General features: G+C 52.3%; 1 protein-coding gene across 1 annotated transcript; it reads left to right on the top strand.

The window, feature by feature from the left end:
- Positions 1-14,354: 14,354 nt before the first annotated feature.
- On the top strand, positions 14,355-68,717 carry ZNF185 (zinc finger protein 185 with LIM domain). The gene is made up of 24 exons (XM_033117521.1): positions 14,355-14,445; positions 28,898-28,976; positions 29,144-29,267; positions 29,684-29,749; positions 31,794-31,832; positions 31,937-32,014; positions 32,663-32,752; positions 33,545-33,631; positions 34,996-35,079; positions 35,385-35,426; positions 36,946-37,029; positions 37,455-37,544; positions 42,781-42,867; positions 46,078-46,182; positions 47,027-47,125; positions 49,101-49,196; positions 50,066-50,155; positions 56,134-56,331; positions 59,040-59,150; positions 60,232-60,312; positions 62,405-62,476; positions 63,584-63,686; positions 66,429-66,527; positions 67,488-68,717. The coding sequence occupies exons 2-23, from the start codon at positions 28,943-28,945 to the stop codon at positions 66,525-66,527; spliced, it is 1,959 nt and encodes a 652-aa protein (XP_032973412.1). The 5' UTR covers positions 14,355-14,445; positions 28,898-28,942; the 3' UTR covers positions 67,488-68,717.
- The last annotated feature ends 1,324 nt before the right edge of the window (positions 68,718-70,041 follow it).

Genomic DNA, 70,041 nt, shown 5'->3' with positions numbered 1-70,041 from the left:
TAGTTTTCCATTCTTTGTGCCCAGATGAGTCTTGACAAATGTGACTGCACACACCGGATCTCTGACCCCTTCTTCGCAGGCTCCTTCCTCGTGGAGCTGGGCAGAGCTCCTACCTGACCTTATCATTCTACACACACACAACCCTTCCCATAAGGCCTAGGTGAGGGCATGCCCTCTGTGACCTCCGGGGGCCATCGAAAGCTGCTTCTGCCCTGACATAATTGACCTCCACCCTAGACAGTTCCTCTGAGTCCCCACTCCAAAATATCCTGGTACCAGCTCATCTTTTCCACGTGGTTGTCAAGCAGGCACCTCAGTCTCCCCATCTCCCAAACCAATTTCATTACTTGCCCTTCAGACTGGATTTCTACCTTATTCCCTTCCCCCGTTATTTCCCGTGGCTTCTCTAATTCCTGAACAAAACATTTGTGCAAGTAACTGAAGCAAGCAGGAGCCCTCTCTCGCGTTCCCATTTCTTGTTGTAACCCACACCTGTTCTTTGCTCTGTGGAAGGGCCAAAAAATTTAGCCCCTCCAAACAGAGGGAGGAGACGGCTGGTGGGGGCCTCCCTTGTTGAAGCTGGGAGTGGGGACCAGGGAAAAGGAGATGAAAGGATATCCCAGCCACATAGGAACATTTCTGCTGGTGCAAGAAACCTACATCAAAGTGGCCACAAGATGAGCTAATAGAAGACGGGCGAATGTGACTCCACATTTACTTAGCTTGATGTGGAGTCTTGACTTCATAGGGAGGGGGCCCCGCCCATACCGTTCTCCTGACCCCTTCCCCTCCTTTCCAAGCCCACGGAGCAGAAGCCCCACCCACCACCCATGAAGGGTTGGTTTATGGCATTGGAGATTCTTATCTCTTCCTTCTATTATTTTAAAACACATGCTGACCCTCTCTTCCTCCCCTGCCTTTTTCCCTGTGGAAATATAATAAAGAATAAAGACTTATTCGTCTTGAAAAAACTGCTGTGAGTCCAACTTTTACATGTAGGAATAAACTACAAAGAGCCCTGATCTGATGATGGCGGTTCACTGACAGCAGACTTCCTCCTTCCTTCCCTCTCTCCCTCTTTCCTTCCTTTTTGCAATCACTGACAGAGGAGACCATGTCCCTTGTGGCCTGAAGGAGCTCTCAGCCATCCCAGGACAGTATGATTTCACCTTCCACCTCTGTCTCCTTCTTCCTTGAGACCTGAGGCTCAAGGGAACGTGGAAATCCCCTGTAAATGGGTATCATCTCTGCCATATCGGACTCCCCTCCAGTCTACTCTTCCCAGGACTCTCAGTTTCCCCCCAACGTCGCTCTGCCCTCTCCCCACTGGCTCTCACTCCATCCCAGTGGCTCCTCTTCTCTCTGACACTAGTTCTTGCTTCAGGACTCAGTGACTTGTTAAGCCTCTGGGCCATTTTTGTCTCCCTACAAGACAGAGACACCTGGGACCTAGGCCTGGCTCAAGGTGAGGACTTAGGACATACTTGTGTACATGGGCCACCTGCCTCCAGGTGTCATTTTTCTCAGTCCTGTATCACAGGGAGAGGGGCAGGGGCTAGGGCTCAGACAATAACTTCTGAGGTGACTTCATACAATCTTACACAATTTTCATTCTTTTAGAACAAGGATGTATGACTTCTAAAATGTAACTTAAGAAAGCACAATTTAACCTGTGTTTAAAACACACCAAGTACTGGGCTCCTACTTGTGAACCAATATTATTGTCACACCAACATTAAGAATGGGCAAATGCAGTAATCATGCAAGAACAGGCTGGCTGCCCTGCTGTCCACAGTGGGAGGGGGCGTGGGGCACTGGGTTTCCGTTTTGGTTTTGTGCGGCTGTTTTGTTAAGCAGAAAGTATATATTCCAGAGATTGTCCCCTCCTCCAAGCCACTCTTTGGGGAGGAACCCACTTTCCCAAGGAGAGTGCTTCGGCCTAGAACCCAGCCATGTGAGCCACCAGCTTGACATGCAAGCTGAGCCACTGCAGATTAGACGGTGATCCTGGGGGACACCCGCTATCACTCTCTAGCTTGAGTTTTGAAACCTGGGAATTTGCGAAATGTGATCTCCTTTTTCTTTCTACACTGGATATGATCCCATTCCATTGCCCCAGCCTTTACTGAGCCCTCAGTGTGTGCCAGCCCCCATGCCTGTCACAAAGAGGCAGGGGAGCAATGGCAGCCAGTTTCTGCCTTCTAGAGCTCATGGGCTGTGGGAGAGACCAAGAAAAACCACATGACACGTTCTGTGAAGGGAGCACGTGTATTGAGGGGGCAGTCGCCAATAATGCAGAGGGCCTACGGTAAGGAGAAAGTTCACCTTCGAGAAAGGTGGCCCTCGAGAGAAGTCCAACCGTGGACGGTCCCATTGTGCATCCCATCCCTGCTGTGTCAAGTCTCTGTTTGTTTTAGACCAGATTAATTCTCTGTCAATTCGGGGCGATCCCTGATTCTGCCATACGAGTGTGTTGTAGATGAGTTCACGGTCACCATTACTACGTGGTCTGATTTTGCAGACGTACTTCTTCCTAGCTCTGACCTTTACAGATTTAAAAGTGCTTTGTGAGAGACACAGGTTCATTATTGGCATTTGCCTGCCTCTCACAGTCAGTCAGCTACTTGGTTGTGTTAATGGTTTCCTTCTGGGTCCTCTAAGGGGCTGGCCTCTCCTTCCAGCACAGAGGGTGGGGGAACCCACAGCCACAAGCTTTATGGGGGTGACACATTGCTCTTGGCTCAAGGCAGCACCCAGAAGCAGGAGCTGCTCTCTGCTGGGCAGCCCAACGACTGGCCCTGGCTCCACATCTCCAGAGCTCCCCAGCCAGAGGCAGCCTGGCACAACTTGAGTGGGCTCCTTGTGAAGTCAGCAGGGGCCTCCACACAGCTTGGTGGGCTGGGCTGGGCTGGGCTGGGCCGGCAGTGGCAGGGGCTGGCAGGGGCTGACAGAGCTGGCTTGGGTGTTAAGAATAGCTCTCTTTTCTTTTCTGTTTTCATTAGTGTGTGTTTTTTTTATTACGAAAGTAATACTGTCATAAAAATTCAAAGAGTACAGAATGGAAAAAAAAACTCAAAGTACCTTCCCACTCAGCCCACACAAACCCACTGAGTAGAGGCAGCTGCTCAGATCAGTGTCATGTGAAACCTTCCAGATACTTTCTAGCATATACAAACAGAAATAGAAAAATGTATTTTTTTGAAAATCATTTTTTAATTAAAAAAAGAGATATGCACATTTTTTAAAAAATCAAACATTACAGAAAATATTTTAAAAAAAGAAAATAAAGGTAACTCAAAATCCATCTCCTAGAAATAACAAGTGTCAGCATTCTTGGAGGTGTTTCTCAATGTGTTCGGACAATTTTACAGAAATGAAATCACGCTATACATGCTGTCATGCATCTTCTGTAAACTGCTTTCCCCCTCTTGTTCAACAATATATTATAGACATTTTCTATGTCCATAACTAGAGACCTATAATCAACATCTTGATCAGCTGCATATTATCCGGTTGTAATTTTGAATGTACCTATTGATGGAAACCTAGACTTCTTTTAAAATCATAAACAATGTCGCAATGAGCATACTAGTGCTTATGTTTCTCACCCACCCCATGCAGTTGCCAGCTGAGCATAAACGCCAGTAATACAACTCAAAATAACAATGAGCTACCATTTTATACCCTCTACATTGGCAACAGTAGCACATCTGACAGTATCAAGTGTTGGCAAGGATGTGCAGCTCTGGGCATTCTCACACACTGCTGATAGGAAGGAAAATCCATGTTCTGTTATCAGGTTGAACATGTGTGTATCCTATGACCCCACCTTTCCACTCCTGGGTATAATACACCCCAGAGCTATGGATCTCCGAGTGTAATTTCTCAAACAGTAGCTATGGATCTCCAAGGGTGATTTCTCAACGAGTAGCTATGAATTCCTAACAAAATTGGAACTCTGGGGATGAGGTCCAGTACTCTGGGTTTCAACAGGCCCACCAAAGTTTAAGAACCATTCGTCTAGAGAATTCCTTGGTTGTGTGGTCAGGAGATGTGTACAAGAACGTTCAGAGCAGTGTTGTTAACAGCAAAACAACTAGAATTCACCAAATAGTGGAGTTGGAAAGAAGTGGGGAGATTTCTGGATCTATTGGAAAGTGGAGCTGAAGGACTTTCTGATAGATTGTATGTGAGGTGTGAGAGAAAGTGAAGAGTCAAGGGTCAATGACACCAAGGTTTTTGGCCCAAGCCACTTAGAAGGATCTATGGCCATCAACTTTGGTGAGGATAGCTATAGATGGAACAAGTTTGGAAGGGCTGATAAGGAGTTTGGTTTGGGACACCAAGTACAATGCCTGATATATATGCACGGGAAGATATTGAATAGGCCTTGGGATATAAGAATCTGGAATTCAGGGGAAAGGCCTGAGTTGGAGATGTAAATTTGGGAGTCACCGGCCTTCACATGGTATTTAAAGACAGCAGGTGGATAGAAATCGCCATGGAAACGAGTATCATACAGAAGAGTTCCAAGGACTGAGTCCTGGGTCCCTCCAAAGTTAGGAGGTTGCATGAGGTAGGGACGATGAGAAGGGGCCAAAGGAGACCTAAAAGGAGCCAGTGAGGTAGGAGGGAAAGCAGAAGAGGGAGGTCTTGGAAGCCAAGGGAAAAGTGTTTCCAGAAGGAGTATTCCTTGTGTCCAGTGAAATGAGAACTGAGAAATAACCATTGGATTTAACAACATGAAGGACACCAGTGGCCTTGACAAGAGCCATTTCTGTAGAATGGGAGAGATAGAAAAACAAAAAACAGAACAGGAATCAAGGACAGGGAGTATAGATAATTCTCTCCAGGATTGTTACTGAGAAGGGGAAAAAGGAAATAAATGGAGAGTAGCTGGAAGGGAAGATGGGATCAAGAAAAAGTTTTATTTACCGTTGCAGGAATTACAGCATGTTTGCATGCTGATCAGAATGATCCAGCCAAAAGGAAATAATTGATAACCCCGGAGAAAAGGAGAAATGTAAGCGGGATGTCCCTGAGTAGGTGGCGGGAGATGAGATTAAGGGCACAAGCAGAGAAGTTGGCCTTTCAAGCCATGCCAGGACAGGTCGTCCCAAGAATCAGGACTCAGGGTGGAAGGTGTACATTGATGCTGACTGGGGTACATGTTTATATGCATCCCATTTTATATACTATACATATGTGCCATTTATCTATCAGATAATAAAATATCAGACAATAAAAATATTTTTCAATGTCAGTATTGCTGGATCAAAGAGAGTCCTCATCACTAGTTTTGTTACATATTTCTAGATCACCATCCCAGAAAGGTCACAACAATGAATACTTCCACCCGTAAGGCCTCTGGGGCATGGGTGTGACCATTTTCCCACATCTCAGGTAACCCAGGTTTTGCAGATCCATTTTACCTTCTACATAGCTGATGGAGGGGTGGAAATAGCTGCATTTCCTTCATGTGGTAATGGACTCTGGTTAGTCTTCTTTTGTGAATTGTCTGTTCCCTTCTTTGCTGGCCCATTTTCCTATTGCCTGCTTTGAAAGGAGCCCTTTTTTATTTTAGGAAGATTAAGCCTTTTGCTGTCATACTGTCATATGTGGTCCAAATAACTCTTTCTCATTTGTCATTTGTCTAATGACAGTTATGGTGGGTTTTGCCATACAGAAGTTTTTAATTTCTCCGTCTTTTCTTTTATGGTTTCTGGTTTTCATGACATACTTAGAAAGACTGTCCCCACCCCAGGATTCCTTCTAGTACTTTTATGGTTGTTTTTTTTTTTTACATTAAATTTCTGAGCCATCTGGAGTTTATTTCTGTGTGGAGTGTGAGGTAGGAAATCCAGCTTTTTTTCCCCCACATGGCCAGTCATTCCAACATCATCTATTGAATGACACACTTTTAATCCACTGATTTGAAATACTACCTTGATCATACACTGCACTTGAAATTAACATTTATTCCTTCTTTCATTCATTTGGCAAAGATTCCTAGTGTGTCCACTCAGACACCATACCAGGTACTTGGGGGAGTGAGTGAGCCGGAGATGTTTTTCCTACATGCGGAAGGAGGGGAGGAGAAACAGGAGACAGTGACTCTGCAGGGTAATGAGGGCTGGGGCAGAAGTGCAGCCCAGGAAGAGACACTTAGCTGGGCCTTGGTGGTTAGAGATGACTTCCTGCTAGAGGCGTAAGCATAGTAAGCGTTAACCAGGGCAGGGGGACCTCTGTCAACAGTAAGGTTTGGAGACAGAGAGCAAGGCTTACGTGGGGATCAGCAAGAAGTCCAGTATGGCTTCCATGTGCTGGGAGCTGGGTGCGTGAGAATTGGGAGAAGAGGCAAGAGCCACAGAAGGCCCCACACCTGGATGGGGAGAGGGAAAGAGAAATCTCAGTGGGCAGCCCAGTTTCCAGCTTGGACAGCTGGGTGAATGGAGTCACCTTATCACTCAGACTGAGAACCCAGGGGGAGATCGCTCTGGCTGATTCGTGGAGAGTAGATTCAGCGGAGCAAGAGTGGAAGCCGGGAGTCCAGGAAGGAGGTGAGCAAGGATTCTGGTTTGGACTAGGATGGCAGTGGCAGCGGTCGTGGGCAGAAGTGGTCAGGTTCTGGGTACATTTTGGAGGTAAAGCTGCAATCCGGACTTGCTGATTGATTGGATGTGAGAGATGAGGGAAGGAAAGAAAATGCAGGTAGCCGCCTAGGCCTTTGGCCTGCACACCTGGTTTGGAGGGTGTGGGGTAGGAAACAAGAGCTTTGTTTGAACATGTCTAGTTTGAGCTGACCCTTAGACATTGTAGGGGAGGAAAAAGCTTTCCTTGGCCCTCTTAGGGTCCCTGGCTGGGTCTGAAAATTAGACTGACAAAAACAAATTAACAAGAGAAAAGCATACACATTTAACATAAGTTTTCTGTTACATGGGATCCTTCATAAGAAAATGGAGACTCCCCACCAAAAAAAAAAAAAAAAAAAAAAAATTAAACCTGAGTGTTTTTATACTAGGTTTGATGAAGAGTGGAAAGTCATGGTAGGACAAAGAGTTTGAGGTAAGTGTAGTAAACTGCGGCAAGCTTAGCAAGGCCTGTTTGTTTGGATTCTTCTTGGCATCCCCCACACCCCTTGGAAATAAGGATACTCCTGCCCTGCAGGTATGGGGAGGACACCTCTCACATGAGGATCTATGTCCTGCTTCCGGGGAGAAGGATGGGGAAGGATGGGGAGAAGGAAGGGAAGAAGGTCAGAGAGACCTTCTGCCATTCTCTCAAACTCCTTCATCTTAGAATCTTTAAAATGCCAAGGTGCCATGTTTTGAGGTAACGTATCCTGAACCCTGTCAACATCCATGTGGTGATTTCATTGAGCATCTCTCCATGTAACAGGCTCTGTTCTAAGTATTTTCTGTGTGCTAACCCATGTAACGTGGACAACAATGCCAGGAAGTAGATGCCGGCAGTCTCACCTCTACTGTACAGGTGAGAAATAGAAACCCAGAGAGGACGAGTAACTTCCCCTTGGTCACACAGCTATTAATTGTCACAGCCAGGATTTGCGCCCAAATAATCTGGTTCCAGAGTCTGTGCTCCTAATCTTCAATATGTCCAGATAAGTGGAGTGTCAGGGAAGCCAAGAGAAACATGTTTTTCCAGAATGAAGGAGTGATCCACTGTGGTTAAGAGGGCAAAGATGTGAGCACTCAGTGGTTTTGGCAACGTGGAGATTGTTCATAACCTTGACAAGAGCAATTTTAAGTGAGTGTCAGGGTTGAAATCCTGATGGAAATGGGTTTATGAGAGAATGGGAGGGGAAGTAGAGACAGGGAATCTAGACAACTCTTTCATAGAGGTTTGCTCAATAGAGGAACAGAGAAATGGGAAACTAACTGGAGGTGGGAGTGGGGTCAAGTGAGATTCTTCTTTTTTCAATGTTTACGAGAATGCTCCAAATGAAGTGGACATTCTTATAATGCAGAAGAGAAAGGGATAACTCCAAAGAGGGAAATCCTTGTCAAGGTGAGAAGGGGTGAAATCCAGGAATTTATATTGGCACCATTCTGTACTGTGCGACCTTTGCCAGCACCATCGACGCCTTGGGGCAGGTATGAAGAAAACAGATGTTTATATTTGTCCAGATTTGATGCTGTGTCAGGTGGAGGTGACAGAGGGACAGTGGAGAATAGGATGTTGACAAGAGAGCTGTTAAAGTGATGGGCCATTGACGCTAAGCTGGTTAGGGAGGGAAGTGAAGAGGGGAAAGCATTCATGGATAGAAAGAACGTAGAGGAGATAGCGGATGGGAGCTCCCCATGAGTTGGAAAGACAGTTATCCTACCTTTCATTGGGCAGTAGATGAACTTGCCCACTAGAAAGAGAGGAGGTAGGGTGAAAAAGTGGAAGGCTTGCAATAGACATTCCAGAGGTAATGACAAGATGCAGGCTGCACCTGTGGGAAGAGATGGCTACAGCGGAGTTGACAGGGTCTTCAGAGATGTCAAGTTCAGAGAAGTGGGAGATCTGAGGGTTGGAATGGATGGTCCACAGGCATGGATGCCGAAGGCACACACTCACTACTCCATTTCATTGCTATGTAGCCCCCGTCCTTCCAGTCACTTTCTCACATCCAGTGAGGTATGAGTGGCAAGGAAGAATGAGCCAGATGTGAAGATTTGCCTGAATGTTGGATGGTGTGTTAGCCAGTTGGCCTGAGCTTTGAGGGAGAGGTGTTCATCCAAGGGCAGACTAGTCTATCCAGCGGTAGGTGGGGTGTGGGAAAAGGGAAATCCTCCCCTGGGTGAGGTTGCAGGGGTCCTTGCTTAGTGGAGGGAGTCCAGCTTCCGTTAAGGAAGAAGTAAAGCTGCTAGAGTGCCTCTGTCCACCAGAATTTTCTGTGATGATGGAAATATTCTCTCTGTGCTGTGCCACATAGGGGCTCTTGAGTACTTAAAATGTGGCTATCGTGACTGAGGCACTGAATTTTCCATTTTATTTAGTTGTCATTCATTGAAATGTAAATAGTCACATGGGGCCAGTGGCAACTGTAATGGCCAGTAAAGCTCTAGAGACATGTGATGGTTAAGAAGCTGCAGTACTCACAACAGGTCACAACAGGGCAGGTGAGGGCAGAGGACACAATACTAGGGAGCCTAGAGCCATTTGGTCGATTTCATAGAAGTACAGCTTACTGGGGCCAAGTGGAATGGACAGGGGCCAGGTGATAAGAGCAAGCCCTTCCCTCTATGCTGAGAAGCTCTGAGTTTCCACCAAGGGGGCTTTGACCAGCAGCCCCTTGGTCCTGCTCATATGGACAGGGAGGCAACTTCTGGACTATTCTCCCCTCCAGTCTCTCAAAGGCTGAGCACCTAGGGAGGGAGGTTTCCAGAAAAGACTAACGAAGAAGCATACGTACATCTTGCAAAAGGCGAATTGCAGTCACCTGACTCTCCTGTGTGAAGGAGTTTCAGGGATCCACTGCACTTGCCCTTCCCAGGTGGGCATCTCCTAAGTGCAAAGGCAATGCTTAACCATAAGGAACAAATCAGCAGCTACTGGAGCTGGACAGCCCCTCAGGTTGCTGTGGCCTTGGCTCCCCCAGCCAGCACTTTAGCCAGGCCAGGCTTAGCAGGGCCCCTGAGTAAGAGCTCCCTCCCTCACCGGACAGATCTAGCTGTTCAGAAATCCATTTTCGCCCCCCTCTCCCTCCCACGTGCAGCCTGCATCCCCCTGCCAGATCCCCCAGCCCAGGGCCCCGCTCAGGTCTGGGGGAGCCACACAGACCCCAACACCGACTCTGGCTTCAGCAGGTGGTGGCTTCCACACCTTTCCTTTTCAGGGTCTGTGCTCACAATGCCCAGTGGGCATCAGTCCTACCAAAGGGTCCTGGAGCCCAAGCTGCTTTTGAGACAGCAGCGGGCCTCTGGGGGGTGGGGCTTGGGCCCAGCTCAGGGGTGTGGCTCCCAGCTGGGCCAGCCGGCCTCTGGATTCCCCAGGCTGCTGACAGGCTGGACCCTCAGCATGGCCCCTTGGCGGGAGTGGCTGAGCTCCAGGGATGAGGGGGCGCTGGGCAGGGAGCCCACTGTCTCCTCCTCATGACTTCCCTTCCTCCTCATCCCAGGAGCCTCCTTGCCGGCCAACTGTACTAAAACTCCGGAAAACCATGGCGGGGAGGTTTTCCAATTAGAACATTCTTTTTCCGATCTGTGGATGATTCTTAAAGCAGCAAAAAGCCATTCTTCAGGGCATGTGGGGATTATCTGCCAGCGGGGCCTTGGCTGGGCTAATGCACTCGTGCTCTGGAGGCCTGGCCTGAGGCTGCTTCTGAGCCAGAGACAAAAGGCAGTCTGCATTCTGGGGCATCAGGTCATACAGGCCAAGACTGATGGCAGACTGTTTCCTGGGCTTATTCAAAGTAGTAGATTCAAAAGACAGTGGGGAGTACAGGCTGCAAGGATGGGAAAAGTCCCGGTGGCCAGGGGGGCCTGCCTGCATGACCTCCCTTCTCCCAGTGGAGCCACTGTCCACAGAGCATGGATTCTTCCCCTTGGAGCTGAACTGGTCTGCCGTCCCCAACCGACTGGGAGCGGCTCCAAGCCAGCACTGGGGGTAGCAGTACAGTGGGGGACAGGAGGCCCAAAGGGGACATTTGGTGACTGAGTATGCACGCCTGCCAGGGAGGGGGACCAGCCCAGCCCCTTAGCTAGAAGTGCAGGCTGAGGGCGGGGCAGGGGTTCTCCAAATGCAAGACTGGGCAGACAAGGTCTCACCCCATGTACTGGCCCTGCAGGTTCGGGGCTCTTAAGGGGTCATTGTGGGTGCAGCCATTCCTGGGGACCCCTTCCCCAGGGGACCCACCCTGCTTAGAGCCAGTAGAGTCACCCAGCAAGTGGAAACTGGTTGAAGAGCTTAGGAGTATGAGGCAGCAGGGCGGGCCCTGGAAGGGAGGGAAGGAGGGGATTAGGGTGCAAACAGGAGCCCAGGCCTCCCCACACATGAACCTGATCACCCCGGCTGGGTGGGGGCTCCGTTCAGAGCAATTAAAGCCCGGGTTTTTAGTCCCAGCTGTGCCTCAGACTGGCTGTGTGGCCCCAGCTTGATGCCATCCCTCTCTGTGCCTCTGTTTCCCCATTTGCACAATGGCACTTTTTTTTGGTCAGTTGTTCGTTTCCGGTCCCTTCTGGTGTGGGGACACTCTGCCTGGGTTGGCTTTGGGGCCTGAGTTTTGTTCCCAGGCCTGGAGATCAGAATGGGACTTCCCTAGAGCTAAGGGGTACTGCTAACCAGTTCTTCCCAAACAGCCATCTGTCCCCCTTCTCATCTGCTTGCTTCAACCTGTCGTCCAAGAGAATGTCTCCATTGCCTGCTCATGGGTTGCAGCCCACTGCGGCATAGGGGACCTCTCCACTCCTGCCTTTGCCTTCCAGGCCTCTTGCCTACCCAGGCAGCCCAGCCTGGCCCCACCCTCCTTAGAGGCAGCACGTCTACCCTCAGAGCAGGGCCTTGCTGGGGGCCTGCTTGTCAGGGGGGAGACTACCTGAGCTGGGGGGCGTCAGGAGTACTCTGCCAGCATTAGGCCAGCTTTGGAGTTGGAGAGAGGGGCCGCCACACAAGAGGAGTTGAGAGTAGAGAGGGACAGGGCCAAGCGCAGGCCAGGCAAGGGTAGAGCCCAGGCTATGGGCAGCCAGCAGCCACCAGGGTCTTGGCCCTGAAGTTCTAGACCAAGGTGAAGTTTATGAAGGAGCCAGTGTTGCAGATGAGAGTGGGTGGGAGGTCACCACCAAGGGAACATCTTCTGCAGGGGCCTGGTGGTACGAGAGCAGTTGATGTGTCTGGGTCTAGGTGCCTGAGGACAAGGAGTCAAAGAAGAGGCTGGTGAAGTTGGCAGGAGCGCTGAAACCTAACTGAGATGGCTGTGGTGGCCCTGCCAGGGAAGGGGGTTTGTGCCCGAGCAGTGAACAGGTGGGCAGGGCAGGGTAGGGCAGGGCAGTTACCGTTCGAGTCAAACCCGTTTGCAGGCGAGATCAGCTGCAGGGCCTGGCAGTCTGGCAGGAAGGGAGGAGTTGAGGAAAGGCTGGTCCCTTTGGCTGTCCTTGTCATGGCAGATCTGTCCTGGGCAGGGCTGAATCACCTGGGACAAGGGAAGAGTTCGAGGCCCTGGGGCAGCCTAGCTGATGGGCCCCCCTCGCTGGCCATTGGTGGCTTGGGACAACACTCGTGCTTGTGCTCCCTAGCTGGCCCACACAGACTGAGGGCTCTGGAGTGAGTTTGCGCATTCCCACTGCTGGCCTTGGGAGGGAGGGGCTACCCTCTTCCTCACCCCTATGTCAAGTTCATCACTGTGTCCTCTACATTCTCTCTCTTTAAGCTAGGAGCTCTTGAAGGGGAAGGGAGCCCAGAGAGGGGATGTGACACATCCTAGGTCATATAGTGACTATGTTTAAGAGCTAGGACGCCAAGCCAAATACATCCATGGCCACCAGCAGTCCAAGGTAGGGGATGGGAGCGGGAAGGCATTAGATGCTGGCCACCAGACTAGGAGCGCAGAAACTCTTATTGGCAAGAGACAAAGATGAAGTGAAGTGACTGTTTATAAAACCCCCAATCTTACCCCTAACACATATTCACAAATACACTGTCACCTCCTTTCTACCTGATAAAATCCAGGAAGAGAAGGAAGAGGACAGCTTCCAGAACCCTCTCCTTCTGCAAATCCCCTACGCTGCTCTTCATGCTCCAGTGATGACTCACGCAGGGCACTGGCCTCCCTGAGCTCACCATCTAGAATAATAAAGGGTGATGGCCGCCATGCTAGATTGATGTTGTCAGAAGGAGCTGGGGAAGCACAGAAGGAAGTGATCGGCTTGACTGGGTGGCCTGTGCAGTCAGGAAGGATTTACAGATGCTTGAGGGAAGTTTGAAGAATGACTAAGAGTTCACTAGTCAGACAAGAGGACAAAGGACATCCTAGGGAGTCTGAGTGCCAGGAGCAAATGCCCCAAGGAGACAAGACTTGTAATGTATTCCAAAGGCAGAAGAAAGCACGCATGGCTGAAGTATAGTGAATCCAGGGGACGAATGGGTGGGCCTGCAGAGATGTGGGCACAGCTAAATCCTTGTGTCCCTTAAAGAGTTTGGCTTTTATCCTGAGAGCGAGCGTTAGGAAGCCATCAAAGAGCTGCAAGCAGGGGAGTAACATGTAACTAACTATTAAAGTGACTTCCGTGTGGAGAGTAGATAGGAAGAAGGTGAGACCAAAGGCAGGGAGACCAGCAAGGGTAGTGGCAGTGGGTGTGGAGAGAAGTGGCTGGATTGGAGGGCCATTTGGGACACAGATTTGGCAGGGTTAGATGAAGGAGGACCTGTTGGTCCATCCTTTTGAACCTGTCATTCTGATAAGCCAACTCGACCAACTCTGCTGTCTCTTGGACTGGCTTAACTGTCCCTGGCCCCGGAGGCCTCCACAGGTAGGGTTAGGCGCTTCTTTTGATGCTGCCTCCATCCTCGCCCGCCACTCAGTGCCTTGCACATAGCAGGTACTCAGGAAGCTTGAATGAATGACACACAGGCTGGAAAAGCACAAATGGGTGACACTGATCAAACTGCACTGGCCTTTGGTGTTTGGACGTGTCTCCCTACCCAGCCTGTGAGGTGGCCCTGCTTGCTGACGGGGTAGTCGATGTTGTGCCGTGAGAACCCCAAGTCCCCCCAGGATGGCCTTTCAGGGTGAGAAGTTCCCCCTGTGCGGCCTCACTTTCTTCTTCCCAGCCTCCGGGACTTCCTGCATGATCTCAGCCCCCCGCCCCCTCCGCCCCCCTCTCCACCCCTGTCTGGGATCTCCATCTGTAAAATGGATCTAGGAACAGGAGTTCTCGACAGAATTAACCCGCAGCATCTGTAGAAGTCATTGGCCCCGAGCGGGGGCCAGATCGCGTCGGGCGCGGGCAGGGGCGCAGCTAGGCAGCGGGGCCCTTCACGTGGCGGAGGCCTCCCAGCCCGGGGCCGCGAGCCTGGAGGAATTTGCCTGGAAGTTTTCCACCGCGGCAGAGCCTCCTGGAGCTCGCTCCGGGCTCCGTGCGGGGAGCCCCAGCCTTGATTTCTCCAGCAGCCCCGCGGGGCGGGGCCGGGAAGAGGCGGGCCGGCCAGGACACTGGCGGGAGAATGTGCGGAATGTGCCAGGCGCATCTACCTACCCCAGGAGAGGGCAGAGGAAGGGGGCCGGCCGAGGGGAGGGGCGAGGGGCGAGGCTCCGGGCGCCGGAGAAAACCTGTTTGTTCTCCTGCGGGCGGAGCCCAGTCCGCGCCTCCTCGCCGCCCTGCGCGCTCCCCGCCGCGCCCCGCGCCCCGCGCCCCGCGCCCGCCGCCCGGCCCGGCTGAGGGAGCCCGCGCCCCGCGCCCGCCCGACCCTCCGCCCGCCCCGCGAGTCGGGCACCTGTGCCAGGTAGGGCTGTCGAGTCGCCGTCGGCCCGGCCCGGCAGAGAGGCACCAGGGGGCACCGGGCCCGTGCCCAGACGTGTGCCAGGGACAACTCCGGGCCTCAGTTTCCCCATCCATAATCTTCGCCCACTCCAAGCATCCCTCCTGGGCTTCCGCTGGAGAGGCAGTGCACCTGGTTTTCTGGTTTTCACTGTGAGCAAAGAGACTGAGAGGCAGAGAAGGCTGGCCTGGTCTGTGGGCCCTCTCTCTTTCTGGAAGGGAGGGTTTGATTGTTAGTAAATGGCCTGGGTCCAGGGTGCTCTGAGAGTTCATTGCAGGCCTAAGAGTTAGGGAATGTCAGACCAGCTACTTCACCCTGTGTCCATTTTATAGATGAGAAAACTAAGACCCAGAGCAGACGGCTGAAGTGTTGCTTGGGATGAGCATGTACTGGGCGCTGGGCAGTCTCTGAAGGGCCACCAGGAAGGTAGCTGCTCAGACAGAAGGCGCCGAATCAAGTGTCGCTGGGTGTTATCGAGGGGATCTGCAGCGAGCGGGCTCTGTAGCTGGATTGTTTTGATGGGGGCAGGGGGAGCCAAGAGTCTGTCCTCTTTGGAAAGGCAGAATGATACCTCGCCTCAGAAAGAGACTGAAAGCTCAGCTCCTCTCTCCGTCCCTCCACTCTGCCACTTCCGAGCTGGGGGCACCTGGGCAGCTCCATCAGTCCAAAGGGATAACTTGCTAGGCTGCCTGCCACCAGGGCTGCTGGAGGCTCAGATGAGGTCGGGGGTGGGTGTGCCTGGGCTTTGGGACAGCTGAGGTGCAGTAGGAATTGCGTTTGCACTCAGCTGTTTGCACGTAGCCTTGGCATCGTGGAGGGCTGTACAGCCGCATCTCAGGACCACAATCTGTGAACCTTGAGAGAGAGCCCCTCACACCCCACCCAGCAGTGATCGAGGCCTCTGGCACTTGGACCCAGGCTTGCTTTGGTTTCATGGCACTTGGCTGGGGATAGGGAGCAAGGTCCCATGGGCTGATAGACCTGCACAGTGGGAAGGGGCTCTGGGTCCCTCTCCCTCCTCACCAGCTCACACACAGCTGTGGAGGAAGGCTGGGGCACGGGTCCTACCTTCCCAGGGCCTCCCCTCCTCATCTGAAAAATCAAAGGTGGCTCAGAGACCCTGCTCGCCACTTAGAAGCAAACGGCCAGGATATGGATGCACAGACCAGGGGCCAACTTGCCGGCTGGCCTTAGTACTTGTTTGCCTCATCACCTCTGGGCCACTCCAGGAGGAGAAGGAGTAGGTGATACCTCTTTCTGAGGTGAGGTATCACCTGCCCTAACCCCTCCTTCCATCACTTCCCAGCCTGAGCCATTGTGCCTTCCTGGCTTGGCCTTCAGAAGCCTGGCCTGGCTGGGGCCTCCATACTCAGCTGCGAGAGCTGATGGAAAGCACCCAGGACGGGGCCAGGCATACAGCAGGTGCTCCAGATCTGTTCATTTCTGTCCTCCGGCCACTCACAAGTCAGCGGCAGAGGTGGCCCATGACCACATTGGGTACTGCGGCTCTGAGTGGCATAAGCACAAGGGGCTGTGGGTGCCTGGAGCAAGGGAGCAGCTCTGGCTGTGAGGATCAGGGAAGGCTTCCTAGAGGAGGAGGGCTTGGAAGCAGGAGGAGCTCAGCAGCTGCCAGGTCAAGGCCCACACACCCTTTGGGACTGCTTGAGTCTAACCTCTCCCTTGTCCTCAAAAGACCAAAGTCAATTCTTCCTAAGCCCCTGTAGGTTCCACCCAGAGCTAGGCAGTGCTGGCCTGGAAAGAAACTGGATGCAGGCCTGCCCTGGGAGTGACAATCTAGTTGGGGAGACAGAACGGCTACTCAGTAAGAGCAGCCACCTGCATCGAAATTGTGCACCTCGGTTCCTCCTCAACTCGAGCCTAGATTCCAGAGAGCCCTGTGCCCCCGCCTGAGGGCAGTGACCCCAGGGGCAGCCAGTGCTCCACCTCAGCCTCCCTCAGCCTGTCTGGTACTCCTGGCGTTTCTGCCTAGTGCCCCTGTGGCCTCCTGAGATCTGGCAGAGCAGGGATTCTGAGCCTTCAGCAGTGGGCCTGGGACCTGGCCACCCTAGGCATTGTCATCCAGTCCCTGAACTGTCCTCAGTCGCATTCCAAGAAAAGTCCCCAGTCTGGCGCAATGCACTCGGGAAGCCCCCGTTTTCCTTCACCACTCAGCCTCCACAGGTGACTGGTCCTTTGGTTTGGGTGTTGCTTCAAGCCACAGCCCATAGAGTGCCAGGTCATGTGTAACGGCAGCTTGCTTTCTGCTTGCGAGCCCTGAGGCTGCCCCCACTGCCAGGCCCTCATGGCATGGGATAGGACCATGGCCGGGGAAGAGGAGAGCTTCAGCCCACATGGTGCCCCGGGCCCTTGGTCCCTTATGGTTGAGATCCATCAGGAGCACTGCATTCATTCCCGCTGTGCCCGCAGACAGCTGGCTGATGCCAGGACAAGGGCCGTGCCCCCGGGAGACCCACATCCTTGAGACGGATGTTCAGGAAATGTTGGCATCATTGCTTCTAAGGGTCAGACAGCTGGCAGGGGACTCATGGTAGAGCAGGGAGGCGAATGGTGGGGCAGGGAGGCGCCTTTCCAGTCTCGGAGTAAGAGAGTGGCTGGGAGGTCAGGCTGGGTGCAAACCCCAGTTCAGCTACTATCTATTTGTGCAAACCTGAGCACATCACACAACCTGGGGAAGCCTGGGTTTTGTCACCTGTACAGAAGGCAGGCTGAAACCAGGCGCACCGGCTGCATAGCAGCAAGCACCTGGCGCCTGGCACAGAGGCAGCGCTCCATCAGGGATGTCAGTTGAACCAGGATCACAGCGTCTTCCTCCAGGAGCCGTGGTGGCCAGTGATGAGGTTGGGGCCAGGTTGGGAGGGCTGTAGGCTCCTTACTTGAAGAAAAAGTTGTTTAAAAGCCGCTGCTAGTTCGTGCTGGTGATGCATATGGTATCTACTCACAGTTAAATGATTTGCCACAGAACACTGAGTTCTTAGGTCATTTCTGGATGCCTATTAAAATATGATTCACTTTCTTTTTCAATTTTCACTGTTTTTATTTTTAACTTTTTATCTTGGATTAATTTAAAACTCACAGAATAGTTGTAAGACTGGTACAAAGCACTCCCTTGAAGCCTTATCTGATTTTCCACTGTTAACGTCTCTGGTGGTTTTCGTCAGGAAGGGGAAAGTTGAAATGGAGGCACTTGTGGGATAGTAGCCTTCCACTGGGAAGTGGTTATGGGGTGGTCAAGAGGTGGGCACTGTCAGTTCGTTTATCCAAAGGGAAACTGAGGCAGAGAGAGGGACTTGATCAAGGCTCGTTTGAGGATTAAGAATGCAGCCAGGTTACCTTATGTTGCAGATACACACATATGTATTGGGCCGATCTCTTGCCCGTGGTGGGCACTGGGGCACAGGGCAGAGTGAGAACTGAGAAAGGCAGGGATAGGGAAGTGGGAGGGGCAGGCCTGGGTGGAGAAGGGACTGAAAAATGAAAGGACAAGAGGCCCTATGGGTGTCATTCTCAAACTCTAATGTGGGGAGGCAGGAATCTGCAGCTTAAGCACACATCCCAGAACCCAGAGGCCACTTTCAGAAATACTAAGCTTTTCCCATGGGGAGCGTGTTCCCTTCCCATTTCAAGAGCGAGCGGAGAACTGGGGTGGCTGGTGGTGGCCACGGAGGTGGCTGCAGAGAGCCCTGTGGCCACACCCTGGGTCGGAGTGAAGACCTGGCCTCTGGGGCCAGTCGTGGGCAGTCCCCATGCTGATGCTGGTGGTCCCTGGTTGGGGCCCCATCTGTGGGCACACTTCAGGCACTTGGTCCAGCCCCCTTGGTCTGGTCCCTGGGATCGTTGGCTCAGCATGCCACTTTCTGATGACTAGGTCAGTTTCCCAGAGAGCTTGATGTGGCCAAGGGTTGCTATGGAGAGAGCAGGCACAAGGATTCCAGTCACAAGAACGGGTATCCCTGGTGAAAATACTTATATCAGGCAGTGCCTGGTTTAGACTGAAAACAAAAACAAAAACAAAAACCCCGAAAACCAAAAGCTGGACTTACCTCACCACTTCTGCCCGGCCAGCTCCTACTCATTCTTTCATCCTGTCGGGAGTGCTCAAGCTGCTCTAGGCTGTCTGTCTGTCTGTCTGACCAGCACCCAGCCCAGCATCAACTTTCCTAAATGTTTGTTGCACGAATGAAAATGTGGGAAATGCTTTCTCCTGTCTGAGTCTTCAAATTCTAATCCAAAAATGGGGGCAGTGATAAGAGGTAAGGGTGGAACTCAGGGGACTCTGGGCCTGGGGTGGACAGGAAGGTGAGAAAGGAGGGGACTGGGAGGAGACGGGGCAGGGAGAGAGCTGCCAGGAGGAGGAGGAGGCCTGCCCGAGGTCAGCTGGGGTGGGACGTGTTGTGGGTGGGGAGAGGGGGCTGGGCACTGCTTTTCCTCTTGAGCCTCACTCGTGATCACCTGTAACCAGGCCAAAAGGAATTAGCTTTGGCCAATGTTAGGGCAAAACTGGGGGGACTTCCCTGTCATTGGGCCAGCTCTGGCAAAGGCCGAATGGAGGGAGAGAGTTGGTTGGGGTGGAGGTGACCCCTGAGTCCCTTTCAACCTGCTTGGCTGTCTGTAGGTGGGTGGGGATGACATCTTTGACCCACTGGGATGAGTTTCAGACCACCTTGGTTCCCAGGCTGCAGAGACAACAGGGTGGGGGGCCCACAGAGCCAGCCAAGATCCCATAGGAGGGCTCCCAGGATTCCTCTGGGCCCCTTCTCATAGTACAGCAGGGGAGGTGGAGACCCTGCCCAGCCCTGGGCCTCCATAGAGACATCTCAGAGGGCTCTGCCCAGAAGCCCTCACTAGCCCTTGAGGTCAAGCCACCTCAGAAATGGCCCAGTGACCCCAAGCAGTTGCTTGTATTCAGCCTGCCAGGAACTTGAAAATGGGCACAGGAGAGCCAGAAGGAATCTCAGCCCCACAGGAGTGACAGTGGCTGGCGGGCCATGGCTCCCTTTGCCCCCTTGGACCTCCACCTCCCCACCGCCTTGGGAGGGAGCTGATTCATCTCAGATGTCTGCCTCCCAGGGTCCCTCCAGTGCTGACGCCGAGAAGTCTAGATTCTGGGGTACTGGGGGGAAGGTAAAATTCCAGACTTTCATGCAGAAGTCATTTACCTGTAAAGCACATTTACAAATACTCCCCCCACGCGTTCTTTTTCCATAGTACATTTTTCCCTCTGCAACCCAAGTCTCCTCCAGCTCTTTTTTCTATGTGGTACACCTCCTTCCTGTCGCCCATTGTTGGTTGGCCTCCAGCGTGACTCCACCCCCACCCCAAACCCCTGGGACTGGAGCATCAGGGCAGGTCAGGGCGCTCTGCTCAGCTGCTTACACTGGCCCCTGGGAGCTGTGTACTGAGCATCAGACTGCGGGGTTTGGGGACCCGGCTGCTTGGCCATCACTCTGGCCGGCCTCTAAGGGTCCCTTCCCTCAGACTGCTGCTGAGACCTTCTGGATCCTGGGAAACCATGCAACAGTACCAGCAGTGCCCACTCCACCCCTCTCCGGAGGAAAGCAACCTGCTGCTGACCTCTTGTCATTGCTGAGACCAGGAATCGGGATGTCCTCATTCACGAGACCTGGCCGCAGGAGGCTGCTTCATAAAATGGGACGTTTGATCACTGCAGCCCTTTTGGCCCGGGGAATCAGGTCAGCTGCCTGAGTGCTGGTTTAGGTCTGCCTGGGTCCAAACTTACAGTCTGCCAAGTGTGTGCCTTGAGAAAGGACTAGACGAGGGCACCTGAGAAGGGGGTGGAGGTCACGCTTCCTGACTTTTAGGATCCCTAGCCCCCTCACGCTCCATGCCATGTCCTGCCTGGGACCTCGGCACCATTCATCTTTATGTTCAGGCCTTTGTCAGCCTGCCCTGTGGAGTACACGCCAGCTCATCCTTGCAGTTCTCACTACAACCTTCTTGGGGAGTCTGCCCCCCAGCCTAGGCTCTCCCTATGATGATGGGCCTTTGACCTCCAGGAGATGTTCCAGCGGGAAGACAGGACAGGGAGGGGGCTCTGAAAATGGCACTGCATGGCATCCTGTGACCCTGGTGATGAGCAGAGGGGCTACACTAAAGTCCCATGACCAGGTGCAGGGGTCAGGGAGCACTGAGAGAAAAGGGCTTCATCTTCAGCCAGAGAGGGTGACATTTCTGGTGACTTGTTCTGACAGAACCAGGACTTGGACTCCTTGTCTAGTGCTCTTTCCTTTGCGCCTGAGTTGGAAGAGACAAACGGATGTGTGGCTTTGAGGCCTTGACGAAGTCCTCCACATGTCTGATGGCAGTGACATTTGATGGACCCAGCTGACTCGTCTCTGAAACTTTCTGAACACACACCGTCTTCTCAGTTTCTGTTACTGCTGCCCCCTTCAGGTTCAGAGGCGGCCAAGCTGGCTGCAGAGGGAAGCTCTCTAAGGAAGGACAGTCTGGGAGAAGACACTTGCCACCCCTTGAATGTCAGACAGGGCTCTCCAGCAGGTGGGCTTTGGCTACCTCAGTGTCACCCTTCTCTTGGTAATACAGACCACCCCAATCCTGGGACAGCTTCTTACCCTGAAGGAGCTTGAGAGGGACCTCTCACAGGAGCTTAGGCACAAGAGATGACCCTGACCTTGAAGCTCAAAGGCATTTGCTTGACACATGCCCAAGGAAGATCTGGGTGTCTATACTGGAAGGTGACTCTAAGGCGCGGGAACTTTTCTTTCAGTCCTTTCCCTGATGCTGGGGCCACTGGAGGCTCTTTATCCAAAGGGAACATTTACAGTGCAAATGGGCAGGAGCCTCCCCCATGCTCAGAATCTGCCATCACCAGGGCAGGTCTCCAGTAAGTCAGGCTGTCACACAGGGGAGTAGGGGCACAGCCTGAGAAGGTGGTTCTGACTGTCCGGAGCCTTGGGGTTGTAGAGACCAACTCAGGATCTCAAAGGAGGGCCGGAGGAGATGGGTGTGAGAGCTGGGGTCCCCTTGCGGGCTTTGGTTTTCCATGATTTAGTCATTGACACCCTCATGCAATGGTGGGGTGCCAAGGCCCCATGGGAGAAAGGAGTCTCCTTCCCACCAGGCCACCTGTCTTCTCTGAGACCCCTGGCAGCACCCAGCTGAAGGATCGGAACTGGTTGGGTCTACCCATCTTAGCAACAAGTTGCTGGGAGACAAGGGACTTTTCATCACTTCACCTCTCCCCTCATGACCCAGATGGGAGCACTTATGAGGGAGGCCATATTCTCAGGCTCTGCCTTTGTGAGAACCCCCTGCCCCAAAGCCCCATGAAAATGCTTGAAGACAGAGCTTCACTAAAACATGGCCTGAGGTGGGCCCAGCAGCTGAGCCCTGCAAATGGGCAGCCCAAGGCCTTGATGGCTTCATCCAGATGTTACTTGCTACATCCACATTTGGTCACTGAGCTTGGCTGCACGGGCTGTGATCTGGGTTGTATACTCTTGCTCTGTCCTACTGCTTCCTCATGCCGACCCCTGACCCCTAAGGGGTCCACCCAGAACTGAGCAGCGGGCTCTGATTCCAAGAGACAGTACTGCAATCACTGCTGGCCAGGGATGGGGCTGCCAGGCTTCCTCTCAGCTCCCTGGGTGCAGATTGTCACAACTCACCTCTGGGGAAGCCCTGCCTCTTGCTCTTCTGCCCAGGGTGTGCTCACTCATGCTCGCTCACGATGGCCAGCGCCCAGCACACACACATTCAGGCAAGCCCCAACACCCATATGCTCCGTCTGTGGCTCCTTCGTGTACAACAATGTACCATGCTCCTGGAAGCCCCGGCTACATGTGTTTTGTTCCTTTTCCCTCCCAGCTTAGCTAGGAGGTCCCTGCCTGGCATCCAGCACCCCCTATTCCCCTGCCACCCAGGGCGGGTGAAGGGTAGTCGCTCAGCCTGCTGCCTCCTTTCACGCAAGCCCTTGCCACAAAAATCCCAGGCCAGGGGCCCAGAGGCTGGGGTGTGGGGTGGGCCGAGCTGCCTGTGTTGGCAGGCCCAGCTGCCTTGCCCCCTTCTCAGTGTGCTTCAAGTTGTCTGGAAGAAGCCAGCCCTTCCCAGCTGTGCAGAGTGAGCGGGAAAGGACATTTCAATGCTGGGGTGTACTGGCGTGGGGGAAGCAGCAGGACGGGAGTGAGGGCCCCAGGATGGGGTGACACACGGGGGCCAGAGAGGGCCACCAGGCCAATGGCCCTCCCCACCCATGCCCATGGCTGTTGGGCTCTCTGCCCGAGGTAGACTCTGCACCTCTACACCTTCCTCCTCTCCTGTGGACCCCTTTCCCTTCCAGGCTAGTGGTAAATGCAGACTTTTTAGTGTAGTATGACCAAAAATGGGACCAGGCTGTATCCCGGAGCCAGGGGACTGAGGACTTGAAGCTTCCTCCGGGATGCCTCCTGGGCTGAAGCTCAAGGCCATTGGCAAGAAGGTAGCTGCAAGGGCAAAGACACAGAGGGTTGCTTGCAAAAGGAGGTATGCACAACTTGTGGAGTCAAGCAGGGTGGCTATTCTAGAAAACTTTCTCCAAGTTTGGACGCAGAGCATGTCCCTGTGGGGTGTGAGGCGCCCCCTCCTCCTGCTGCTTCTCTCGCCATCTCTGTCTCCTCACGCATCAGCCAAGCATTTGCGTCACTGTCTGTGACTCCCCCCAGCCTCCCCCCTCCCACTAATCTGCCAGCATTAGCTGCTGCATCAGCTCCGACTCCACTGACAACACCAGGCTTGCTATGGCTCCTTGCACCCCCTCATTGGCTCCTTGCTTCTGTCTGTCCAATCAGGGCCAGAGGCCCCTTCCCTGGGAGGTTGCTGGGCAGAGGCTCTGAAGCAGGAAGGAAGGTGCAGGGGGAGCGTGTCCATTGACATTCACAGGCCAGCTGCATCAGGAAGGGCCTGTCCCCATCTCCCCCTGCCTGCCCCAAGAAACGTCTGCAGGCTAATGGGAGAGAGAGAAAGTGGTGAAGGGCCAGGAGGGTTGGCTGGGGGCATCCCCCTGGTGTCTGAGGTGGCCTGGCCCGCTCAGGAGAACTTGAACTTGGTCCTGAACTGCCATGGAACAGGCTAGTGCAGTCTGAGTGTAAGATCTTGCTCGGAGTTGGCACGAAGAGTGGTACTGCCTAGTGGGGCTTCATCTAGTGAGGCTCCAGGAGTGTGCCCGGAGGGACAGCTGGAGTGGAAGGTGGCAGATAAACCACCTTCCTTTGGTGGCTCAGGCCAGGCCCCCAAGCAGTGCAATATGGCAATTCCTAAGGAACCGGAAGACTTCTTCCTGTCAAGGTAGACGTGAGATGCACAGAGTAGCTGTCTGAACCAGAAATGTGCTCACCTGGGCCATTTAGAGATGAAGACATCCACTAGCATCAAAATACCCAAATTCCAGGGAGCAGCACGTGCTCTGGCTTGGGGGTACCCTGCCAGGAGGAGACCTAGACAGCAGGTCCACAGGCTTGATGGTTTGGAACCATTTTACAGATGAGACCAAGGCTCAGAGAGCAAGACAGCCTCACAGCCACATGAGGCCCCTTAGACACAAGGAGCAGAGATGTCTTTGCTTCAAGTGAGGTGGCCTTCTGCATGGCAGGGCTCATGCATCAGGGGAAGTGTAAGACTGGAAGGCCCAAGGTAGGTAAGAGGTCTCCTGCTTCACTTCTGAAGGCGACTGGAAATGGAACAATCCCAGAATCCAGTGAATCTCGCTTCCCTCTCCACCTTCTCCATGGGGTGAGTTGGGAGGGTCAGAGGTCGCAGTCAGAGAAGCTTCTCCATTTCGTGTCTTCTTGAACTTGGTCAGCATCTTGCATCTCAGATGCAGAGGGGATGGAGAGTCTGGGGGCCGCAGGGGTGTGGGCCGCCCTCCTCGGAGGGGATTCTGGGGTCCGGTGCTTGGAGTCAGTAGTGGCTGGACCAGGCTGAGCAGCCAGGCACACACTGAGTGGGTGGCCAGCTGGAGTCCTCGAGTCCCCTCCCTCCAGCAGTCAGCCGCTGAGGCCAAGTGCCTGGCTTTGGAGGACGCGTACAGGTGCCAGTGGAGGAGGGCGTGTGCCTGGGCCACCTGCACCCCGGCACTTTGCTGCGAGGAGCACTCCTAGCTGTAGAGCATGGGCTCAGCAGGGCTACTGTGGGGCTGCAGCTGAGATTCCGGCTGTGCCCTCCGCCCTCGGGAAGTGGGAAGTGGGAAGTGGGGCCAGTCGCCCCATCTCCCCGGGCTCCTTTGCTCATGGCGAAGCGGGGATGACAATACAGGTACTGCCAGCCAGTTGCAGACCTATGCCAGGCTTGCATGTCCTGGCCCCTGGACTGGGCCCCTGCCTTGTCAGCGAGCTCGCAATCCACGGCCCGGGGCCCCATGGAAGGGCAGGGCCGAGGTACCCATCCTTGTACTCGGGTCTTCTGGCACCATCGCTGCCAACACCCATGCTCAGAGCACCCCCTTCCATGGCCTCCTTCTCCCTGGGAACAGCGCTCCACAGCCTGGGTCCGGGAATGGGAGGTGGGGGAGGCCTTGGGGTGGGGAGCATCTTCAGCACCTGCAAAGTGCATTCATTCTGTCCTACTGAGCCCCTTACATTTGTGAGGGAAGCCGGCCTCCTGCTCCCTGGGGTGCCTCGGCTTTGTGCTGCTGGCAGCTGCTGCTGCTGCGACCTCCTGCTCTGAGATCAGACCCTCAATGCACCACCTGCTCTCCCTCCCTGCCTGAGCTCGTGGGCAAAGAGGACGGAAGCTCCTGGAGGAGGCCTCGTGTGCCCACAGCGAGGCACCTGGCAGCTCGGCACACATCGGGCCCTACAGGCCCAGGGCGTTGTCCCCCTCGCCCCTGGGATGTCCACCCAGCCAGAGAGAGAATTCCCAGGGTCACTGCCTCCGTTCACTCTCCTCATGTGCATCCCTCCTCGGCACTGCTCACCTGTACAACTTTGGAGACCCACCTTTAGCTGTCCAGGCAGCCCCAACTCCCATTTCATTCGCTCAAACCACTGTTTGTTTAGTCTTCAGCACACAGACAATACACGTTCATGATAGGAAAATTAGAAATACAGAGGAGCAAAGTATATTGGCATGTATCCTTTCAGGTGGCTTCTTTCCATGTACATTTTTGTGTAAATGGCACCATCCTATACATCTTGTTTTAAAAGCTGCCTTTCCCTTAATGACATGGAAACCACACACACAAAGGCTTGTTAAATATCATATGTATCAATATCATTTGTAATGGCTGCATAGTATGTGCTTGAACAATGGATCATTATACGTTTAAAAAGGACTATTGGGAATTTAGATTATTGCCAAATTTTCACCATGACACTCAACACGGGCATGATGCCCTTCTTGTATACTTGGTTTACTTAGGCAGTTGTCTCCTTAGGAGATAATGCAGTGACGGGAACTGCTGCATCAATGTCCTGCCCTTTCTAAGGCTTTCAGTACGTATGGAGATTTGTGCTCCAAAAAGACGCCCCTCTTGAACTGCCCACCAACAGTGCATGAGAGCTGCCCAGGAAACGCCCTTCTGAGTGGTCAGCCCCCCATTCTCCACAGTTGCCCCTATTTGCAGTGAGGGTTTTTCTGGCTGTCCCCTGATTGGGTGGCCGCTCCGCTCTGCTCTCCAAGAGGGGCAGGGATGGCGGGTCTGAGAGGAGACCTGCGTCCAAGAAGAGGTAGTGGTGTTTGGTAAGTCAGAAGCATGGCCCCTGCCAGCCTGCAGCCCAGTGGCAGGGGTGTTCAGTGCAGGCTGTGTGCTGGGGTGTGAGGGATGCCTGAACTCTGTCCTCACTGAGGCTGGAGGAGCGGGCAGGTCTTGTCTGGGAAGACTTGGTTCCACAGTACCGATGGGCGCAGGGCAGAGGAGGGGAGAGGTCCCTAGGAGCAAGGACAGGTGGGGCCCTGAAGAAGGGGCAGGAGGAGCTAGAGGGCCACCTTCCATGGATGCTGAGGCACATGGTCTGTTTGGAGCAGTGTCAACGTTAAGGGGGGAAGGTGGAGAAAATAGTGCCTGGGTCAGGAGCTTACCCCCAGTCCCAGTCCTAGTGGGGAGTCCACAGAAGCTGAGTGAGAATCGAGGCCCAGTGGGATTAGGGGCAGATGAGTGCTCCCAGAAGGAGGTACAGATAAAAGGAGGTGGACCAGGGACAGGTCAGAAGTGACTGTGGCCTGAACCAGGGCTGGGGGGTAGGGGAGAGGAGGGCATGGTGAAGTGGAAGAAGAAGCTAGCTCTTCAGCTGGGACCTAGATTCCAATCTCGGGTGTCCATCTGTTTGGCCAGCACTTATCACTTTAAAAGCCCCTTGTCCCAAAGAGCTGCCTTCCTCTTCAGTCCCGTGGAAACACTACTTTCTGACTCTTTCATATATTGTCCCATCAGAAAAAGATATTTGGCTTCTGAGATGAATCATTGTTCCTGGTCTTTGCCTGAATCTTGGGACTAGGGTCTTAACTGTAAAGACAGGGCCTGAGGCAGCATTGGGCACCACGCCTGCTCCGCCCACCCTCACTGAGGGCTCTGTGCATGTCCCTGCCCCTTTGGTCCAGGAGTCCCCAATGGCTCCTCTGTCTCTGCCATTCTGCATGTATGTGAGTCTGTCCTGATTTTGGAAGTGGCTTATTTGGTTCTGATGAGGTAGAAAACTTCTAGGCAACGTGGCCAACAGGTTTGTCAAGAGGAGAGCAATGAGTTCCTGAAGGAACCTAAAGACTGAGCGTTAGGAATTCCTGAGCTGAGGCCCAGAGGAGGCGAGGGACTCGCCCAAGCTCTCACAGTCAGTCAGCCAGCAGCACCAGGAGACACATGGACCAAGATCTCAGGAGGTGACTCAGCCTGTGTGCCCTGCCCAGTGGGGCCACTCCATGGGTGGCTGGGATGGGACAGTGGAGCCTGAGGATCACCCTATGAATGTGCTCTGCTCAGTAGAATTCTGACGTGGCCGCCTTGGTGGAGGGGCTGGGCACGCAGGGTGCCCATTCACGGTGATGAGGTGCCGTTCCTGGCACACAGCGGGCTCGGGCCTCCTGGGCTGCTCATTTGGTGCAGTTTATGGGAAAGCCAGCTCTTGCTGATGTGGCAAATTTGGTTTGCTCTTGGCCTCCTGCCCTGCCCGTTGTAGTGTGCCCCTGACCTCCACTGTAACATGCCCAGGCCTTGCCAGCTGGCAGCAGGATCTGGCTGCTTGGGCCCAGCCCTGGAAGGGCCGAGAGGGTGGCAAGCCCCTAAGAGAGAGAGGCCGCACTGTCTCTGGACTATGCTGGCAGAGCCGGGCCCCTGCTTCCCATGATGGCTGTTCACCTGAGCCTCCAGCTCCTCTCTTGAGGCCTAAGAGGCTGGCTGTGGCAAGTCGAGAACTGACTTCCTCACCCCAGCCCTTCCTGGGGCAAACAGCCTTCATGGAGCTGTGAAGGCCTCAGGGCCCACCCCTCTCTGGCCACAGGAGGGCAGTACTGGGCTGAAGGGCAGAGAGGAGGTAAGAAGATAGAGAAGGGTCAGAAGACAGAGGAAGAAAAAGCAGGGCACAGGACGGCCCCCACTTCCCAGACACAGCAGCAAGCCCTTACCAGATCCCCACCCTTGCCTGGTCCCTGAGGGCCACAAGGAGTTGGCAGCGTGGCCTCGGGCTTTCCTCCCTGGAGATGGAGCCAACCCCTGAACCACACAGGGCTGCGCAGCCCCAGGCTCTCTTTGTACTGACTGAGGATCAGCCACAGTCCCCCCTCCAGTGAGGACAGGTTCAGTCATTGCTGTTTGGCTCCTGCTCAACTGCCCTGTGATCTTGGCTGTGCCAGGTGGTGCCGGGCATTTGCAAGACATTGGTGCACTCTGTCATCCCACCAAGTCTTGAAGGGTAGACTTTCCTTTAACTCCCATTTTACGAATGAGAACATTGATGCAGCCTGGAGAGGTTAGCTGACTGGCCCAAGGTCTGGCAGACAGCTACTAAACAGTGAGAGAGACGGTCCAACCCCAAAGGGGCGGGTCCCCCAGCCCCCCTCCACCTTTCCCCAGTCCCTCCTTCTGAGTCCACCAGAGCCTGTCGTCTGTGTGGCACTGTGAAGGCTCCCTTGCTGCCACTCTGTCCCCTACTCTCACCTGGACCTGGAGCCTGGCCATTAGAACTCTAGGAGGGCTTGTGGTCTGTCCTTATCAGCCATCTGTCAAAGAGACAGCCCCTAGCAGCCCAGGCGGTGTTCCCCAGGTGAGTGGCCCTGGGCAGACATGTGGGTGTGCCACCCGGCAGTGAGTGCTGGCTCCCTGGCCTCAACCAGCTGTTGCTTCCCAATGCCCAAAGGGCAGTCTGGATGGTCTTGGTCTGCCAGGGACTACATGGTGACCCGTGAGCCATTATAAATGCTTGAAGTGATAGCTATGCGCTTACCTTTGTCCCAGGAGCCCTTTTGAATCAACTGAGAAGGGACCTGCAGAGCACGCGCCATGAGCATCTCAGCTCTCGGAGGCAGTACCAAAGGTGAGGCCCGGGCTCAGCATGTGGCTGCCTTCTTCCATGCTGGCCCTGCCAGGCTCACGAGCGCTGCCTGGGCAGCAGAGAGAGTGGCATATTGGGAGGGCTGGAAAGAAATCCCACGGTCCCGGGTCTGGGCTTCGCTTCTGAAGCTGTGGCCTTGCCCTCACCAGGGAAGTCTCTCCCAGCGGGCGAGGAGGAACGCAGTAACGTCCTCAAGCAGATGAAGGTGCGAACCACTCTGAAGGGGGACAAGAGCTGGATCACTAAGCAGGATGAATCGGAGGGCCATACCCTGTAAGTGCAGGAGGGCAACAGGGTAGGGCTGGGGCTGTGAGCCACGGGTCTCGTCCACACCTGGACATGTTGAGGGGCTTCCACCATTCAGAGCTCGGCCAGCCAACGTGGCCATAGGCCAGCTAGAGAGGGTGGAGCAGTGGAAAGCAATCCAGCTAAGGGCAAGCCTCAACCAAAGTCACAGGGTGGGAAAGCCCTGGGTGCCGGGGTATGCATGTGTGCATGTGCTTGTGGAATGTGGAGGTGGTCTGGGGAAGGAGAAGGTGAGGGAATGGTGGGCCAAGTTCCTGGGGTGCATGTACTGCTCCTCCCTCAGCTGCCTTGGGGTCCAGCAGGCAGCCCCTAGGATGGAGGCCACAAGGTAGCTGATGGCAGGGGTCCTGGGAGCCACTCTTTTGGGATCCTTCTTTCCCCAGAGAGCTACCCTCTGGCCGGAGTCGTGCCACATCCTTTTCCTCAGCTGGGGAGGTCATGAAGACCAGGTAAGAGGTGGTACCCAGATGGCTGGTGGTGGGCCTCCTACTTCAGTCTTCAGGGAACCAAGGAGGGAACCCGAGCTGAGAAGGGACATCAGGGTCTGCAGTTAGTCATTTGAAATTCACAAGAAGGATGTTTTTTCCTTCTTTGCACCCTCTTGGGGAAAAGGGAGAGTACAGGAGTCACTGGCTCCAGTTCCCTGGCCTTGCTGTGTGGCCTCAGGACTGGCTGCCTCCCCTTCTGGGCCCCCATGCTTCCACCTGTCAAACGGGATCAAAATCATCATTGAAACCTGCAGGGAGTGACACAACGTCTCTGAGGTGCTTTGAGAGTCACACGTGACTCCCTCCATAGGTGGCCCTGTTTGCTGAGTGGACCTGGTAATTGTCATGCCAGGGAAGTCTGACACATTTGTGCCAGCTGTCTCCTAAGTTCAGGATGACATATTTTGACAGTTGGCCGAGGGGAACAGCCCATCCCTTCTCTATTTTGAGGACTTTTGCAAAGAAGTGTCTAGGGAGGCTCTGATGCGTGGGCACATCCTGCCCAGATCTGCAGCAACTGCTCCTCAGAAATAAAGGGGTGGGGGACCCCAAAATTCAAGCTTGATTCCTTGCTCCAAAGAGCCAACAGCTGGCAGCGAGTGCGGTGCCAGGGTCTTTGTCACGTGGTGGTAAGGCAGTGGAAGCAGCTGGAAGGGAGGGATCCATATTCACTGCTAGCTTCCGGGGTTACCTCTGGTAACTGTGGTCTTACCTGTCATCCCTCAATGACTCAGCGTCCAATACTTGCCAGGTCCTGTGCTGGGCACAGAAAACATAGCCCTCTCCTCAGGGAACTGACATCTTAGCAGGGACATGGGTATGACCCAAGTAGAGAGATGAGCATACAGAGAGAACTGTGGTTGGCAGGATGGCAAGGACCTGAGGATGGTTCAGAGTCTACTCCTGGGAGGACTTGTTTACTGTGGGGGAAGGTGCAGTTCTCACCTTAGGCTTTGGTTTGGGGGTGCATTTGGAAAGCACGTCTTGGGGCTGTGTAACTCAGGTCCTAGAGCAGGGGTACTTGGAAGTCTACATAAACCTCAGCTCTCATTCTTTTCCTGCGACTTGGTCACCTCTGGGAGGCTCTCCCCAGTTAAGGACAAGGTCTACAACATTGGGAAACCCAGCCGCTCTGTGTTGCCCTTCCTACCTGCCTGCATGGGTTCCCCTTAGGCCTGTTCCCGCTGCTCCAGCCCCAAATTCCCCTGTTCTTGGACAGAGTCCCTGTCTCCTGCCCCTGAGCCCTGGCTGCCCACACTGTCAGCCCTTGGCTCCCACAACACCCCTCCCGCCAATCCTCTGAACTCCCTCGGTTGCTCCCAAGCAGGAAGTGCTGAGCACATAGAGGTTATGCTTTCCAGCCACTGACCAAGCCCTGGCCATGTCCTCAAGTCCCAAACTTCCATAAAGATTTGCGATGTGGGTGTTCCAGGATTTGGAGGAGGGGAAGCCCCAGAGGAGCGGGAAGAAAGGGTCAGCTGGCCTTGGCTGGCTCATGCCTGGACTCTGCCCGTTGGGCCCTTATAAGCCTTCCTGGAAAAGGCTGCGTGGGGCATCAGGTCAGGAGCTGTAGTTTCTGTCTGCCATGGCCTCAGTCCCAGGCCTCTGACCATGGAACCTCCAACCTGAACTGGGTCAGCTCCACAAGTAGATGGTGGCAGGGCTGTCAGCAATCCCAGAAGAACTCTCGCTCAGGAAGGCACTGGGGCCCTGGCAAGCCAGGGAGAAACCAGACTTTGAAGGGGACCCCTGTGCAGCAAATGCCCAGCCATAGACCACACCTTCCTTCCTGGGCATGTGCTGTGAGCAGAGCAGAGTAGGCACCAGACTAGGGGTACAGGGTGGCTGGCTCTCGGGGGAAGCCCCTGGCCACTCCTGCTCCCCTCATTCTGACTGCACTGGGACACCCACCTACCAGTCTAACCGCTTTGCTGTCGTTAGGGGCATGGAGAAAGTAGGGCCCCCACAAGGCCTCGCTTCACTTCATGCATTTTGTCCTTGGCAGGTCTACAAGCACAAGGGCTCCCACTGGCTACATCATCCGGTAGGTGACAGTGGGACCCTGACCGCCTTCCCGTGCCTGCCCACACTGCCCGTTGGCTTCTCCCTGGGAGCTCACTGGGCTGCTTCTTTTGGGCTCTCTTTTAGGGGAGTGTTCACCAAGCCCATAGACAGCTCATCCCAACCCCAGCAGCACTTTCCTAAGGCCAACGGAGCTCCGAAAAGGTATGTCCATGGGGCGCTGGCCAGGCAGCCGGTGGGGCGTTGTGAGGGCCTGAGCCAGGCTCATGCAGAGAGAGTACTCTTCCAGTCACTGAGGGGGTGGCAGGTGGCAGCTCTGTTCCTGTCTAGGGTAGGGCCCTGGAGAGCAACACAGGGGTGACCAGAGATGGGTTGGAGCAGATGCAGCTGCACCACGGGGGCTGGAAGCCCCCAGGGAGGTGCCGGGCCCTGTTCGGGCACTCTGGTCTCTGGGAGTGGAGTCCTTGGGCTACTACCAGTGACCTTGCCCTTGAGCCAGTCCTGACTTGCAGGGAGCTTTGATTTGCTGATTGACTGCAGTGAGCTGTGTGCTTTAGGTCACCTTCTTCCTGGCAGGCTGAAGTGGCATACTGTCAAAGCACCTTGGTGTCAGGCTAAACCTGGGCTCCATCAGAAAGGCAGGGCCAAAGGGGCTGGGTCTGCCCTTAGCAGGAGGGCTGCCCTGCTCAGGGTGCTGCAGATGTTCTGAGTGTTTGGCAGGGCTGAGAGCAGAGAGGAAAGGCCACCAGCATTCTCTCATCCATCTACCTTGTGCCTGCTGGGCTGTGTGGGCAAATCTGGAGGCGAGAGGGGGCCTGCAGATGGGCACATGAAAACTCTTTGTCTCTTCAGCACGGCCAGTCTGGTGAGAGCAGCTCCCGCTGGGCTTCTCCGCTCCCCTTCCTCTGGCTACAAGATGACCACCGAGGATTACAAGAAGCTGTGAGTATGCAATCACAGACCCAGCTTGGTTCCCTCCAAGGGACAAACCCAAATACTGGAGCCCATCCGAGGGTGACAAGCCCCAGGAAGTTTGATGTTCGTGCACACTGCCTTTCTGATGTGAGCCAAAGCAGCTGTAGGAAGTTTGTAGAAGGGGCTGGTGGGTCAGGATAAATGGTCACAGGTCATGACCCTGGGGCTGCTTCTGGCTGGCAGTGATTCCTGGACATGCCCGTGCAGCCCCTCTAGGCTGTCAGCATGGGTTGGGCCGGGCTGGTCAGGCTAGGGCCTGATGATCCTAAGCACGCTGCTGGGTCTGCAAGACTATCCGTTGTGGGCACTTTGTGCCTAAATCTGATCTGCTTCTTGGGTATAAATCTTTGGGGGTCCCTCTGGAGTTCTCCTCATGGCCTGTGTGCCCAGGGAAGGGAACTCTGGACAGAGGAGTGGGTTGTACCCATGATTCCCAGGGGTCCCACATCTCTATATTGTTTGTCCCTTGTCACCATCGTCCAGTGAGCAGCTAGGGTGTCTTTCTGGAGAAGGGGCCCCAGTTTGAACTGGGTCTTAGGGGACAGTTAGTGTTGGAACAGGGAGAGAAAGGAGGGCAGCTCTCGAGGAAGAAGACGTATCAAGAGCAAAGGCCCAGAGGCAGCAATGCCTATGTGTAATGAAAGTCAGGAAGCCAAGTTGCTGAGGATGGCAGCCTGTGGCAGGGAGCAGGGTGGAGGTAGTGGGAGGGGAAGCCATAATCACCAGTATCCTCAATCCGTCCCTCTCCCCGTCCCGCAGGGCACCCTACAACGTCAGGCGAAGCTCATCGTCAGGGGCTGCTGAAGAGGAGGATGTGCCCTTCTCTTCCGATGAGCAGAAACGGAGGTAACGGTGCCCTCCAGGCATTCCAAGTCAGTGCATGTGATGAAATAGGAAGTGTGCCGGTTGGGGTGATAAAATGCACATGTAGGACATCAGTGCTGGCCTGTGGGCTGGAGAAGTGGCTGCTAGCAACAGGTGTTATCCTTTGCGTCCCAGAACCACCCACATAGCTGGGCCAGCTCCGGGGACCTTCTTATGAACCTTCTATGGGGCAGAACTCAGGTGAAGAGGGTTGGGGACAGCCTCATCTGTGTGTGGGCAGAAGGCAGGGCGGGAGGTGCTTCAGGACTTTATATGAGTTTGTTAAAAAGGGACCTGAACAGGGTGTCTGGATGGTTCAGTTGGTTAGAGTGCGAGCTCTTAGCAACAGGGTTGCCAGTTCGATTCCCACATGGGCCAGTGAGCTGCACCCTCCACAACTAGATTGAAGACAACGAGCTGCCGCTGAGCTCCCCAGGCGGCCGGATGGCTCAGTTAGAGCGCGAGCTCTCAACAAGGTTCTGGTTCAATTCCCACATGGGATGGTGGGCTGCGCCCCCTGCAACCAAAGATTGAAAACTGCAGCTGGGCTTGGAAGCTGAGCTGTGCCCTCCACAACTAGATTGAAGGACAACGACTTGGAGCTGATGGGCCCTGGAGAAACACACTGTTCCCCAGTATTCCCCAATTAAAAAAAAAGGGACCTGAACAAATTGGAGCAAATTAGGCAGCGCAAGGGCCCCTCAGAAGAGCCCTGTGTGTGTGTGCTGTATGTATAGTCAGGGCAGGGCCTGTGTACCTGGGGGACAGGGCCAGGCTCCAGAGGTTCCAATACCCCTCACCCCAAAGTGAGGCTGGGTGCTTCAGCAGCAATTAGGCACCAAAGAAGTAAAGCTTCCCCGGGTTCAGCCTGCCCCCGCCAATGCCAACATCTGCTGGCCCCTCTGTGGCTCAGGAAACAGAGCAATACCCCATGCTGAGGGCCTGGCAGATGGGCATTCCTCAGGGCAGAGTCCACAGTGGCAGGGGATGCCAGGCCTGGGAGGTGCTGGGGAAAAGCCAGGCCACCTGGCATCAACTGCCCACTCTGCCATCAGCTAGGTGTTTGATCTTGGGCAAGTCACTATAGCTCCCTGTGCCTCAGTTTCCTCATCTGTAAATTGTGGGTGATACTAGCACCTACTATCTTCCTGGGTTATAAGGATTCAACAAGCCAACACGGATTGGCAGCATGCAGTGCTTGAGAAACGTGGGTTACTCTTCCCCCAGTCTCTACTTTCCTGTGAATGGTCCTCAGAGCAAGTGCTAAACTGGCTTTACCCCCTTGCCTCACTGGGGTGGCCTGAGCTGTCCTGCCCATCAGATGCCCCTTCCCTGTGCCACCACAGGTCAGAAGCTGCAAGCAGTGTGGTGAGGAAGACAGCTCCCCGGGAGCGCTCCTACGTCCTGTCAGCAGCCAAGAAGAGCACCAGGTGAGTTGCAAAGCAGGAGACACAGCTCAGCTACCAGCAGACTCCATGCTCTGAAACAGTCCCCTCAGGGCTCTGGTCTTCCTCTGCCTGCTGAAGGGTGGGGTGATTGGGCCCTCTTAGCCAGACCTTCTGGAATTCTCAGATGCACTTTCTGAAAAACTGAGGGGTCTGGCTGCTGCCGTCAGGGCAGCCAAGGTCCTAGGAAGGGAGAGAGGCCCAGAACCCTCTGGGGCAGTGTGGTCATGATGTCACCTGTCTACCCCATACGTTCTGCCCAACACATCACCTTTCTGCCTCCTTTCCAGCAGCCCTGCCCAGGAGACACAAGCCCCGTTCATAGCAAAGAGGTAAGTGTCAGCAAGGAAAGTGTGAGAAGCCTGTCGCGGGCCGTGGACGCCTCCTGTCGGCTGCCGTGTAGTGTGGGCACCGGGAAAGGGTCATGGGATGGGGGGAGCTGCTGGCCCTGAGCAGGGCTACTTGTGAGGAGCTGGTGGCTTCTATCTGGAGGCCAGGCAAGCACCTGGGTGGCTGTGGCAGCACTTATGGTCCCAGCAGCCAGTTCTGTGTAGGTGGGAGCCTGGCTGAGAGAACACAGCTTATGGCTGGAAGCTCCCATTTGCCAGCAGATAACAGGGCTGGGTCCCTGACCCAAGATGAAGCCATAGTATTTCCAAGGGCCTCTGATGTTTTGAAGCAAAAGTAGCTATGGGGATACATAGGAGTTGTTCCCTTGCCCCCCCCCCATCCTACCAGGGACAGGCTGGACAATGCCCTCGCAGGAGCAATCACTGTCCTGGGGTCCAGAGGCTTGTCATTGGGAGCCCCTGCCTGGCCAGGCCCTTGGAAGTGACCATGACATTAGAAATGGGCCTTACAGGGTGAATAGGATTCAACAAGGAATGATCAAGACATCAGGACACTCCAGCTGAATGAGAGAGAGCTGTCACCATTAGGTGAAAAGGACAGCTTCTGGGAGAGGAGACTATATGGGGAGGACAGGGAAGAAACTTCTGGAAAGTTGAATTTTAGGGATGTTCCATTGGGTAGACAGGGAAGGCCGTCATGACAAGCTAAGGACTGAAAAACAGGGAAGCCAGCATGCCACATATTCCAGGTAGAGGGGCCCAGCTGGAGCAAAGACCCAGAGGTGGGACTAGCTTGCTGTGTTGGAAGACCAGAAAAGCTGACTGAAAAGTAGCCAGCAGAGGGTGGTGGCAGCACGAAGGAAGTGACAGATAACGGTGTGCTCTTACAGGCTGTATTAGGTTCTTGGGGCTGTCATAACAAAGTACCACAAACTGTGTGGCCCAAACACCAGAAATATATTGTCTCCCAATTCTGGAGGTTAGAAGTCTGAGATCAAGATATTAACAGGGTTGGTTCCATCTGGCAGCTCTGGGGGAGGAACCAGGCCCCTTTCCTACCTTCTGGTGACTGCAGGCAGCCCTCGGTGTCCCTTGGCTTGTGGATGCATCACTGCAGTCCCTGCCTCCGTCCTCACCCTCACCTGACCTCCTTTTCTCTGTGTGTCTGTGTCCAACATGTCCCTCGTCTTGTAAGGACAGCAGCCATTGGATGTAGGCCCACTCCACGCCAACATGACCTCATCTGACCTTGATTACATCTGCAGAGACCCTATTTCCAAATAAGGTCACATCCATAAGTTCCAGGGGGCCATGAATTTGGGGAGGAGATATTCAACCCAGTATGCTGTCCTTATCCCAAGGTGGAGTCACTGAGCCCCCGGCCTGAGCCACCTCATGGCCCTAGACTCCACTGAAAGAAAGCGTGTCCTTCAGGAGCAGCCAAGCAGGTCACGGGGGCTCTGGGGAAAAGTGGTGCATCTGTTTCGCTTCTTGTCTAAAGGGTGGAGGTGGTGGATGAGGACGATTCTTCTGAGAAGAACCAGGACCCACCTGCTCTGGCAAGATCCCCTCCTGGCTCTAGCAGGTAATCAATCACTCATCTTTGCCTGGGGCTGGTGGCTCTCAGGCTGCCTGCTACTCAGCCACCATGGAACCTCAACCAGGTCACCTCCCTGCAGAGTCTCAGGGTCGGTGTCTGCACGTGCCCAGTGACAGGATGGGGCACAGAAATCAGTAAGGGCTTATCTGGCTGGATGTCGTAGGGCTGAAAGGAGCAAAACAGCCTGGCCTCCAGGGAGAGAGCACTGCACTCTTGTCTGTTTAGTGGTTATCTGTGTCACGGGGTTGGAGAGGGTCCGCCGCCAGGGTGCCAGCCCTGCCATTCTCAGGCTTGTTCACGGCTCTCCTAGAAGTTGGCCAAGTTCAACCTGCCAACGCTGTCCTCCCCCTCCTGCTGGGGAAGGAGGCTCCGCAGCCCCCAGTACCGCTCACAGATGCCTTCTTTGCCAGTGCGGATGGAGGCCGAGCCAAAGTGTCTCGGGCGATTTGGATTGAGTGCATGCCGAGTCTGCAGAGCCCTGCCGGGAGCCGGGAGCCCAGGTGGGTGCCTCGAGCTGGCTCTGGCCTGTGAGCCGGTCAGATGGGAGGGTCTGGCAGTGGGGTGACAGGGCAGGGACAGGCTGAGCGCTGCTGATATCACTACAGGCGGGGCCTTGATTTGCCCTGATTTCTGAGCTCTGAGTGTCCGGGCAGATAATAGTGCTCTCTTCTCTGTGGACGAAAAGCAATCAATACCTCCTTGTACTTTGCGCTGAATCGTGCTAAGTCCTGCTGAGTGTGCCACCGCCCTGTTGTCACTGCTGTTGAAAGCACCTGTCTGGATTGGGAGCTTTGCCCAAATCCAGGTCTACTAAAGGCCGTGCCTCTGTGGCATCCTTGGAAGACCCCGAGGGCAGAGGGGCAGAGCACCTGTCCTTCCAGGTCGTGTTCAGGGGCCCCAGGGGCTGTTCAAGCTCTTGTAATATCACTGCAAGCCCCCATTCCGCACCCATCATGAAGCCCCACAACCATTTGTGTGTGACAGTCCTCAGGGCCCCTTCCTCTGTGCCAGGAGGAAGACAGACCACCTGCTGGGGCACGGACTGGTGGTGGAGAGCGAGCCTGCAGCAGGATTGCTGGGCTGAGGCTGGAAGGGGCTGGGGAGGCGGTGGAAGGCCCCTCCTCCACATTCAGTCCTTCTTTTGATCTTCCCTGTTTGTCTGAACTTTTGTCCGTAAAAACCGTAAACAAGTGGAAAGGTTTGAGGACTCTTCACAAAGTAGCATTGATGAGACTTGGTGACTTATGGGATATGGACGCTGTCTTCGTTTGCTAGAGTTGCTGTAACGAAGTCCCAGAAACTGGGTGTCTCAAACAACGGAATTGTATTGACTCCCAGTGCTGGCGGCTGGAAGTCCAAGATCCAGATGTTGGCAGGGTTGGCTTCTTCTGCAGGCTCTCTCCTTGGCTTATAGATGGTCGTCTTCTCCCTGTGTCCTCACACGGTCGTCCCTCTGTGCATATCTGTGTCCCGATCTCCTCTTTTATAAGGATAGCAGTCAGTTGGATGAGGGCCCACCTCACTAACCTCATTTTACCTTAATCACCTTTTAAAGACCCTGTCTCCAAATACAGGCACATTCTGAGGTCCTGGGGTTAAGGGCTTCAACATACAAATTTTGAAGGGGACGCAACGCAATTCAGCCCCTAACATGGCACATCTCTGATTTTTCCTTATTTCTCCCTTAAAATAAATAAATAAATAAAAGCAACGAATAGTTGCAGATATTTTTTAAAACAGACTATAGGAGAGAGAGTTAAGTTGTACTGGATTATGGATTTGAGAGGCATTTTGTCACTTATTCCAGAAAATTCCTTTGAAGGTTTAATACCCACCCCTGGCTGTCATAGCGAGGTGGCTGTCCCAGTCTGCTGGGGCTGCCATAAAACTACCCCAACTGGTGCTCAAACAACAAAAGTGTATTGTCCCCCATTTTGGGAGGCAGGATGTCTGAGATCAAACTTGCCTGTGAGGCCCCAGGAAACTGAACTGGAACCAAATTATGGAATGTTCCAGACACCACAGGTGTCTCACAATGAGGCTTCCCTCAGACTCTGCAATCACAAAATCGTTGGAAGCCACCAGGCAGCTTCCAGGTGAGCTGCTGGCCAGTCCGGGGCAGCCTTCCTCTCTGACCTGACCCTTCACTGGGCCAGGCAGTCATCACCAGTCCCTCATGCCCTGCTCCTGTCTGCCTGGCTATCTGAGAAGTGCAGCCCTGTCTATAGCCTTGAATGATCCCAGCCCCATGGGGAGCAGTGACTCAAAACCCTGGGTCCCACAGTACCTCAGAGGAAGCTGAGTCGTGGCTGGTTTAGATCACAGCCTCATCCCCAGGCATGGCCCTGCTGAGGCCGCCCCCTCCCTAAGCCTGCCCCTGCCCTATCCCCCTTACCTAAAGTCTGAGGTCAGCTCCTCCTCTCATGCAGCAGGCCAACCAGGAGGAGTGCCCTTGTCTTAGGGGCCAAACCCTTTATAGACTTTAAGGAGGGCTGAGTGTCTGGGACAGGAATTGCCACACAGAGGACCACAGGCTGTGTCCTTAGGGCTTTCCAGCTGTCTCTTTCCTTCCATTGGAACTCCAATATTGCTCCAGACTCCAGACCTGCCTGGGCGTCCCGAAGTCCCCTCAGCTCTAACTGCCCTTCCTCCATGTACCCAGGGCCTGGTATCTTGGGTTCATCCATTTTTTCCCCCTCTTTTTCTGGGATAACTCCTGCCCACCTTCTGAACTGAGCTCACTTGGATACCCTCTCCCACAGAAACTAGCCTGTGTGAGGGCCCCCAGGCCTGGCTGCTGCCCCATCACAGCACAGGTCCAGCTTCCTTGGCCTTCTGCCTCACCCAACCAGGGCAAGGCCTGTAGTCTGTGCCCCAGCATGCTGCCTGGTAGAGTAGCTGGGGAGTGGGGAGCATTGAGTAGGAGTACAGCTTCCGGCACAAGGCAAAACCCTAGCATTGCCCTGCATTGGCTGTGTGACCTTGAGCAAGTCACTTTACCTCTCTGTGCTTCAGTTTGTTCATGTGTTAAATAGGGAACAGTGATAACTACTACCCGAGGCTTTCCCAAATACTAAATAGGGTAATGCTTGTAAAGTCCTTTGTGTAGTGCCTGGCTGCTTGTTATTGCTCGGTGCTCCCCACTGGGTGGGGATTTGCAGGGCCCTTGAGGATTTGCAGGGCCCTTCGTCAAAAGACTAAAGACACCAATATCGCCACCTGCTGGCCTCTGAGGGAAGTGCGTCTGTGGGTTCTAGAGGAGGAGGTACAGGTATCCAATTTTTCGCAAGTTTGCTTTCTGCCACTTTGCTTTTACGAGCTGAAAGACCTACGTTAGTATCTGTTTTTGCTAACCAAAAGAAATCCAAAGAGAATTTTGGTTTTTACCAAAAAAGGCAAAAAGCAAAACTAGCGTCCAGCTCATTGCTTCATTTTACGCCATTTTGGCTTATGAAAGATTTCATAGGAACACCCTCCTTTTGGATAGCAGGCGAAACCTCTACTCCCTCCCCACTCCCCCGCCTCTCTCCCTCATTTAGCTGGTGAGTTGCACGCTGTTTGGCACAGGCCACTGTCAGTCATGTTCCCACGGGCAGCAGGGGCTGCACTGAATGAGTGTTCCTGGCCTTCAGCAGCTCTTAGCCTAGCCGAGAACTTCAGATTGGACTAGAGCCATCTGTGGTTGAAGGTCTGGAGAGGTGGGGGGGCTGGTCGGGGGCTGCAGGAGAGGAGAGGCTGGAAGGCTCCTGTATTGATTTGCTGGGGTTGCCATAACAAGGTACCAGACACTGGGTGGATTCAACAACAAAGGTTTATCCTCATAGTTGTGGAGGGCAGAAGTCCTAATACAAAGTGTTGGCAGACTTTTGTGCTCCCTCTGAAGGTTCTGGGGGAGCATCTGTTCTAGAATTTCCTCTTAGATTCTGCTATTATTGGCAATTCTTGGTGCTTCCTAGCTTGTAGATGCATCACTCCAATCTCTGCCTCTACCTTCACGTGGCTGTGTTCCCTGCGTTCCTGTGTCCAAATGTCCCTTTTTTATAAGGACATCAGCCATATTGGATTAGGACACACCCTACTCCAGCGTGACCTTATCTTAATTAATCACATCTGCAATGACCCTATTTCCAAATCAGGTCACATTCACAGATACCAAGGGTTAGGACTTCAACATATCTTTTGGGGGAACACAATGCAACCCGTAACAGGCCCTCTGGAAGCGCTCCCATTTGACCTGTGTCTTTAAGAAGCAGTTGCTCAGGGGAATGACCGAGGAGGAGGAGTGGAGGAGAAATGCCAGCTTAGGCAGGCCGAGGCAGCACTTTGCTCCTATTTCCTCTCTGACATAACGAGAAGCTCCAGTGAGAAAGTATGTTCTACTTGCCTGTGATATCCCCGAGTGGAGCATGTCCCTGGCACCACGTGCTTTAGATGAGGCAGGTAGGACCAGCGGCCAAGGGCTTTATGCTGTTACCGTCCTTGTCATGGGAGAAGACAGGTGGAGAGCAGAGCTGCCCGTGGTGCTTAGGCCCCCTCCTGGCTTCCATGTGGGGAGAGGCTCTGTCCCTGGCAGCCCTGTCATTTCACTGTCATCATCTCCAGTGTCCCCAGGAGGGACAGAGATGAGCATCTCACTGACCTGGCCCTCCACGGGCTCCTAGTGTAGGTTGAAGCTAGGTGCCAGGGTGAACACCCAGGCTCACCCACCTCCCTGCCTTCACCCTAGATCCTCTAATCCCTCCTCCTCCTGGGACCCTGGAGTGGCCTTTCGAAAGTGCCAGTCTGATCATGTCAGGCCCCTCACCCCTACTTCAAGCCTCTCCTGTGGCTTCCGTTGGCTACACCACATATGGTCTTAGCATTTAAGACACTTTTCAGTCTCCACCTCCCTGTTCCCCATCTCCCTCCAGCTGGGCTGGGGCCTTCCCCAGGGCAGGCTGGGCTCACCCCCATCTGCACCCAAGTGCCCAGACCAGCGCCCAAGGACAACCGAAGGAAGGAGTGAGTGGCTGTGAAGTGACCTGGGCTGGGTCTGAAAGGATGGCTTAGACCTCACTCTGTGGACCTGGGGAGGTATGGTTTAGGGCAAAGGGTAACCCCACAAAGCCATGGAGCTCGAGATTCTCTCTAGCCCTGGCCGTCACCACGGCCTGAGCCTGCTGGGTGTCAGGCCCTGCAGTGCTGAGAATCTGTGATCCTCCGTGGGGGATGGGCACCTGGTCACCTGCCTGCATACCCCAGACTCTGCCGTCCCTCTCCCACTGGCTCTCACTCCAAATTTGGTCTGTAAGTTTCCTGGGCATCTTGTTTGTCATCAGTTCACATCAGCCCATGAACTCAGAACTCCCGCTGGCCTCACAAATAGCCCCTTTGGATATTCCAGTGGGACAATAGGCAGGGCTCACGGAGCTACAGACAAGCTTGGGGCTGGGTGCTTTCATTTCCACCCAGAGGGCCCCTTGCTCTGCCTGAAGGGAGCTGAGCTTGAGGGTGTGAGACTGGTGAAGGGGAAATTCACTCTCCTTCCTCTGGGGCCTGGAGGTCAGTGGCCCACGCTCAGCTGCAGCACGAAGAGGACTCAAGGCCAAAGACGAGACAAAAGGGGAAAAGGCAATGGGTGTGAGTGTCCCACCGCATTAGCCAGGAGGCTCCTGAGGGAGAGCGCCCTTGGAAACCCAGAACAGATGGGGAGACTTTTCTTACCGGCAGCTCTCTGGCTCTCTCCTTTGGCCACAGCACAAGAGGTGAGGAGATTGTTCGCCTGCAGATCATGACACCCGGGGCGGGACTCCGCCTGATGGCCCCAGACCTGGAAGGAATGAGGTACGGGGTCCCTGCTGCTGTCTGGGCTCCTTCCATACCATTCGAAAGATGGGGTCAGCAGGGCCAGCAGGCAAATGATGAGGCTTGGGGGCTGGTTAGTGGGAGACATGGTCGACCTGGGTTCTTTCTCTGCCCCCATCTCTTCTTTCACACCACAATTATTGGGGAGGGAGCACTTGGTCTGTGGGAGGCCAGGCCCGCCCTGGGGACCCAGTGGCAACCACCCTCTGGCCAAAGTTGCTGACTGTCCGCCTGGTGGGGGAGGCAGACGCAGACACGAGCCAGCTGTGAGGGCCCAGCCCTGCCGACGGCTGGCCAGCTGCGCTGGGTGGGGACACAGGGTCTGTGGAGCCCCATGACATCATTGGAACAGTTGCCCTGCCTGTGTGAGGCACGCCACCAGGACTGGGATAGGGTCACTGGGTCAGCCGTGACAGCGCATGATGCCACCGTGCCCGGTGCTGGGGAGGGCGAGGGGCAAGAGGGCCACAAGCAGCAGGGAGCGTAGCCGGCCCAGCCCCTGCATTAAGGTAGTAGGCAGATGGCCAGGTAACAGGTAAGCAGGTTTGGAGGTCTGGAGGGGGGGCAAGAGGTGATATGAGCAGGGAGAAGCCACTTCTCCCTGGAGAGGCAGCACTCTCTCCTGCTCATTTGCTTATTCACTCCACTAGCATTTACTGAGCCCCTGCTGCAACCTGACCCCCATGCCAGGGCCTGGGAAGTAGCAGTGAAGTAGCCAGACAAGGGCCCTGGGGAGAGAGGCCAGAGCATGTGCACAAGATAATCCCTAGGGCAGTGGGAGCTCCAAGCAGGGGACTCTCACCAGCATGGGGGTGGGGGTGGTTAGGGAAGGCTTCCTGGAGGAAGCGACATTCAAGATGAGTCCTGACCGATCTTTAGGTCCCTTTATTCTCTTCCTTGGCTCCTCCCTCTCTATAGCCCTGCACCAGTCAGGCACTGAGCCCTGTCTGTTCTGTTTTAGAGATATTTCTGTCCCTACTGCCCTCCCCTGGGTTCAGGCCTCCACCATCACTCACCCAGCTGTCTGCAACCATCTTCTAGGGCCCTGTACCCAGACCCTTCTCCACATCTCTACCTAGGTGACATTTTTAAAAGGCAGAAGTAGTCTTGGCAGCCCACTGGGGAAGACCCTGCAATGGGGCTCCCCATTTAAGTGCTGCAGCCTGAACTCAATATCTTGCCTGGCCCTTCTCCCCTCCAATCCCCTTCCCTGGCTCCTCTCACATAACCCCCAGTCCCTGAGCCCTCCACTCTAGCCTCCCGGGCCTCCATGTGTCCCCTAGCACCATTCATCTATGTAGGCTGAGGCTGTAGGCCTTTCCTGGGGTGCTCTTTCCCCTCTTGATTTTTCAGCCCCAACTCAGATGTCTCCCCACTTAGGCACGTCCCTCCCCTGCGTTTCTTTCTGGGGTAGCGTCTGTGAGGGGTTTTCCTGCTGAGCTCCCACGGTGCTGTGTTCTGACCTCCACCAGAGAATTTTCTATACAGCTATCTACTCATGGATCAGTCTGCCCCAAGAACCCTGAGTGCCTGGAGGGCAGACACTACCTTTGGGTCCTAGCACAGGGCATGGCCCAGAATAGGAGTGCAGGAGGGTTTGTTACTGGAATGGTCGAGAATCATCCAGCGTGATGATATCTTTAATAAGGCAACACTGGAAGCTGCTTCATTGGTTCTTCTAAGGTGACCACTCTCTGAGACTTGGACTGAGTGATCTCTGGACATGCAGGAGGAAGCCACAAGGCTTCTGATACTTGGTCTGGGAGTGGCAAAGCTACAACAATCCATTGAGAACCACTGCAGTACCCCTCTCCCTCTTTCCAATGGCATAATCAAGTTAGAGAGAAAGGGGGAAAGCTAGAATTCTCCAAGCTCGGCCCTGCCCCTAACAGCCTAGCAGGTATCCCCACGCGATGTCCATTGTACAGCTGAGGAAACAGACTCTGAAGGGTCACACAACGAAGAGCAGGCAGATCCAGGACTCCCACCCAGGCTGCCTGACTGCCACCCTGCACCTTTTCCTCCATAGCTCACTATACTAGTGGGGACCTAGGGGGGCAAAGGGGCAGGGAGGGGTGATATATCTAATATTGTTTGCATGAATATATGACGAGACTCTTTGTAGGCATCCAAATACATATTACCAGGAGGCACTTGAGGGTTTGTGGTTGAGGTTTGGGAGAGCGGTCAGGGCTCAAGAGATTTCCATGTTATATGCAGACAGATGAGAGCTGAAATAATGGGGCTCAATGTCAATGTTTACATGGGGTACAATGTCAAGGAAATAAAGGAGAGAAGAGCCAGCAAGTTGGCTACAGAACCCAGTGTGGAGGAGGCAGCTGTCTCGTCATCCCCCCTGAGGGCAACTAGGGGTGTGGTCAGGTCTGGCCACTTGACTGTTAGCTGCTGAAGGACCAGTCTGTGAGGCAGTGGGGGTTTGGGTCAGGAGCACAGAGGAAAGGTGAGAACAAGCGGAGGTCAGTGGCTCGAGGGGGACAGTTGATGTAACGGGAGCAGAGGAGAAGGCCAACGTGACGGAGCATGCAGATGGAGAGGAATACTGGGAACACCAGGGTCTAAAGGGCAGGAGAGAAAAAGGCAAAGGAAACTGGGAAGGTGTGGCAGAGGACTCATAATGGACGGGCAAGGGGGAGAGAAGGCAGGAGTGTCCCACTGAGTGTCCCACTCAGTGGTTCCGAATGGCAATCATGATAGGAGTGTCTCTGTTAGGTGTGACACCATGGGGCTCCCAGATGACCTCAGAGAGAACACAGGGAGGTGGAATTAGGTGGTTAGGATCAGTCTTACACCACAGAGGATTATAGTTCAGAACTCTGAAGCCACACTGCTTGGGTTCAAATCCCAGCTCTTCCTTTTGTTACCTGTGAACCTTGGGGGAAGCCAGGAGGGCTGTCTGTGCCTCATTTTGCTCATCTGGAAAATGGGCATGGATAATAGCAGTGCCCCTGTCCTGGGGTTGATGTGGAGAGTTAATGCATACAGAGTCATGAGAACAAGATCTTGCCCTCAACCAACAGTAGTTATTAGTGAGATTTTGAGAAGTGGCCAATCCTGCAATATCAGGTTTTAAGCTCCTTGGAGTCGGCTGGCGCTTGGGGATGAGGTACCTGCCTTGACCTGAGTGTGGGTGGCTGCTGGGTTGTTAACTTACGTTTCTTTCCTCCATAGGTCTTCCCTGGACTCTAAAGATAAGGAAGTCCCCAGTCCCAGAGAGCCCAAAAGAGACTTGGCTGGTGAGGAGCCTTTCAAGGGCCCCAGTCCAGACTCTGAAAGGTAACTCAGTGCAGGGACATAGACCCACGTGACCCCCAGTCCAAGATCCATGGATGGAGCTGGGACCAGGACTGTCTCATTCTCTGTGTCCTCAGTGAATATCTGTTGGACAAATGAATGTAGGACTGCATGAGGCCTAGAGAGAGGCAGGCCCCTGCTATGATCCCTCAGGGAACCAATGGCACAGGAAGATGAAACTCCAGGCCAGGCCACCCCTACCCCAGCCCTTGGCCCAACTTCACTGTACTTTTACTGCATTGAAAGCAGCCCTGCCAATGGCCAGGGCAACCAAGGCCACCAAGCCATCAGTAGGAGGAAGTCAGTGACCAAAGGATGCGTGGACCCCAGCATAGCATCTAGCAGGGACTTTCATGATTACCTGTGGACAAAGGGAGACATGGGGATGGAGAGCAAGGATGGGAGGTGGAGACATGGTGAGGGATGATGAGTCTAGAGGGGATGGTTGTGCCCAGCCATCTTACGACAATCCCACTGACCAGGGGAGCCTGGGTGTGGTGAGCAGTGGCGGAGAGTTGGGCATTTCCTTAACAGGAAGCACATCCAGTAAGAGATGAGAGCTCACCGTCTTCTCAGTGTGCAGCCATCACTGTGTCAGCCTCCTCCTGAGTGGCCACCTTGCTCTGTTTCTTGACTCCACTCTTGCTCCCAGGTTTGGAATAAAAGCAGAAATACTTGCTGATACTGGCTTGGTTCCAGTTAGATCAGTGCAGGGTGGCAGCCAAGGGCCTGGGCTTCTGGTCCTTGAGGCCCACTGCCAGGACATCTGAGTTAGACTAGATCAAAAACCAATCAGAGTCACCAAATGCTTCTCTTGCCATAACAGGTCAAGTGCACAGTCAAGGGATGGCAACGTGGGATACAGAGCCATTGGCTCCCCATCTGAAGGCTTGGCCGGAGCAGACCTCAGCTCTGGGAGAGGAAGGTGAGCTGCCCAGGGGAGGCAGGTGGTCCTGAGTTGTCGATTCTCTCATGTCCCTGGTGATAGGCCAGGGTCAAGCTGCCAAAACTGCTTGGGCTGCTGTGAGTAGAACGCGGGTCACTTCCTTACTGCTTTTCCCATCTCCAGTACTCCCACCCCCAACCATGTACTTTGTCCCTGGGCTTTCCCCTTCTGGGAATTACCTATGCTTGAATCTTACTCCTCCTTATGCATATGGGGAACGAGTGAAGGGACAAACTGACAAATGAACGACCAAATGAAGGATGAATTGGTGCCTTCTTGCTTCTTGGCTGAACTCTGACAACAAGCTAGAAAGAGGCCCTTCATCCCTGCTTTCTATTTTCCCTTCCAGAAGCCCAAAGCCTCCTTTTCCCACCCCACTCTCCTTCCCTAGCCAGCTCGCCTCTGAGCTTCCGTGAGAGGAAAAGCAGCATCCCTAGTGAGACAAGCACGTCTAGCTGGACTCTAGGTTCTTGGACCTGCGTGGAGTGATTTGGGAAGTAGCAAGGCCCCACCTGTCCCCAAGTGGTTCCAAACCAAGCATGAGTCATCCCTGGGGACAAAGGCTAGGTAGGCAGATGTTGGGACACATAGTTAAGCTCTGGCCTGTGCTAGAAGCCTTATGGTTCAGAACAGATGGCCAGAGAGGAACGGCAAAGCCAGTGTCTGCAGAGAACATGACTGCATGCTGCCCTACAACAGTCTGCCCAGGGAGGGCATCCCAAGGAGGAGCCCCTGCTGACTGCTTTCCCTCCGCCCCCCGTCCCCCGCCCCGGTCCTCCCAGCTGCCCCTGCTTCCTCAAGCCCACTGGGGGCCCCGTGCCCTCACTAACTAGTTGGCAACTGATTTCTGGATCAAGAGTCCCAACTTCCAAATCCAGGAGCCCAAGCCAACATGGGAAGGGGACAGCAGGCCCCAGCCTGTGACCACTGTGCCTCAGCAGGTGCCAGGAATGCCAATGAGCTGGAGCCTCAGTTCTTTGAGCTCCCACTTGTGGGCAGCACTGTGAGAGAGCCAGCACCTGCGCCCTGCATCACCGTGTGCTGGTCAGCAAGTCATGCAGAGCCACTCACTTGGCTGGTGGCTGTCGTGGAAGACGCCTGGTCCAGTGTGTTTGGACCTCAAATTAACTTGCAAAATAAGCTGAAGGAAATTCTAGGTTTCTATGATTTTTTAACACAGTCTTTTACGTTGTCTTACTTATACTGATTTTGATAACGATTTTGAACAAAACTTGCCTTTACCGTCTTCCCAAAGAAAAGGTGGTTTCTCGTGGAAGAAACAACCACTTTCCTTTTCCATGAATTTTCATGAGTTTACTTAATAATTGAATTTAATGATTAACGGTTGCAAGTACAACTGGCGTAAACGGGTTTGGGAACAGACGCTAGGGTGATAAGGTGCCCTGTGAGCTGTGACTGCTTGGCTGTGTCCATCTTCCTGAGACATGGAGAATGTGAGTTACCCCTGGGAAGGCAGGGTAAGAGCACCCGCTCATTTTGTATCAAGTTTATGGATACAGATAGACTGCAAGCAGCCACAGGACCCAGTAATAAGAACAGGACCACTTTAGCCCAAGTTGGGGCCCAGGCATTATTTTAAGTACTTGCCATCTATATGAACTCATTTACTCTTCTCAGAAAACGTATGAGGTAGACATAGTTGTCCCCATTTCACTCATGATAAAACTGAGGGCCAAAGAGATCAGGTGGTGTGTCCAAGGTCACATAGCTGGGAGGTAGCAAAGCGGTGATTTGAATCTGGGCAATGTAACTCTAGGGAGCATGGACTTAACCACTAGACTACACTGCCCTGGTGTCGGGTGGCTGTGAGATATGAGTATTATGCCCTGAGTGTCTGTTCGAGCATCTCCTCTGTACCCATCACCGGTAGAGAGAGAGTAGACGTACAATCACAAAATCCTAAATGCAGCCCGGGCTTGGCCTCCTTCTGCAGGGTGTGCTCAGCTGCTGGCTCCGTCCCTCTTCTGGAGGATCAGGGTGTGTACAGTGCCAACTCTCAGCCTCGCAAAACTGGACCAGAAGCCACCAGGTAAGAGAGGGGTGGCTGGTGACCATTCCCATTGCCAGACAAAGTCTTCAGGGTTCAGCTTCAGCTCCAGGGTCCCAGAATCCCCCTCACACTTCTCGGCGCCATGCCACCTTCCTATTAGGTGATCACCACAGGAAAGGGAAGGTTGGGAGGAGCTCCGATCTATAGCTGGACACACCCACTGGGGACAGCGTGGGAGGGGGACAGATGATAAGTCTGTGGGATCCTGACAGCCCAGCACCTACCCACAGGGACCCAAGCTGAGGTGGCAGAGGGACATCAGGAGGCAAAGCTTGGTAAGAAACCCTGCTAGGAAGTCTCAGTGAACCTCTCCTGTAGGGACTACAGCCTGGCCCAGCAGGCTGGAGTCAGGGGGAAGAACTCCAGGGATCACGTGGAGGCAGCTGGGGAGGGCGCATGGCTCCAGGGGCATGAAGGTGCAATGGGAAGAGGTTGTGCATTCCCAGGCTGCAGGCTTCTGCCCTATTTCATCCACCAGTGGGAGCGGCCATGTGCTCTAGGTGTGTGAACCATTTAGTAAGGGACAATCTTTCTGGAATCCCAAGATGTGTAGGTCAGGCAAGAACACTGGAATCCAAAATCAGGAGGCTTTCTCAGAGATCCCGAGCTGGTCAGGGGTAGTGCTTTGTCTTGAACTCAGGTGCTAAGGCCACAGCCAGGGCTCACGAGATGTTATCACACGCAGTGGTGTCTATGCCACACTAATGGCAGGACTGGGAGGCCAGCCTTTACTGACAGATATAGTCCCCCTCCTTTTCCTGAGAGAAAGCAGCTGGGAAGGGGAAGAACAGGGCCCCCAGTCTCCTTTGGTCTGAGACCTCAGCAGGCCTGTGTGTTTCCTCCCTCAGCGCCAGTGCCACTTTGGGCTCTGCTGTCCCAGCTGACAAGAAGAGTGACAGCTCAGCAGACCTAGAGAAGATGGAGGCAAACTCAAAGGGGTAAGGCATCAGCAAACAGTGCTGAGCTTCTGTGGTGGAGAGAGGCAGCTCAGGTGTGCATTAGCCTTTGGCTGGAAAACTGAGGCCAGTGAGGCCTGTGAGCTGGCCCGAGGCGCATGGCAAGGGCTGAAGCCCCAGCTAGAACCCTCTGGCCTCTGCCTGTGGGTCCACAAAGCCTTCCACTACACCTTTTCGCCTCCAGCCAGGAAGTTGTCCGTAATCAAGAAGTCACCCACTCTTTCAGTCAACAACCGCTTGTGCAAGCCCCTGCCCTGTGCTGGAGGCTGCACCACACAGACAAATCAGACATGGCTGATGGGGGCAGGGGCGCAAAGCCCGGCCCAGAGGAACAATGTATGCTGGAGCACGGGAACGGGGGCAGACATGATGGTTTCATGGGGGAAGTAGCTTTTGAGTTGAATCTTGAAAGGTGAATAGGAGTCCTCCAAGCAAAGGGAACAGGATATACAAAGGACTCCAAACAATGTGGGATTTCTTGGATACTGTATGTAGCTGAGTGTGGCTGGCACTAAAGGTCTTTGTGGGGGAATAGTGGATCAGGAGGTTTGTCGAGGTAGGCATGAGCCGATTGTCCTTTAATACCAGATATTCTTAAAGATCACAACAGCTACTTAACTTTGGGGAACCTACTGTGTGCACACCCCTCTGCTCACAGTGTCTCATAATGTCCTCCCCACAATCCCGCGAGGTTTGCGCCTAATTAGAATGAAGAACAAAGGCCAGGAACGCAGGTCTCTGTGCCTACTGGGAAGAACAGTGCTCTGAAAGAAATAGCCAGGGTACTGAGATAGAGTGAGGGCAGTGAGGAGGGCTACTACTTAGTTGGGTGGAGGGAGGTGACTCAGGTGAGCTCCTCTAAGGAGGAAAAGGAACTAACTCGAAGAACGAGGAGAAAAGAGCTGAGGATAGCGAACCACAAAGCTAAAAACCCTGCAGTGGGAATTCCCTCAGCATGTTTCCAAGCATAGAGTGGCTGGAGCCTAGTTGGTGAGGGGGACCGTAGATGGAGCAGAGCCTTAGTAAGCCATGATAATGACATGGTAAGGAGGTTGGATCTTATTTCAAGTTTAAACCAAACAGGATCATGGTCTTACTTAGGTGTTCAACAGCTGAGTGCCTTTTTGCATTTTCATACCAAACTTTTTCATAAAAAAGTAAAGTTACTTCTTTACATTTGTGACCACTGAAACTGGGATGCTGAGGGGTGGGGTGGGCAACAGATCTCTAAGGTATGAGGCCCTAGTTTGTGACATTGTTGTTCCAAATTGCACTGACAATTAATAGATTGGAAACAATAATGGACACTTATAGTGTGCTCTGCTAGTTGCTTTACAATCTTCCCAGCAACCATGTAAAATGAGTAAGATGGGGAAACTAAAGCATAGAAAGTTTAAGTGACTTATCCAAGGGCTCACGAGTGGCAGAGCTGAGTCCCAATGCAAGAGGCTCTAAGGAAAACCTCAGGAAAAACTTTAAAAAGCTAGTTTATGAAATCTGTTCTTTGGAACCTATTCTTGGGACCCAGAACCACTAACTCTCAGCTGGTTAAAGTGTAAAACATGCTGCATGCATGATCTCACCTAATATTCCCTCAAACCTGGGTAAGGATCTGGCTTCTGGTGCAGTGTAACAGTGGAATAAATATAGGGCTCCTGTGAGGAACAGAGCTAGGAATATAGCCCAGATCTGGCTCACTCTAGAGCCCAGGCTTTGGAACTACTTTCCTCTGATGTGCAAAAGTTTCCAAAATCAATACAAACTTTCTTGAACACAATGTTTCACAACTCTGGCTGAACTTGAGAAACACCTGGAAAGTGTTTTTTAAAATAAAAAAGCTTCCTGAGCTCCATGCACAGATTCAATTTAATTGTTCTGGGGTGGGGCTCTACCATTAATGTCTTTTAAAAAGCTCCCAGTTCATTCTGATGTGCAGTCTAGGTTGAGAACCATTGTTGTACGGCACTGGTTCTGAACCAGGACCATCTGCCGCCCCTCTCCACCCCCTAGGGTTCACTTAGCAGTGTCTGGAGACACTATCGATTCTATTGGCAAATATTGGGTGGAGACCACGGCTGCAGCCCAACGTCCTAAAAAGAATGCACAGGGCAGCCCCCATCAGAGTTACCCAATACAAAATGCCAATAATGGCGAGGTTGACAAACTCTGTTCTAGAGAGTTTACGATCTCTGTGGGATGTCCAGAAGATTCTGGACTGGGGGGGGAAAAAGTGGATGCACAGAGAACCCACCACCAATCTTCCTGGGGTCTGGGCAACAAGCGCTCATGTGCGCCTGCGCGCATTTCCACCTATTCGAGAGTGACATCTGTGTGCGCCAGCTCGTGCGTGCCCTGGGATCCTATGTACGCCTGTGCCTGCGCCAGACGTGTCCTGTGCGCCTGCGCCGGGCGCGTGCGAGTGCGCATGTGCCCGGCGTGTGCCCCTGGCGTCTGTGCGCGCGTGCGCGGGCCGCCATTTCCTACAGCTTCAAGTTTGCGTCGCAGTACGTGTGGGGAAATGCGACCGTCCGTAAAGCGAAATGGCTGCCCAGGTCGAGCGAGCCCTCGGCAGCGCTTCTCTTGTGGCCGTGCGCGCATTGACCGCCAGATGGCGCTCGAGGATCACATATAGACCCGATCGCACGTTTGAGGGCCCACCCCCACCCCCCCCCCCCCCCCCCCCCCGGCTCCCGTTGCCCTTCCCCCGCTGTCCTACTGGACTTGGTGTCTCACTGGCCTTGGGGTTGAAGCAGACCCCTCTGACCATGCGTGGACCATCACCATAGTCCAGGCGGAGGCGGGAGAGAGGAAGGGAGCTGGGTGCCCGCGAGGAACCAAAAGCGGCTCCTGTGGCCCGATCCTGTTTCGTAGGGTGCCCTCCTGTCGGTCGTCTCTGGACACTGGACACTGGTCTTCAGAGCTGTCTGAGGGCAGGAGCTGTGGACACGTGGGCAGAGCAGCCAGATTATCCACCCAGAAGGCCCCCTGTGGCCGATCTGCCTGCACTGGGCTCTGGGGCTCCGTGGGGCTGGGCTTAGTTCCTAGGAGTAGGGTGATGGGGGTGGGCAGGAAGACCCTGCAGGGCAGTAGAAATGTCTGCAACTTGAGGAACTTTGCCCTATTCTAACTTGGCTTTGCTTCGTCACACGTACAGGAAGAGGTGGTGTGGTACAGTGATTAACAGCATGGACTCCTGTGTTTCAGATCAGATCTAAGCTGTATCACTTACTGGCTCTGTGGTCTGGGGTATCTTACTCATCAACTCTGTGCTTCAGTTTCCTCACTTTTAGAATGGAGGTAATAAGTTCCTATCAGGGTTGTAGTTAGGGTTAAATGGGTTTGTATGTATAAAGCGTGTAGGACATTTCCTGGCACAAAGACTGTTGTTGTATAAAAACTTCAAGCTAAATTAAGCAACCTCAGAGCAATACCTTCTTCCCCTATAACTATTCAAGGACACTCAGAAAGCTCACCTCTGCTCCTCTTTACCAGCTTTGTTGGCCTGACTTCACTTAATAAGACACAAAGTAGCTCATATTCTCCCTAAATAACTTTCGTTACTAGACTTCACATTTAAAACATAAGCTGTTTTCCTCCTTGTTATGTTGCAATCTGGGCCTTTCAGGTTGATGTTCTTTGTGTATGAAGAACAAGTGAACTTTAAGCACATTCATTTGCTGTGGACAACTGTTGTCACTCAGTGGAGGAGTCTCCTGGAGGTGCCGGTAGTACAAGAGTAGAAGGGCATGTTCTGTTTCATGTAAAGAGTGATTGTATGGAGAATTTGTAGTAGCTGTATTAGGCTACTAGATCTTTGAACTAGTTACAGCCAGAACTATTTTCTTGCCTATCCCTAAATGCTTGACTTCCAGACAATTCATTAGGGGCCTGGAAGACCTCTGAGCTGTTACATTGCTCAGCAAAGCTTCCTGTGACATTTTACTAAGATTTCCTTTTTATGGGTCAGATGGTTATACCTCCTATAATTGCAGTGACTCTGCTCTGAGGCCTAGGGCGGATGAGCCTTATCCATCCACTTGACCCTGTGTTGCAGAGACAGGGACCCCGAAATTGCCCTTTGCAGAGAATCTTGCCTTTATTCACAAACTTGATGAGGACAGCCCCTATTACCATAATTCTGTAGAGGACATGGGATGGAACGGGACTCTGAGTAACTGCATGATAAAGCTCTCAGGGCTCCCAGAGTCAGGAGACAAACTCTTTAGGCCTTTCAGGTTTATCTTTGGCTCAAGCATGTATGTCACAGGTAGAGGTGAAGTGGGTGTGTGAGGGCATCCTGCTGGCTCAAGAACTGGCATTCTCTGAGCAGACCATTTTTGGTATCTGGCTGGGCTGCAGCTGGCCATAAGGGTAGAAGCAGCACAGAGAGGCACAGTACTCAGTTGCCAGCAGATATGCTAGGTGCAGCTGAAAGTGGTGTTTGGCTTGTCCCTGATGGGGTACTTTGATTCCCTCCACCTGAGGCTGAAAAGTCACATTGCTTTCAGGGCATACTCTCTGAAAAATATGGTCACTAGTCCTGTGTTATTCCAGCTTGAAGGCAAGGAGCCTGCCTACTACGGGATTAACTTCCATAAATAAAGAGTCCAGGGTTGGACATACCTGCTGGTGTGGTCTTCTTGTCCTCAGGTAGCCCCACCATTGACTGAAGGCAGGCTGCTGATGTTGGGAGGTTTGAGCCAGGATTAAGGAGATGGGGAACTAGATTTTAACTTTCTGGAATGCCAGGCTCATGCTCTCGATAACCTGCCTCAGTCTTTTCCCCTGGCCTAGTGGGCATATGGTATTTTTGGTGCCTGAGGCCACCGGGCAGCAGCACCATCACTCAGGATAGAGATTCTGGAGGAGGCTCCAGCAGAGGGAACAAGGCCCTTGGAAGCACCTCAGGATGGGGATGGCGATGGGAGGAGTGTGCAAGTGTAGGTGCGATGTGAGGCCAGGGAGGAAGGAAGACCTCGCAAAGAGCTCAATGACTGGGACAGCCAGGAAGCCACTCCCTTGCTGGATTCAGGCGGTGGCAAAAGCATTAAAGGCTAAGGCTTAATCGAGTACATGTGGGGACAACCTTTGTTTGATAAGATACAAATGCTTTGCCTTTTAGGCAGATTACTCAGAAGGAAATAAAGACCACTTATAACCTTTTATTAAGAACAGACCAACGATCCAAGAAAGTTTTGTTATTTTAACAGAGAGAAAGCCAAATTTTAGTTACTGTGTTTCCCCAAAAATAAGACCTAGCCAGACAATCAGCTCTAATGCGTCTTTTGCAGCAAAAATTAATATAAGACCTGGTATTATATTATATTATATTATATAAGATCCAGTATATTATATTACATTATATTATATTATACTATATTATATTATATTATATTATAACACCCGGTATTATAGTAAAATAATACCGGGTCTTATATTAATTTTTGCTCCAAAAGATGCATTAGAGCTCATGGTCCGGCTAGGGCTTATTTTCGGGGAAACATGGTATGCATCAATATATTTGATACTAGAGCTCTTCTGTGAAAATTTTATATTCTCATTAAATTGTGGTCAATTTTGAGCATGACAAATACAATTTCTGTGAACCTTTCATAATTTTAAAAATATCTGTTTATAGTTTGTCTTACATAGTTTTTGGAACCATAATTATCTGAGTTTAGGACAAAACTATTCTCTTTTTCCTTAGCAAAAACGTATTTGCATATCTTGCATACAAAGTTGCTCCCCTTTGCCTTTGTGGGTGGAAGGGAGTAGCTGTGCTGGGGTCCTCCTGAGGAGACGGACTGCTCCCCGAGGTGGGGGCCGTGCTGGGCTCCTCTCTGCCCCACCCTCCAGGAGAGGAGCCCGCTGTGTCCACAGGAGATGACATCAGTGTGCAGCGGGTGAGCAAGGACTAGTCCCGCAACACCCGCTCCATAAGGACACTCATTCTTCCTCAGAGCCTTGGCTGGTTTTGAGGAGAAGAATGTGGTCACCAAGCTGGGAGAGACCTGGCAGGACAGGCCTGGCGTCCCCAGAGGTGGCCAGGGAGATCCAGCTGCATCCAGCCAGCAGCCTGCAGACCCCAGCAGCCCAGAGTGGCAGAGCAGCCCCAGAAGACCCAAGCAGCTCGTGGAACTGGAGAGCCAGGCCAGCAGGTAAGAGCTGGGCTCCTGCTGCTCGAGCCAGGGTTTTTTCAGGGTCCACAACCCAGAAAAAAACCCTAACACACTACTCATGCTGATTACTTTCTGCAGGTGTGCCTGGCTAGGAGCCAATGGGAAGCTGACCAGCTAGCTATGAGCACCCCAGGAGTAGGTCTCCACGGGCTTTAGTTTGGAGCCCTAACATCAAATACGTTAGGCCAAGTGTGGCACGGAAAACCATGTTGTCTGAAGACCTGGTCAGGAGAGGGATATGGGGTGCCTTTGCCATTCGTGGAGATGGAAGCTCTCTGAGGAAGGTGTGCTCTGGTGTGGATGGGACCTACCAGAGATAAAGGATGTTCAGTGAAGTCATCCACTGCCACCATCACCAGTGTGGCCTTGCACGGCAGCATTTGGGTGCTCCCTTTGCTCCCCAGAGATCTTTTACTAAAGTGGTCAAGAGTTAGGGAATAGCCTCGTGTCAGCCAGTTGTGGTTAGCGACCATATACGCATTGTACAGGATGGCCAGGGCCCTGGCTGCGTGTACTCAGCGAGCACACAGTGCACCAATGAATAAACATGAGAGCAATAACACTATAGTGACAAGCATTAGCATTTACCATGTGCTGGGAACGTGCAGGCACAGTTCTTTATGCATAGATGCTTTATGCATAGTCATACCTCCCCATGGGGAGGTACTATCTTTATCTCTGGTCTACAGGTGAAAAACTGAGGCAGAGGGAGGTTAAATAGCTTGCCAACAGTCATCCAGCCAGGCAGTGTGGCCTAACAGGGATTAGAACCCAGACAGCCAGAGCCCAGAGCCTGTACTGTATCTGCTGCCTCTATTTGTGATAAGCCCAGAAAAGAAGGAAAAGGGGAGTTTTGATGGAAAGAGGCAATGGCAAGGGGTGTTGAAGCTAGGATGGTCTGAGAAAGCTTTTCTGCTGAGGAAGGGACAGTTCAGTTGAGATCTAACGTACAAAGAAGAGCCAGCCTGGCAATGAACCTGGTAATGTGCAACATGGGTAGAGGAAACAGCAAGGATGGAGGTCACGATGGAAGAGGGAGTCAGGAAGAAGGGACTGAAAGAAGGTCCCTGTGGTTGGAGGGTACGAAGTAAAATGAGGAGGGGATAGGAGACCAGGTTCGGGGTGGGGCAGGGCTGGACCTTGTAGGCTAGGGGAAGGAGGCTACAGGAGGGAGGTGGGATGTTACACGATGAGGGAGAAGGAGCCCTGCCATTGTATGTCACATTGCAGTCCTGGAGGGATCTCCAAGGGATTATTTTTCACCTTGCTCCCTCAGCTCTGCTGTCCCCTTGACTGTTGTGCTGGGTGTGGATCAGAAAATAGTAGACACTTGTTCAGTCAGAGAGGATTTCCTTCTGTAGTTAGTTCTCTTCTCATTCTCTGGCTCTGTATTTTGTCCCCATATGTCTTTTCAGGTTCCCATGGGGCTTGCCCACCTCCTCCAGTCTCCATGGTGCATTCTTGTGTCATAGGGTGATGTAGAAATACGCACAGGGTGACTGGGCACCTTGAGGCCTGGGGTGAGAGGGTAGATATTCCAGAAGGGCTTCCCAGAGGAGAAGGCAGTGTTATGTGCAAAGGTAGAAGAGCGGTCACTAAGTGTGTGTACAGCTTCAGGTACACGTGACATCATTTGAGAAGATGAGGCCAGAGAGCTAGGCAGGTGCTAGATCATGATTACTCTCCCGCTCCCTAATCTTAAACTACTTGAAGTCTTGAGCACTAAATTCTCTGGCAAGGGAGTGATTCCCCCCAGAGCCTAGGCCAGGTGGAGGCATACCACATCCAGACTGTAATCTGAGCCGCAGCATGTTGGAGAGAAACCAAAATCAGCCTAGGGCAGTATGTGTGCCCATAAACCTGGTCTGAGGCTGCTGGAGACTGGGCAGACGTGATATAGATGGCACAAATGGGGCAGGGGTGTCAGTGGTGCCCAACAGGATGCCCTAAATTGCACTGGGCAGCTGCGGCAGCTTTTGATATGGGAGTGACGATTCAGGAGCAGGCAGAGTGAGAGCCAGGAGCGGCCTGGCCAGAGAAAGGCCTTTGTGCTGGCTAGGAGGTTGGATTCTAGGCAGTGGGCTGTTTGTTGCAGTGGAGGGGTGGAGATTCAAAGAAACCATTATACCTGTCAGTTTCCTGCCTCTGCTTGTGGCTGGTGCCTTCCAGAATGAGCTTCATCCACATCTCTTCCTTGGTGATGTTTAAATTCATTTGTTCCTGTCTCCCTTATCCTGTGTTCTCTGGAGAGTTCATTGGAGGTTTGGCGGGGGGCTGATCCTAGGAAGGGGCTTTCCCATCCCATGAAGGAGTTGAGGGGGTGAGCTGGACTGTATCTGTCAAGTCCCCGGTAGCCCCCTGGATGTGCTCTAACCAAGTAAGTCACAGGCCAAGGCCCTTGGCTGCAGTGGGGAGTTCTGGGTAAATACTAGAAGATTGGGGTGTTACCAGTGTGATCTGGGTCACCTGGTTGGGTTTTCTCATCTGTAAAGTCAGTGGTATCACCTTTGACCTCAGCAGACTTGAAGAACAAAAGCTCAGTGATTTGCAAGTGTTGTTTTAAAAACATTTGCATTTTCTAAAACTTGAAGTGGCAGTCTGGAGATTAGGCCCCTGAAACTCTGCTTGACCCTTTTTGATGTGAGTTCTCAGTGTGGACACACTACCTCTTCCTCCACTTCTTTCAGGGTGAGAAACCCCTCTAGCTGTATGGTCACGGTTACGGTCACTGCTGCCGCCGAGCAGCCTCACATTTACATCCCAGCCTCCCCAAGTGAATTGGACTCCAGCTCAAACAGGTAAGAAAGGACAACCTGGACATGTTCTCTGGGCTATCTCTTCTCTGGAGCTAAAGGACTAGGCTTTTCTCCCATGTCAGTTCCCTGACATTACCTCTCGTGCCTCCCCAAACTCCCAGCAGCCCATTAGTTAAGGGGCCACAAAGGGCAGCCCGGGTGCCTATCCCAGTGAGAAGCTGAGGTGGCACTTCCTAGGGCTCTGCCATCCATAGCACCTTGCTAATAGCCTGGGGAGGCCACAGAAAGCCCATGGAGACCAGGGCCTATGTCTGTCTCCTTCACATTACTCTTCATAAGGACAGACGTACACCCAGTGACTCATCTGCATCCCTGGCCTCACCTACAATCTTAGAGGTACAAAAGGAGCCATTGCAGGGAGGCTGAGTGAAGTATATGTCTGTGGGAGGCGGGGGGGATCAGAGGGGTCTCTGCTTGTATCAAGCATGGAAATAAGGCCAAATTTGGGACTGTGGTGAGTCCAGCATGAGGCAGACCTTGTTTCTAATGTTGCCAGGAGCGTCTCCAGGATGACGTGATTTCTAGGCCTCTGGAGCTCCAGAAGTGACAAGGGAGAGGTTAGATTGCTGATGGAGATTCACACAATGGAGAAGACCAACAGTCTAAGGTTTAGGGTTGGACGCTCTCCTGGTCCCAGTAGCAGGGGAAGAAAACAGATTCAGAGAGGAGGGACGGAAAGTCCACTGTACTGAAGTCATGGGAGGGGATACCTTCAGTAATGTTGAGATCCATGTGAAGGAGGACGTCCTATCACCACTGGCTGCAGGGAGGCTCTTTCTAGGGCTTTCACATCCGCACAGAGCAAGCTGAACCCATGGGCTTTGATTTCAGCCTGAGTTCCCTGTGGGCTCCGCAGTCCAGCAGCTCCCATATAGCCACTTTCCTTGCCCAGTGGTAGCTGGAGCACACCAGCACCTCTGCCCCCAGGCCTTCCCATTAGTTCCTTTACTTCCTTCTAACCAGCTGGAGGTATTCCCAGCCCTGTACCCTTCCTTTGGGCCAGGCCCTGTCCCCTGGAATCTTTCAGTATACTTCTTTCTGTTCTGCTGTGCTCCTTTTACAGCAAAGGGATTCTGTTCCTGAAAGAGTACATGAATGCCAGTGAAGTATCTTCCGGGAAGCTGGTGTCTTCACGCTACAGCAGGTAAGAGCAAGTCCCAGATCCTTCCGTGTCTTGGCCTTCTATTGTGCCGTGCCATCCTCTTTCCTGCATCCTCAGTACCTCATCCAGGACCTGGTCCACAGTAGCTTTCATGTAATCATTTATTATAATGCATGAAGGAGGTAATTGCCCACGGATGTGATTTTTGCATTTCCAGCTGTTCTACCTAACTTGGTGCCTTTGTGTTCCCCTTTCTCAATAATTCATCCTGTGTCCCACTTCCACTGCCATCCCTTTCTTCCTGTCTTTGTTTCTTGGTAGACTACAACCTTTATTTTGTGAAATATTGGGAGCATCACTCTTTAGAGAAGTGGCAGGGCCCTTAGAGACCATCTAGTTAATTTCATCCTGTTCCAGAACACAGGGTTCCTCTCTTCAGCTCCCACGCTTTTTACAGCATGCCAGGTTACATTTGAACACACATTTGACCGCAGGTCCTGATATATGTGTAACTTTTCACTTATCATCTCTTTGTCTGTTTGCTTCCTGAAGCCATATGGAATGGTACCTCCGTGCCACATCAATTAAAAACAACCCACACTGAGACAGCACCCCCTGGGAACAGTTTTTATGATATATCATCCCACTGCTAGGGTGAGGATTTTAGAAACAGAGAAGCATCCTGGCCTTATTTCAGCATTGGGCCTTTGAGGATTCTGAACCAGTTTTCGCTGGTGCTATGGAATGATGAGCATGGGTGTAGGGGTCAACTTCAAGCCCCAACTCGGCCCCCATTGGCTGCATTATTTTGGACAATATGCCCAACCTTTTGGAGCCTCAGTTTCTTCATCCGTAACTCCTTAGGGTGGTTTTTCTCACCAGCTTTAGTGAAATGTAACTTACATATCATAAAATTCACTCTTTTTAATGTATACAATTCAGTGGCATTTAGTACATTCACAATGTTGTGCAACCCTCACCATCCATCTCCAGAACATTTTCATCACCAGCAAAGGAAACCCCGTACCCACTAGCAGCCCTTCACACCACCAGTGGCCACCACTGATCTACTTTCTGTCTCTGTGGGTTTGTTCACAGAGGTTTTGAGATTAGAAATAATGTCTGCAAAACCTCCAGTACCACCAGCAGCGATGTCCTTGCCATCCAGCATTTGCTTCTATGAATGTCACTTGACTGAACTCTGTCCATCTCCTGGTTTTTCTTCTCCCAGTCCCACCACTCTGTTAAATTTATTTCTTGCACTCTGACAATTACATTTATTTTAAAATTGAATTTAACACTCAGTCAAAATGTTACATCTTATGACAAACCCCAGCAGACTTTCTTTATTGGACAGTGAGAATTGTGTAGTCCAGTGTATTTTTCTCTTTTGCCTCAGGAGTCTTAGAGATAAATTTAATTCTCAGAAGAAATCAGAGCCTGGGCTGAAATTCTAGCTCACCCTTTCTTCCAGGCATGACCTTAGGCAAGTCGCTTAACCTCTGAGTCAGTTTTCCTGACAACCTCACAGAGTCACCACATGGCTCCCTGAGAATGGCAGCTTCACTAAAGGGCTTGTAGTCATTCCTTGGCAATAGTTTTATTTTTTAACCATTAGTTTTTATTATGAAGTTGTATTATTGAAAAATGAAGATGCAAAAAATGAAAAAAACAAACACACATCACTCCTAATCCTACTCTGTAACTGAAGCAGAGGCATTGTGTCAGAATGTTTCCTTCTTTTCTTTGTTCCCATCCCTAGTGTCTAATTTTTGCTGTGAGTGAGCTCCTGGTGACTGTCACATTACAGCCCAGACACATATGTGGGAGAGGGGAAGCCTTGTTTCTTTTCCACTGGTATCCTCAGCCTCAAGAATCCTAGCCATGCCTCACTGTGGCAGATATTCTTTGTCCCCCTCCCCCATCCAAGGGCTCTTCCTGAGAGAATTATACCTCCTTGGCACCAACTTTGAAGTTTCCCCTGCCATGTAGCATAACAAGTGATGGCTTGCCATGCAGAGTCAGGTCTCAGCTTGTGGCCACAGGGTTAATGAAAAAAGCATCCCCGTTCATGACTGGTAGTGACCTGGCTCTCATCTTCTGCCCTCCTCTTTCCTCATCACACTCCCTGCAGCATCAGCAGCACTGAGGACTCATTTGACATAGAGAAGAAACCCCCATATGATAGCATGCCGTACTCCGAGAGGTAAGTTTGCTGTCTTACCAGGGAGCTCACAGAGCTACAGAGGAGAAGCAGCTGAGGGAGATTTCCACATTAAGTCCGTTTGGTTTTGTCTTCTGTTTTGTTGCTTCTGATCCATTTTCAGATATGTCACACCACTGCGTAGGCTGATGCTTCCCTTATCGGGATGTCACACTTGTGCCTTTGTACCCAGCTTAGACCAGAGGGTGAACACAGAAGGCTACTGAGAAGGGAGATAGTAGCATCTGGAGGCCCAAGGGGCTTATGTCAGCAGGAGAGGCCCTTGGGACTAGAACCCAGTTGATCTCTTCATAAACTTTCAAATCTCACTAGAAGAAAATGAAAACTACAGAAAAGAGTGATCGGTGGAAAATGAAGAAAAGTGGGTTTCTATCATCAAGAAGCCAGAAAAGAGCCAGAGAAAGCCGTTCATTTGAAATGAATGAAGGTGCGAAGAGCACCTCATTCAGCAGTTTCAAAAGCTGTCACTAGATGACAGCAGTCACAGGATGGTCTTAATGATAAAGAAGTGCTGTTTTTCAGTTCTTGGAATAAGGGAGCAAGGACTCTTAGTGATACAGTTCACTCAGGTCACAGTGAAAGAAACAGATTTGGAAAGAATAAATAATGTGTCTTAAGTCATACAGTGAGTATTATGAGGGTCCAAGTGTGTAGGATCCAAGAGGCAGGGCTCAGTGGCCCTACGCATGAACAGAAGTGCCATCAAGACACAGTGGCCAGGTAGGGCATACAAGGACATGTTTCCTGTATGAAAAGACATGGGTCTCCCTGTTCTAGAGGGGAACAGATATGCTAGGCCAGGGGGCAGGGAGGGGCAAGCTGCTTGAAATAAGAATCACATTGGGGTGTCTACACATATAGTGAATAAAGGGAAGATACATGACCACTTTCTGGAAATAATGTGAGGACCTACAGAGGCCCAGGCTGGCCCAGGGCTACAGGGCCAATTGCGCACCACAGAAAGATGGCAGGCTGGGAATCCTGGCAGCAAACCTAGGCCTGGCTGTGTCAAACCAGAAGGTCTGGCTGCATCCCATCAGTAGTCTGCATGCCAGCCTAACCACTGGGTTCTTGTTTTTCATCTCACAGAACAACTGGAGGGATCTGTACTTACTGCAACCGAGAGATCCGAGACTGTCCAAAGATTATCCTTGAACACCTTGGCATCTGTTGCCATGACTATTGCTTTAAGGTAAGGAAGAGGGGTGGTGCTACTGAGTTAGGGAGTCTTACGGATTTGAAGCGTGGAGGAGGCTTGATCTCAGATGATTGCACTCCATGTCAAAGGCTTTGCAGAACTGGGAGCTGAATGACCTTCCAACTCCAATGGAGTGAATGAGTGTTGGGGACCGAAGCCTGATTAGAGTGGGCTCAGGAGAGTACAGGACATGTGGAAACGGAGAAAGTGAGTCTGGAAGGCTCTTGTGGGGTTGGCTTTGTAGGGAGCAGTGCAAGTGGACAGCAGGGCACTGGTAATGATGAAAGGGATGCAATGGAGAGCAAGCACTGATGATCCAGGAGAAAGAAAGGCTGATGGTGTGACCACAGTGTACTTCTGTAGGAGAGAGAGAGACGGATACCAGTTCACACGTGGCAGGGAAAGGAAAGATCGAGTATGTAGGTCGTGTACAGGGAGGTTCCTAACTTGGGTGGTGGAAGAATGAGCAGTTGCTTTTGTTTTCTCAGTCAATAAAAAAAACATGGTCATCTACAAGTGAGGGGTGGGGAAGAACTGTGGGATGTTTGAGGAGAAAGGGGAGAGTGTGAAATACTGTCTCAGGGCGGGGCGTAAGGATGGACCTGAGGGAAGTACAGGCCATGCAGAGCCCACCTGGGGTGACGGCTCATGAATCCCTACCGAGACTGGCTCATCTATCAGTGTGGTCATGTCTTGTTCCCCAGCCGCGTTCAAGGGCAAGAGTGAATCAGGGAGAGTTGCATTTACCTGATAGAGATTTTGCCAGGTGAGTTGGCAAGATTGAGGCTGTACGCAAGAGAACAATAACAGTGAGGCAGTGGGCTTGTTCACGGATTGAAGGTCCCAGTGCTGAAAGAGACTGGCCAAAGTGAACAGGAAGACTTGGGAGTCACGGAGTAAGGCATCTGACTTGCACATTTGGGACGCAGTGCACGTAATGTGAGTGGCAAGATCTAGAACAGCAGTTCTCACACTTGAGTATGCATCTCACACTTGACCATCCCCTGGGGGGCTTGTTAAGACAAAGAGCACTGAGCCCCAGCCCATTTTCTAACTCAGTACTTATGGGTGGGACCTAATAATTGGCCTCTAACAAGTTCCCAGGCACTTCTGGTCCAGGGACACCACATAGAGCCTGGCCAGACCAGTGATCAAGGTAGAGAGGGGCTCAGAACATTGGAGGAAATTAACAAAAGGCCAGGGTAGTGGGGAGCTCCTACATCTGTGTGGATCCAGAAGTTACTCAACTCAGGACAGGACAAGAGTGGTGGTGGTGGAGGGAGAGAATAGTCCACATGCAAAAATCATGGACAGAGGGACGTGGCCTAGAGGGCAGCAGATCTTTGCAATAAGAAGGGGGCCTGGGAGATAATTTCCGGGCCAGTTGTGTTCTGTGGACTCCAAGTAGGATTATATCTCTCAAGGTAAAGATCTTGACACGTGGTTTTACAAAGAACATTTTGTTTCCTGATTCCTGGACTTACATGAAGAATCCGGAAACATTTTGTCTACTTTCACTTATATACTTAATTCAGAGCATTTCTATTCAACAGCAAAATTCCAGGAATATGAAACATAAGCAGCTATTGACGCATTTGGTCTCAGCGCAGTGTTCGGGAACTGTGCAGACAGAGTGGTCAGGAGCCCCCGGGAAGGCTTTGTGAGGAGATGGGTCTTGAGTGTGAGGTGAAGGGCATATGGGTATTTTGCAAGTGACTGACCTTGAGCAAAAGCAGCTGCCTCCTGGCCCATGGAGCAGAGGGAGTAGGAGTAGGAAAGCAGGAGGCCAGCAGGCAAGGGAGGATGAGATGTGAAGAAGGAGGCATGGAGGGGCATGGATTTTAAACTTGCCTGATATTATTGGGGGATTCTTGGAAGGTGGGTTGGGTGCCTGAGAGCTGCCCCAAGGTCCATGAGCACTCTGCTGTCTCCCAGGAAAGGCCACCCCATTGCTCAAGCTCATTTGTATAAACTAGTTTGTCAGTGTCCTTAATTGTAGGTTTGTCTTACTTTTATTGGGTTGACATAACATTTTCATATACTAGTTTGTATTGTTACATTTAGGAAAAAAGAGAGAGCACCCATGGCCACAGCATCAGAACAACACTTCAGGGTCCGTGTTCTCTACAGTGTGGGGCACGTTGCACGCCCAGATTATTGATTTTGTTCTGTGTTCCTAGAGGTGACCCCCTCAGTGACCAGCACCATCAGTTGGCCAAGTCTACAGTAACTAAAATGACAGAAACATAATACAGTGAGTCCTAACTTAACGTAGTTGACAGGTTCTGCAACTTTAAGCATGTAATATTATACACATAAAGCAATTTTAATATATAACAAAACCAGTGTTACCGTGGGCCAATTCATACAAAAGAGTTAAGTTCCTAGAGCATCTCATCAAAGTTACAACAAAAAAATTGTTGAACAAAGCAACATTATATGAGGATCTGCTATGTAGCAGATTTAGGGCTCAAACCCAGGCCTGGGCTCCTAATCACAATGTGGTCATCCTACTTGTTAGTTTTAGTGGGGTTTTGTTTTGTTGTTTCATTTCTAGTGCAAATTAGAAATGGTTTTGGCTCTGTTTCCTGCCATGTTTTCATTGTGTGCTGCAAAGTCCAGAGTGTGCCTGCTGCTCAGTGTCTGCCTGTGTATGTCGGTCAGGCGCCCCTTCCCCACTCCACTTGCTTATGTTGCTTCACTGTTTGTTGACCTCTAGCTTGCTTTCTCTTTCAGTGTGGGATTTGCAGTAAACCAATGGGTGAGCTCCTGGATCAGATCTTCATTCACCGCAACACTATCCACTGTGGGAAATGCTATGAGAAGCTCTTCTAGGTGGGTGCAGGCATCCCAAAGGCCAAGCAGCAAGGATTATTAACGGGAAGAAAAGTGTCCTGACCTCTGTCTCAACTCAGGACATTAGTCCATATGTTTAGGGGGCCCTGAATCCTCCTATGCCCTATGATACTTAGAAATCTTAGGTGGAAACACCCTCCCCAGGGATACTTCCAGTTTGCAGGGGTTGTAGTCTCTTCCTCTCGAGAAGTACCTTCTGTGTAGTACCTCAGCTGAGCCCTCTATGTACCCTGGGAAGACAGCCAGGCCTGTGATGTTAGCCTCACTGGGGGACAAGGAAATAAAGACCTAGAAATGAAAAGGGCCTGGGGAAACACCTTGCTCGCATATGGCAGAATCAGGACCTCAACCCCAGACTTCGGATTCAGGTCCAGGGCTCTCTGCTACAGGCCCTTCGACCACGTTCACCATTGCTCATGTAGCGTCAGATCAGAACTCAACAGCCACGGTGTTCAGTTAAGCAAGATACAGCTGGGGGGCCAGCAGCAGGTAAAGGCGAGGAGAAGCAGGTATGTCTGTGAGGGGATGGTGCCATTCTGGGGCTGGCCCAACCAGGAGAAGCTGCTTGGGCAGCCTCTGGGCCATATTGTCAACACTGCCTGAAGACAGGTTTGCATACAAAAAGCCAGAATTGACCCCAGTGTCTGAGCTGCATGAGACCCAGTGCCCATAGGACACTGCCTTCCCAGATCCTGGCAGCCCCTCCCCTTTAGCACCTCCTCAGCTAGAAGCACAGAGCAGAATCTCTCCCTTGGAGGCAATGGGAATTGGTCACAGCCAAGAGTTCCACCAGCTACAAGCTTCTTCTGCCTTCTCTCCAGAAGACGCATTGACCTGGACTGTTGATGCCTGGAGTTGTCACCCACCCCAGGAGCCGCTGACTGGTCATTGGATTGGATGTGTATTTCCGATCTCATGGCCACTTGTATTTTCTTTTAGCTCCCTGGGGCTGAGAAGAAGCTGATGACTCCTGGACAAGTTTGGCCGTCCCCAGTTCTCCTGAGTTGCTGGCTCCTCTTCCCTCACTTCTTCTCCATTTGATTTCTTCATGCTTTTGCTCTTGTCAAGTTGAACTTGCTTACATCTAGTAGTGTATCTTAATGATGCTATGATAATTATTTGTGTGTGTAGCCTTTTATAGCTCAGAAAGCACTTCACATCCATCATCTTATTTCAGGCTCAAGCAAAGAGGATTGACCAAGAATTCCATCTTTGCTTCCCTAAGGCATGTCAGCTTCCTGACGAGTTTAGGTGGCCTGATATGATAAGCATAGGCAGGAGCATTGGATTCAGTGTGTCCTGACTTCGGACAGAGAGCAAATCACATTTTGGTTCGTAACTCTGAGTGTACCTTTGGGACTTGAGAGTAGAAGGAGACCCCTGAAGACTGTTGACGATCCCTGGTGGGTAAATTGCAGACATTGAATGCTAGGGATTGGCATAGGCCAATGTTTTTAGCTTGTCTATTTGTCATATATACATTTTTAAACTTTCCATGTACTTTTAAAAGTAGTTAGTTGCTTTTGATTGAGTTATATAGCAGATTTTAATGACCTCCTTCTACCCACCTTTCACTGTAGTTGAGGTTTTTTTTTTCCTGCAGGCATGGGGGCATGTATTAGAAAGTTTACACAATTAGGTTTAAATTCTATAGGATGTGATTCTTGGAGGCAACTGACCAAAGGGACATCTATGTCTGATAGCTGATTAATACCTTTGCCCTCAATTCCTAATCCCTAAGCTTTACACAGAAATCTCCTAAAGTAGATTTTAGAGTATATACACTCCAGCAGGATTAAGAAGGGAGAAAAGCAGCTAACATTTCTTTGAGACCTTACTACATACCAGACATTATCACAAAGTGATGGCATTAATCCCCATATGAATTTTGTGCAGAGGGTATTCTTGTCCCCAGTTTACAGATGAGGATATTGAGGCTTAGAGAGGTGGTCATTGCATCATGCAGAACCATTGCTGTCTCTCACCAGTAACAGTAACCACAATAACCAGTGCTGAGTATGTGTCAAGCACTGTGCCAAGGTTATCTGATCCTACCAGTTAGCAACCCCCCCCAGGTGTCCCCTGTCGCACACTTTAACAAATAGGGGAATGTGTGAAATCACACTCCTCTATGAAGTACCTGGGCCCCCCTGTGAAGTACCACAAAGGCCAAACTTCCCCTCCCCCCACTGAGATGCTCTCAGCTGAGAAGAGATTTGACTCAGAGACCTTCCCAGACAGGAGTTTGTCAACCCAGGGAAAGTCCAGTGGGCTAGCCAACCTGAGCACAGGGCCTTCAGTGACCTCCTATTTTTCCGGTCTAGACTCTGTCCCAAGCTAGTGGAATGTGGAAACCCGCTGGCCACCTGGACAGATGCAGACCCAGGCTTGCAGTCAGCTGATGCTCTGCTCAGGTTTGGGCTCCTCTGTCTTTTGGGCCAGCATCATTGTCTAAGCTCCTTGAGAGGAGGTACAACCTCAGAGTATTTATAATGAAAAATCAGGGCCTCTTTTCTTGATTTAGAAAACGTCTCTCCATCTCTCCAGTTTCTGAGCCCTATGCACATTGGCTGGTGGACTTGTTCTTAATTGCCAAGTGATCAGAGTGGAACATTCCATTTATTTGCATAGACGTGCATCAGATTTGCTCTGGCGGGGGAAAAGTGATACAATGTGCCATGTACTGACATTAAATGTAAGCTGTTCTTCCTAAAGTCTAACCTACAGCATGGGACTTGGCACATGGTAGATACTGACACACAGGTGCTAAATGAATGAGTAAAAGAGAAAGAAAGGTCACTCCTTTGGGTGGGACTCATCCCTGAGTCTTGGTACAGGTCCAAGTGATGGAGTGCAGGAGAAAGAGGTCCAAGATAGGCTGGTTTCCCCACCTTCAAGATATACTCTGCCTTTAAGGGAGTTTTAGAACCAACATGCAAGATACTGACAGAAAACTTGCAAGATCAATGTTGATTTCAATCCAAAACAACCTCTCTCAATCCTAAAAAGGCATGGAATTCTGCAGACTCATGTAGGAGGGGGGATGGTTGCATTACACTTTTGCTTCTTTTTAATTGCCTAATGCTTTTAATCATACTTGCTTAACCCACATTAATGTACACAATTATAATAAATGTTAAGATATTACATCATCATTATTAAGGTTTTCTTTTTTAAGTGTAATAAGTTGGTATATTTGGCTGTGTGATTTATTTCCTCCTGTTACCTGAAGCCATTCTCTCCACAAAAGCAATACTTTAAAAAATGTTAAGTCTAAAGAGAAAAAAATAGCAAGATCTAAAAACTATGCATGCACAAGAAGTGGGAATTCTAGACTTGAAGTGGGAATTCTAGACTTATCAGGTCTTAAGACTATTTTATTCTTTTTTAATTTTTTTTTAAATTGGGGAATATTGGGGGACAGTGCATTTCTCCAGGGCCCATTAGCTCCAAGTCGTTATCCTTCAATCTAGTTGTGGAGGGCACAGCTCAG

The sequence above is a fragment of the Rhinolophus ferrumequinum genome, chromosome X, assembly GCF_004115265.2.
Source record: "Rhinolophus ferrumequinum isolate MPI-CBG mRhiFer1 chromosome X, mRhiFer1_v1.p, whole genome shotgun sequence".
Lineage (NCBI taxonomy): Eukaryota > Metazoa > Chordata > Mammalia > Chiroptera > Rhinolophidae > Rhinolophus > Rhinolophus ferrumequinum.
The sequence above is the reverse complement of the archived record's forward strand: the minus strand, read 5'-3'. Positions and strand labels throughout refer to the sequence as shown.

Excerpts from the sequence above, each read along its gene's own strand:
- ZNF185 (XM_033117521.1), top strand. The coding sequence starts at position 28,943 with ATGAGCATCTCAGCTCTCGGAGGCAGTACCAAAG. Across the intron at positions 49,197-50,065 it reads ACTGGACCAGAAGCCACCAG|CGCCAGTGCCACTTTGGGCT; the intron begins GTAAGAGAGGGG and ends TTCCTCCCTCAG. Across the intron at positions 56,332-59,039 it reads CTGGAGAGCCAGGCCAGCAG|GGTGAGAAACCCCTCTAGCT; the intron begins GTAAGAGCTGGG and ends CACTTCTTTCAG.